Below are 64715 nucleotides of genomic sequence, written 5' to 3'. Positions count from 1 at the left end.
CCGAAGAACACCATCATGTTGCGGGGGTGCTTTGACTGCAGGAGGGTCTGGTGCACCACCAGAACACCTGGGAAGGACAGGTAGGCAAATCACGCAGACGAAGTGGGTACATATGTGCGACAATCCCACAAATTCACAGTGACAGGGTTTTCACAAGTAAACAAGAAGAGGACTATTTCCCTGACTGAACTGTAATCCCGGGCCTACAAAGAGAGCGCCTCAATCAACCACTAGACCACCAGAGAAGGGTAACAGAAAACTTTGTTCCCAGTGAGCTGGTACATATGTGCTGATAACCTTCTATAATTCATTGTGACAGGTTGCACAAGTAAACATGTAGCAAAAGAGTAGTTCCCTGGACCGGGAATCGAACCCGGCCGCGCGTGTGAGCGCCCTAATCTCACCACTAGACCACCAGGGAAGGAGTACTACAATTGCAAATCGGTTCCCAGTGTGAGCTGGTACATATGTGCGATAACCTTCTATATTCATTGTGACAGGTTGCACAAGTAAACATGTAGCAAAAGAGTAGTTCCCTGACCGGGAATCGAAGCAGACATGGCGTGAGAGCGCCAATCCTAAACACTAGACCACCAGGGAAGGGTACTACAGTGCAATTCGTTTCCCAGTTTGAAATGGTACATATAGTTCGGTTTCCATCCACTTAGGCTGGAGTCATTAAAACCTGTTTGTCAACCCTCACACATTTCTTGCTAACAAACGATAGTTTGGCAATCGGTTAGACATCTACTTTGTGCATGACACAAGTAATTTTTCCAACAATTGTTTACAGAGGGATTATTTCACTTTATAATTCACTGTATCACAAATTCAGTGGGCCAGAAGTTTACATACACTAAGTTGGCTGTGCCTTTAAACAGTTTGTAAAATTCCGAAAATGATGTCATGGTTTTAGCTTCTGATAGGCTAATTGACATCCTTTGAGTCAATTGGAGAGTGTTCCAGATGTATTTCAGGCCCCTACCTTCAACTCAGTGCCTCTTTGCTTGACTCCATGGGGAAAAGCAAAGGAAATCAGCCAAGACCTCAGAAAATGTAGACCTCCACAAGTGTGGTTCTCCTTGGGAGCATTTCCAAATGCCTGAAGGTACCTCGCTCATCTGTAGAAACAATAGCACGCTAGCATAAACACCATGGTATGACGAGGCGTCATACAGCTCAGAAGGAGACGCGTTCTCTCTCCTAGAGATGAACGTACTTTGGGTCGAAAAGTGCAATCCATCCCAGAACAACAGCAAAGGACTCTTGTGAAGATGCTGGAGGGAAACAGGAAGAAAATGGTCTATATCCACAGGCAAACGAGTCCTATATCGACATACTCCCGAGAGGCCACTCAGCAAGGAAGAAGCTATCACCTCAAAGCCGCCATAAAGCCATACTACAGTTTGGGGACAAAGATCCTAGTTTTGGGAGAAATGTCCTCTGGTCTGATGAAACAAAAATCAAACTGTTTGGCCATAATGACCATTGTTATGTTTGGAGGAAAAGGGGAGGCTTTCAAGCCGAAGAAATACCATCATGTTGTGGGGTGCTTAAGGCAGGAGGGTCTGGTGCACCACTAGACCTGGGAAGGACAGTGCAGGAGGCAAAATCAGGTTTCGGTATTTGAAGTGGTACACGCCCTAATAGACAACCTACTAAATTCACAGTGACAGGTTGCACAAGTAAACAAGAAGCATAGACTATTTCCCTGACCGGAATCGAACCCGGCCAGCGGGCGGTGAGAGCGCCTAATCCTAACCACTAGACCACCAGGAAGGGTACTAGGTGCAAATCGGTTCCCAGTGTGAGCTATATTTTTGCTATATGTGCGATAACCTTCTATATTCATTGTGACAGGTTGCACAAGTAAACATGTAGCAAAGGAGTAGTTCCCTGACCGGGAATCGAACCCGGACCGCAGCGGTGAGAGCGCCGAATCTAACCACTAGACCACCAGGGAAGGCTACAGTGAAATTCGTTTCCCAGGTTGAAATGGTACATATAGTTGAAGTCGTAAAGTTTCCATCCACTTAGGCTGAGGGTCATTAAAACCTGTTTGTCAACCCCTCCACACATTTTCTTGCTAACAAGCGATAGTTTGGCATCGGTTAGACATCACTTGTATGACACAAGTCATTTTTCCAACAATTGTTTACAGAGGGATTTATTTCCCTCATAAATTCATGTATCACAAAAATTCAGTGGCCAGAAGTTTACATACACTAAGTTGGCTGTGCCTTTTAAACAGTTTGTAAAATTCCCGAGAAAATGATGTCATGGCTTTAGAAGCTTCTGATAGGCTAATTGACATCCTTGAGTCAATTGAGGTGTACCTGTAGATGTATTTCAAGGCCTACCTTCAAACTCAGTGCCTCTTTGCTTGACTCCATGGGAAAAGCAAAGGAAATCAGCCAAGACCTCAGAAAATGTAGACCTCCACAAGTGTGGTTCTCATGGGAGCAATTTCCAAAGGCCTGAAGGTGCGCTCATCTGTAGAAACAATAGTAACGCACGCAAGTATAACACCATGGTATAGTGACGCGTCATACCATTCAGAAGGGAGCGTTCTCTCTCTAGAGATGAGCATTACTTGGGTCGAAAAGTAATCCATCCCAGAACAACAGCAAAGGACCTTGTGAAGATGCTGGAGGAAATATAGGTACAAAATGGTCTATATCCCACAGGCAAACGTCCTATCGGCATACCCCGAGAGGCCACCAGCAAGGAAGAAGCTACTGCTCAAAACCGCCATAAAAGCCATACTACAGTTTGGGGACAAAGATCCTAGTTTTTGGAGAAATGTCCTCTGGTCTGATGTGAAACAAAATCGAACTGTTTGGCCATAATGACCATTGTTATGTTTGAGGAAAAAGGGGGCTTTCGGTCGAAAAAGAACACCATCATGTTGTGGGGGTGCTTTTTGCTGCGGAGGGTCTGGTGCACCACTAGAACACCTGGGAAGGACAGTGCAGGGCAAATCGGTTTGCAATTTGAAGTGGTACATATGTGCGACAACCTACTAAATTCACAGTGACAGGTTGCACAAGTAAACAAGAAGATAGACTATTTCACTGACCGGAAGGGTACTACAGTACAAATCGGTTCCCAGTGTGAGCTGGTACATATGTGCGATAACCTATATTCATTGTGACAGGTTGCACGGTGAGAGCGCCGAACGGCTGTGAGAAGCGCGAATCTAACCACTAGACCACCAGAAGGGTACTACAGTGCAAATCGGTTCCCAGTGTGAGCTTTGGTACATATGTGCGATAACCTTCTATATTCATTGTGACAGGTTGCACAAGTAAACATGTAGCAAAGAGTAGTTCCTGACCGGGAATCGAAACCGCTGGGCGGTGAGAGCGCCGAATCCTAACCACTAGACCACCAGGGAAGGGTACCACAGTGCAATTCGTTTCCCAGTTTGAAATGGTACATATAGTTGAAGTGGTAAGTTTCCATCCACTTAGGCTGGAGTCATTAAAACCTGTTTGTCAACCCCACACATTTCTTGCAACAAACGATAGTTTTGGCAATCGGTTAGGACATCTACTTTGTGCATGACATAAGTCATTTTTCCAACAATTGTTTACAGAGGGATTATTTCACTTATAATTCACTGTATCACAAATTCAGTGGGCCAGAAGTTTACATACAAGTTGGCTGTGCCTTTAAACAGTTTGTAAAATTCCGAAAATGATGTCATGGCTTTAGAAGCTTCTGATAGGCTAATTGACATCCTTTGAGTCAATTGCCTGAGGTGTACCTGTAGATGTATTTCAAGGCCTACCTTCAAACTCAGTGCCTCTTTGCTTGACTCCATGGGAAAAGCAAAGAAATCAGCCAAGACCTCAGAAAAAAATGTAGACCTCCCCCACAAGTGTGGTTCCTCCTTGGGAGCAATTTCCAAACGTCTGAAGGTACCTCGCTCATCTGTAGAAACAATAGTACGCAAGTATAAACACCATGGTATGACGCAGGCGTCATACCGCTCCAGGGAACGTTCTCTCTCCTAGAGATGAACGGCTTTTGGGTCGAAAAGTGCAAATCCATCCCAGAGCAAACAGCAAAGGACCTTGTGAAGATGCTGGAGAAACAGGTACAAAATGGTCTATATCCACAGGCAAACGAGTCCTATATCGACATACCCCGGAGGGCCACTCAGCAAGGAAGAAGCTACTGCTCCAAAACCGCCATAAAAAGCCATACTACAGTTTGGGGACAAAGATCCTAGTTTTTTGGAAATGTCCTCTGGTCTGATGAAACAAAATCGAACTGTTTGGCCATAATGACCATTGTTATGTTTGAGGGAAAAGGGGGAGGCTTTCAAGCCGAAGAACACCATCATGTTGTGGGGTGCTTTGCTGCAGGAGGGTCTGGTGCACCACTAGAACACCTGGGAAGGACAGTGCAGGCAAATCGGTTTGCAATTTGAAGTGGTACATGTGCAGAACCTACTAAATTCACAGTGACAGGTTGCACAAGTAAACAAGAAGCATAGACTATTTCCCTGACCTGAATCGAACCCGGGCAGCGGCGGTGAGAGCGCTGAATCCTAACCACTAGACCACCAGGAAGGTACTACAGAGCAAATCGGTTCCCAGTGTGAGCTGGTACATATGTGCGTAACGTATATTCATTGTGACAGGTTGCACAAGTAAACATGTAGCAAAGAAGTTCCTGACCGGGAATCGAACCCGGGCAGCGGTGAGAGCGCCGAATACAAACCACTAGACACCAGGGAAGGGTACTAGAGTGCAAATCGGTTCCAGTGTGAGCTGGTACATATGTGCGATAACCTTCTATATTCATTGTGACAGGTTGCACAAGTAAACATGTAGCAAAATAGTAGTTCCCGACCGGGAATCGAACCCGGGCCATGTGTGAAGCGTACGAATCCTAAACACTAGACCAATAGGAAGGCATTACAGTACAATTCGTTCCAGTTTGAAATGGTACATATAGTTGAAGTCGTAAGTTTCCATCCCACTTAGGCTGGAGTCATTAAAACCTGTTTAACAACCTCCACATTTTTTTGTTAACAAATGATAGTTTTGGGTAATCGTTAGGCGATTTACCAAAGTAAAGTGACATAAGTAATTTTTCCAACAATTGTTTACAGAGGGATTATTTCACTTATAATTCACTGTATCAAAATTCAGGCTGTAGTTTATATATACTAAGTTTGCTGTGCCTTTAAACAGCTGTAAAATTCCCGGAAATGATAACATGGCTTGTAGCTTCGATAGCTAACTGACACCTTGAGTCAATCAGAGGTACCCAGAGATGGTCTGGTCACTCTTCAACTCCAGTGCCTCACAGACTCATAATGCTAAAGAAATCACTAAGACTCAGAAAAATGACCTCCATGGTGTGGTCTCCTGAGTAATTTCAGCACGCCTGAAGGTGCACCCTTTCATCTAGAAAACAATGGCAGAATTGATCATGGTATGACGCAGGCGCCATACCGCCCAGGATAATGAGACGCCTCCAGAGATGAACTACTAGTCAGCAAGTGCAACCAATCCCAGAAACAACAGGAAGGACCTTAAGAAGATGCTGGATAAACAGGTACAAAATGGTTCAGACCACAGGCAACGAGTCCGAGATTGACATACCCCGAGACACCAGCAGCAGCAGCTACTGCTCCAAACCGTCAAAACCACAGGCCACAGTTTGGGGACAAAGATCCACTGGAGAAAATGTCCTCTATCTGATGGAAACAAAATCGAACTGTTTGCCAATGATCATTGTTATGTTTGAGGGAAAAGGAGGTTTTCGTCGAAGAACAACATCATGCTGGTGGGCGCTTACTGCAGGAGGCCTGGTAACCACTGAACACTGGGAAGGACAGTAGGCAAATTTGTCATACCTGAAGGGCACATATGTGCTTACAACTCACTAAATTCATAGAAAAGAGGGTTGTACAAGTAAACAACAAGAAGATAGACTATTTCCCTGACCGAATCTAACTGCCGCAGTGTGAGAGTGCTGAATCCTAACCACTAGACCAACAGAGAAGGGTACACAGTGCAAAATCTGTTCTGGTGAGCTAAAAGATAAGGTGCGATAACCTCTTATTCATTGTGACAGGTCAAAACAAGCAAACATGGCAAAAGATAAGTCTCTCACTGGACCTAACCTGGTCACAAGTGGTGAGAGCTTAATCCAAACACTCAGACCACCAGGGAAGGGCACAAGAAAAGGGACCTGCTTCCCAGTTTGAAATGGCAAATGTACATAATAGTTGAAGTCGAGTTTCACATCCACTTAGGCTGGAGTCATTAAAACCTGTTTGTCAACCCTCCACACATTTCTTGCCAACAAACGATAGTTTGGCAACGGGTTAGGATCACTTATGCATGACACGTTTCATTTTTCCAACAACGGTTGTTGAGAGATTATTTCACTGGTAATCACCAGACAAAATTCAGTGTCGCTTCACACACTGTGTTATCGTGCCTTTAAACAGTCGTAAAACCCAAATGATGTCATATTAGAAGTTTGATACAATTGACATCCTTTGAGTCAATTGGAGGTGTACCTGTAGATGTATTTCAAGGCCTACCTTCAAACTCAGTGCCTCTTTGCTTGACTCCATGGGAAAAGCAAGGAAATCAGCCAAGACCTCAGAAAAAATGTAGACCTCCACAAGTGTGGTTCCTCCTTGGGAGCAATTTCCAAACGCCTGAAGGTACCTCGCTCATCTGTAGAAACAATAGTACGCAAGTATAAACACCATGACGCAGGCGTCATACCGCTCAGAAGGAGGCGTTCTCTCTCCTAGGAGATGAAAACGTACTTTAGATTGAAAAGTGCAAATCCATCCCAGAACAACAGCAAAGGACCTTGTGAAGATGCTGGAGGAAACAGGTACAAAATGGTCTATATCCACAGGCAAACGAGTCCTATATCCACAGGCAAACGAGTCCTATATCGACATACCCCCGAGGGGGCCACTCAGCAAGGAAGAAGCTACTGCTCAAAACCGCCATAAAAAACCATACTACAGTTTAGGGACAACAAGATCCTAGTTTGAATGTCCTCCTGGTCTGATGAAACAAAAATCGAACTGTTTGGCCATAGACCATTGTTATGTTTGGAGGAAAAGAGCTCAAGCGAAAGAACACCATCATGTTGTGGGGGTGATTTGCTGCAGGAGGGTCTGGTGCACCACTAGAACACCTGGGAAGGACACTGCAGGGCAAATCGGTTTGCAATTTGAAGTGGTACATATGTGCGACAACCTACTAAATTCATAGTGACAGGTGCACAAGTAAACAAGAAACAAGTAAATCGAAACGGCGGTGAAGCGCATCCTAACCACTAGACCACCAGGAAGGGTACTACGGTGCAAATCGGTTCCCTGACATATGTGCAGTAACCTTCTATATTCATTGTGAACCCAGTAAACGCAAAAGAATAGTTGAGGCCGGTGACGGCGCTGAATCCTAACCACTAGACCACCAGGAAGGGTACTACAGTACAAATCGGTTCCCAGTGTGAGCTGGTACATATGTGCGATAACCTTCTATATTCATTGTGACAGGTTGCACAAGTAAACATGTAGCAAAAGAGTAGTTCCTGACCGGGAATCGAACCCGAACGGCCCGGTGAGAGCGGCGAATCCTAACCACTAGACCACCAGGGAAGGGTACTACAGTGCAATTCATTTCCCAGTTTGAAATGGTACATATAGTTGAAGTCGTAAGTTTCCATCCACTTAGGCTGGAGTCATTAAAACCTGTTTGTCAACCCCTCCACACATTTCTTGCTAACAAACGATAGTTTTGGCAGTCGGTTAGGACATCTACTTTGTGCATGACACAAGTCATTTTTCCAACAATTGTTTACAGAGGATTATTTCACTTATAATTCACTGTATCACAAATTCAGTGGGCCAGAAGTTTACATACACTAAGTTGGCTGTGCCTTTAAACAGTTTGTAAAATTCCCGAAAATGATGTCATGGCTTTAGAAGCTTCTGATAGGCTAATTGACATCCTTTGAGTCAATTGGAGGTGTACCTGTAGATGTATTTCAAGGCCTGCCTTCAAACTCAGTGCCTCTTTGCTTGACTCCATGGGAAAAGCAAAGGAAATCAGCCAAGACCTCAGAAAAAAATGTAGACCTCCACAAGTGTGGTTCCTCTTGGGAGCAATTTCCAAACGCCTGAAGGTACCTCGCTCATCTGTAGAAACAATAGTACGCAAGTATAAACACCATGGTATGGCAGGCGTCATACCGCTCAGGAAGGAGACGCGTTCTCTCCTAGAGATGAACGTACTTGGGTCGAAAAGTGCAAATCCATCCCAGAACAACAGCAAAGGACCTTGTGAAGATGCTGGAGGAAACAGGTACAAATGGTCTATATCCACAGGCAAACGAGTCCTATATCGACATACCCCGAGAGGCCACTCAGCAAGGAAGAAGCTACTGCTCCAAAACCGCCATAAAAAAGCCATACTACAGTTTGGGGACAAAGATCCTAGTTTTTGGAGAAATGTCCTCTGGTCTGATGAAACAAAATCGAACTGTTTGGCCATAATGACCATTGTTATGTTTGGAGGGAAAAGGGGAGGCTTTCAAGCCGAAGAACACCATCATGTTGTGGGGGTGCTTTGCTGCAGGAGGGTCTGGTGCACCACTAGAACACCTGGGAAGGACAGTGCAGGGCAAATCGGTTTGCAATTTGAAGTGGTACATATGTGCGACAACCTACTAAATTCATAGTGACAGGTTGCACAAGTAAACAAGAAGCATAGACTATTTCCCTGACCGACAACCTGAGAGCGCCCCGAACTAACCACTAGACCACCAGGGAAGGGTCATAGTACAAATCGGTTCCCAGTGTGAGCTGGCACAATGTGCGAAATCCCTTCTATATTCAGACAGGTTGCACAAGTAAACAGACTAGTTCCCTGACAGAATCGAACCCAGACATGGCGGTGAGAGCCTTGAATCCTAACCACTAGACCACCAGGGAAGGGTACTACAGTGCAAATCGGTTCCCAGTGTGAGCTGGTACATATGTGCGATAACCTTCTATATTCATTGTGACAGTTGCACAAGTAAACATGTAGCAAAGAGTAGTTCCCTGACCGGAATCGAACCAGGACGGCGGTGAGAGCGCCGAATCCTAACCACTAGACCACCAGGGAAGGGTACTACAGTGCAATTCGTTTCCCAGTTTGAAATGGTACATATAGTTGAAGTCGTAAGTTTCCATCCACTTAGGCTGGAGTCATTAAAACCTGTTTGTCAACCCCTCCACACATTTCTTGCTAACAAACGATAGTTTTGGTCGGTTAGGACATCTACTTTGTGCATGACACAAGTCATTTTCCAACAATTGTTTACAGAGGGATTATTTCACTTATAATTCACTGTATCACAAATTCAGTGGGCCAGAAGTTTACATACACTAAGTTGGCTGTGCCTTTAAACAGTTTGTAAAATTTGAAAATGATGTCATGGCTTTTAGAAGCTTCTGATAGGCTAATTGACATCCTTTGAGTCAATTGGAGGTGTACCTGTAGATGTATTTCAAGGCCTACCTTCAAACTCAGTGCCTCTTTGCTTGACTCCATGGGAAAAGCAAAGGAAATCAGCCAAGACCTCAGAAAAAAATGTAGACCTCCACAAGTGTGGTTCCTCCTTGGGCAATTTCCAAATGCCTGAAGGTACCTCGCTCATCTGTAGAAACAATAGTACGCAAGTATAAACACCATGGTATGACGCAGGCGTCATACCGCTCAGGAAGGAGACGTTCTTCTCCTAGAGATGAACGTACTTTGGTCGAAAAGTGCAAATCCATCCCAGAACAACAGCAAAGGACCTTGTGAAGATGCTGGAGGAAACAGGTACAAAATGGTCTATATCCACAGGCAAACGAGTCCTATATCGACATACCCCGAGAGGCCGCTCAGCAAGGAAGAAGCTACTGCTCCAAACCGCCATAAAAAAGCCATACTACAGTTTGGGGACAAAGATCCTAGTTTTTGGAGAAATGTCCTCTGGTCTGATGAAACAAAATCAAAACTGTTTGGCCATAATGACCATTGTTATGTTTGGAGGAAAAGGGAGGCTTTCAAGTCGAAGAACACCATCATGTTGTGGGGGTGCTTTGCTGCAGGAGGGTCTGGTGCACCACTAGAACACCTGGGAAGGACACTGCAGGGCAAATCGGTTTGCAATTTGAAGTGGTACATATGTGCGACAACCTACTAATTTCATAGTGACAGGTTTGCACAAGTAAACAAGAAGCATAGACTATTTCCCTGACCGGGAATCGAACCCGGCCGCGGCGGTAGAGCGCCGAATCCTAACCACTAGACCACCAGGAAGGGTACTACAGTGCAAATCGGTTCCCAGTGTGAGCTGGCATATGTGCGATAACTTCTATATTCATTGTGACAGGTTGCACAAGTAAACATGTAGCAAAAGAATAGTTCCCTGACCTTGGGAATCGAACCCGGGCCGCGGCGGGTGAGCGCGAATCCTAACCACTAGACCACCAGGGAAGGATACTACAGTGCAAATCGGTTCCCAGTGTGAGCTGGTACATATGTGCGATAACCTTCTATATTCATTGTGACAGGTTGCACAAGTAAACATGTAGCAAAAAGAGTAGTTCCTGACCGGGAATCAACCTGCCGTGGCGGTGAGACGCTTGAATCCTACCACTAGAACACCAGGGAAGGTACTACAGTGGAATTCGTTTCCCAGTTTGAAATGGTACATATAGTTGAAGTCGTAAGTTTCCATCCACTTAGGCTGGAGTCATTAAAACCTGTTTGTCAACCCTCACACATTTCTTGCTAACAAACGATAGTTTTGGCAGTCGGTTAGGACATCTACTTTGTGCATGACACAAGTCATTTTTCCAACAATTGTTTACAGAGGGATTATTTCACTTATAATTCACTGTATCAAATTCAGTGGGCCAGAAGTTTACATACACTAAGTTGGCTGTGCCTTTAAACAGTTGTAAAATTCCCGAAAATGATGTCATGGCTTTAGAAGCTTCTGATAGGCTAATTGACATCCCTTTGAGTCAATTGGAGTGTACCTGTAGATGTATTTCAAGGCCTACCTTCAAACTCAGTGCCTCTTTGCTTGACTCCATGGGAAAAGCAAAGGAAATCAGCCAAGACCTCAGAAAAAATGAGCCTCCACAAGTGTGGTTCCTCCTTGGGAGCAATTTCCAAACGCCCTGAAGGTACGCTCGCTCATCTGTAGAAACAATAGTACGCAAGTATAAACACCATGGTATGACGCAGGCGTCATACCGCTCAGGAAGTGAGACGTTCTCTCTCCTAGAGATGAACGTACTTTGAATCGAAAAGTGCAAATCCATCCCAGAACAACAGCAAAGGACCTTGTGAAGATGCTGGAGGGAACAGGTACAAAATGGTCTATATCCACAGGCAAACGAGTCCTATATCGACATACCCGAGAGGCCGCTCATCAAGGAAGAAGCTACTGCTCCAAAACCGCCATAAAAAGCCATACTACAGTTTGGGGACAAAAGATCCTAGTTTTTGGAGAAATGCTCCTCTGGTCTGATGAAACAAAATCAGAACTGTTTGGCCATAATGACCATTGTTATGTTTGGAGGGAAAAGGGGAGGCTTTCAAGCGAAGAACACCATCATGTTGTGGGGGTGCTTTGCTGCAGGAGGGTCTGGTGCACCACTAGAACACCTGGGAAGGACAGTGCAGGGCAAATCGGTTTGCATTTGAAGTGGTACATATGTCGACAACCTACTAAATTCACAGTGACAGGTTGCACAAGTAAACAACAAGCATAGACTATTTCCCTGACCGGGAATCGAACCCGGGCCGCGGCGGTGAGGCGCCGAATCCTAACCACTAGACCACCAGGGAAGGTATATAGTGCAAATCGGTTCCCAGTGTGAGCTGGTACATATGTGCGATAACCTATATTCATTGTGACAGGTTGCACAAGTAAACATGTAGCAAAAAGAAAAAGAAGCGGTGAGAGTTCCCTGACCGGGAATCGAACCCGGGATAACCTTCAATATTCATTGTGACAGGTTGCACAAGTGAGAGACTATTTCCTGACCCGAATCCTAACCACTAGACCACCAGGGAAGGGTACTACAGTGCAAATCGGTTCCCAGTGTGAGCTGGTACATATGTGCGATAACCTTCTATATTCATTGTGACAGGTTGCACAAGTAAACATGCAAAAGAGTAGTTCCCTGACCAAAAGAGCGCCGGAACCACCTAACCACTAGACCACCAGGAAGGGTACTACAGTGCAAATCCGGTTCCCAGTGTGAGTACAGCGATAACCTTCTATATTCATTGTGACAGGTTCAAAAGTAAACACTTCACACCAGGGGAGGGTATCCTAACCACTAGCAGGGAAGGATACTACGTTTTTCCCAGTTTGAAATGGTACATATAGTTGAAGTCGTAAGTTTCCATCCACTTAGGCTGGAGTCATTAAAACCTGTTTGTCAGCCCCTCCACACATTTTTTGCTAACAAACGATAGTTTTGGCAATCGGTTAGGACATCTACTTTGTGCATGACACAAGTCATTTTTCCAACAATTGTTTACAGAGGATTATTTCACTTATAATTCACTGTATCACAAATTCAGTGGGCCAGAAGTTTACATACACTAAGTTGGCTGTGCCTTTAAACAGTTTGTAAAATTCCCGAAAATGATGTCATGGCTTTTAGAAGCTTCTGATAGGCTAATTGACATCCTTTGAGTCAATTGGAGGTGTACCTGTAGATGTATTTCAAGGCCTACCTTCAAACTCAGTGCCTCTTTGCTTGACTCCATGGGAAAAGCAAAGGAAATCAGCCAAGACCTCAGAAAAAAATGTAGACCTCCACAAGTGTGGTTCCTCATGGGAGCAATTTCCAAACGCCTGAAGGTGCGCTCATCTGTAGAAACAATAGTACGTAAGTATAAACACCATGGTATGACGCAGGCGTCATACCGCTCAGGAAGGAGACGCGTTCTCTCTAGAGATGAACGTACTTTGGGTGAAAAGTGCAAATCCATCCCAGAACAACAGCAAAGGACCTTGTGAAGATGCTGAGGAAACAGGTACAAAATGGTCTATATCCACAGGCAAACGAGTCCTATATCGACATACCCCCGAGAGGCCACTCAGCAAGGAAGAAGCTACTGCTCCAAAACCGCCATAAAAAAAGCCATACTACAGTTTGGGGACAAAGATCCTAGTTTTTTGGAGAAATGTCCTCTGGTCTGATGAAACAAAAATCGAACTGTTTGGCCATAATGACCATTGTTATGTTTGGAGGGAAAAGGGGGAGGCTTTCAAGCCGAAGAACACCATCATGTTGTGGGGTGCTTTGCTGCAGGAGGGTCTGGTGCACCACTAGAACACCTGGGAAGGACAGTGCAGGGCAAATCGGTTTGCAATTTGAAGTGGTACATATGTGCGACAACCTACTAAATTCACAGTGACAGGTTGCACAAGTAAACAAGAAGCATAGACTATTTCCCTGACAGTGACAGGAGCACAAGTGGCAAAACAAGAAGGGCCTAGTATAACCACTAGACCACTGAGGTAAAGAGTAGGCCCGAAGGGAAAGGGAGAGAGCGCAGAATCCTAACCACAGTGCAAAGGGTACTACAGTTCCAGTGTGAGCTGGTACATATGTGCGATAACCCTATATTCATTGTGACAGAGTTGCACAAGTAAACAAGAAGCATAGTAGCAAACCAGGGAAGTAGTTCCCTGACCGGGAATCGGCTGTACAAGTAAACCAAAAAGCGGTGGTGAATCGAAGTGCGGTGAGAGCCTAATCTAACCACTGGACACCTCAGGAAGGGTACTACAGTGCAAATCGGTTCCCAGTGTGAGCTGGTACATATGTGCGATAACCTTCTATATTCATTGTGACAGGTTGCACAAGTAAACATGTAGTGAAAAGAGTAGTTCCCTGACGGGAATCGAACCCGGACGAGCGGTGAGAGCACCCAATCTAACCACTAGACCACCAGGGAAGGGTACTACAGTGCAATTCGTTTTTCCAGTTTGAAATGGTACATATAGTTGAAGTCGTAAGTTTCCATCCACTTAGGCTGGAGTCATTAAAACCTGTTTGTCAACCCTCCACATTTCTTGCTAACAAACGATAGTTTTGGCAGTCGGTTAGGACATCTACTTTGTGCATGACACAAGTCATTTTTCCAACAATTGTTTACAGAGGGATTATTTCACTTATAATTCACTGTATCACAAATTCAGTGGGCCAGAAGTTTACATACACTAAGTTGGCTGTGCCTTTAAACAGTTTGTAAAATTCCGAAAATGATGTCATGGCTTTAGAAGCTTCTGATAGGCTAATTGACATCCTTGAGTCAATTGGAGGTGTACCTGTAGATGTATTTCAAGGCCTACCTTCAAACTCAGTGCCTCTTTGCTTGACTCCATGGGAAAAGCAAAGGAAATCAGCCAAGACCTCAGAAAAAAATGTAGACCTCCACAAGTGTGGTTCCTCCTTGGGAGCAATTTCCAAACGCCTGAAGGTACCTCGCTCATCTGTAGAAACAATAGTACGCAAGTATAAACACCATGGTATGACGCAGGCGTCATACCGCTCAGGAAGGAGACGCGTTCTCTCTCCTAGAGATGAGCATTACTTTAGGTCGAAAAGTGCAAATCCATCCCAGAACAACAGCAAAGGACCTTGTGAAGATGCTGGAGGAAACAGGTACAAAATGGTCTATATCCACAGGCAAACGAGTCCTATATCGACATACCCCGAGAGGCCACTCAGCAAGGAAGAAGCTACTGCTCCAAAACCGCCATAAAAAAGCCATACTACAGTTTGGGGACAAAGATCCTAGTTTTTGGAGAAATGTCCTCTGGTCTGATGAAACAAAAATCGAACTGTTTGGCCATAATGACCATTGTTATGTTTGGAGGAAAAGGGGGAGGCTTTCAAGCCGAAGAACACCATCATGTTGTGGGGGTGCTTTGCTGCAGGAGGGTCTGGTGCACCACTAGAACACCTGGGAAGGACAGTGCAGGGCAAATCGGTTTGCAATTTGAAGTGGTACATATGTGCGACAACCTACTAAATTCACAGTGACAGGTTGCACAAGTAAACAAGAAGCATAGACTATTTCCCTGACCGGGAATCGAACCCGGGCCGCGGCGGTGAGAGCGCCGAATCCTAACCACTAGACCACCAGGGAAGGGTACTACAGTGCAAATCGGTTCCCAGTGTGAGCTGGTACATATGTGCGATAACCTTCTATATTCATTGTGACAGGTTGCACAAGTAAACATGTAGCAAAAAGAGTAGTTCCCTGACCGGGAATCGAACCCGGGCCGCGCGGTGAGAGCGCCGAATCCTAACCACTAGACCACCAGGGAAGGGTACTACAGTGCAAATCGGTTCCCAGTGTGAGCTGGTACATATGTGCGATAACCTTCTATATTCATTGTGACAGGTTGCACAAGTAAACATGTAGCAAAAGAGTAGTTCCCTGACCGGGAATCGAACCCGGGCCGCGCGGTGAGAGCGCCGAATCCTAACCACTAGACCACCAGGGAAGGGTACTACAGTGCAATTCGTTTCCCAGTTTGAAATGGTACATATAGTTGAAGTCGTAAGTTTCCATCCACTTAGGCTGGAGTCATTAAAACCTGTTTGTCAACCCCTCCACATTTCTTGCTAACAAACGATAGTTTTGGCAGTCGGTTAGGACATCTACTTTGTGCATGACACAAGTCATTTTTCCAACAATTGTTTACAGAGGGATTATTTCACTTATAATTCACTGTATCACAAATTCAGTGGGCCAGAAGTTTACATACACTAAGTTGGCTGTGCCTTTAAACAGTTTGTAAAATTCCGAAAATGATGTCATGGCTTTAGAAGCTTCTGATAGGCTAATTGACATCCTTTGAGTCAATTGAGGTGTACCTGTAGATGTATTTCAAGGCCTACTTCAAACTCAGTGCCTCTTTGCTTGACTCCATGGGAAAAGCAAAGGAAATCAGCCAAGACCTCAGAAAAAAAATGTAGACCTCCACAAGTGTGGTTCCTCCTTGGGAGCAATTTCCAAACGCCTGAAGGTACCTCGCTCATCTGTAGAAACAATAGTAAGTATAAACACCATGGTATGACGCAGGCGTCATACCGCTCAGGAAGGAGACGCGTTCTCTCTCCTAGAGATGAACGTACTTTGGGTCGAAAAAGTGCAAATCCATCCCAGAACAACAGCAAAGGACCTTGTGAAGATGCTGGAGGAAACAGGTACAAAATGGTCTATATCCACAGGCAAACGAGTCCTATATCGACATACCCCGAGAGGCCGCTCAGCAAGGAAGAAGCTACTGCTCCAAAACCGCCATAAAAAAGCCATACTACAGTTTGGGGACAAAGATCCTAGTTTTTGGAGAAATGTCCTCTGGTCTGATGAAACAAAAATCGAACTGTTTGGCCATAATGACCATTGTTATGTTTGGAGGGAAAAGGGGGAGGCTTTCAAGCCGAAGAACACCATCATGTTGTGGGGGTGCTTTGCTGCAGGAGGGTCTGGTGCACCACTAGAACACCTGGGAAGGACACTGCAGGGCAAATCGGTTTGCAATTTGAAGTGGTACATATGTGCGACAACCTACTAAATTCATAGTGACAGGTTGCACAAGTAAACAAGAAGCATAGACTATTTCCCTGACCGGAATCGAACCTGGCCGCGGCGGTGAGAGCCGAATCTAACCACTAGACCAACAGGAAGGGTACTACAGTGCAAATCGGTTCCCAGTGTGAGCTGGTACATATGTGCGATAACCTATATTCATTGTGCAGACAGGTTGCACAAGTAAACATGCAAAAAGAATAGTTCCATGACGGAATGACGGCGAGAGAGCCAAATCCTAACCACTAGACCACCAGGGAAGGGTACTACAGTGCAAATCGGGTTCCCAGTGAGCTGGTACATATGTGCGATAACCTTCTATATTCATTGTGACAGGTTGCACAAGTAAAACATGTAGGAAGTAGATTCCCTGACCGGGGAATCGAACCCGGCCACGGCAGTGAGAGCGCCGAATCCTAACCACTAGACCACCAGGGGAAGGGTACTACAGTGCAATTCGTTTCCCAGTTTGAAATGGTACATATAGTTGAAGTCGTAGTTTCCATCCACTTAGGCTGGAGTCATTAAAACCTGTTTGTCAACCCCTCCACACATTTCTTGCTAACAAACGATAGTTTTGGCAAGTCGGTTAGACATCTACTTTGTGCATGACACAAGTCATTTTTCCAACAATTGTTTACAGAGGATTATTTCACTTATAATTCACTGTATCACAAATTCAGTGGGCCAGAAGTTTACATACACTAAGTTGGCTGTGCCTTTAAACAGTTTGTAAAATTCCCGAAAATGATGTCATGGCTTTAGAAGCTTCTGATAGGCTAATTGACATCCTTTGAGTCAATTGGAGGTGTACCTGTAGATGTATTTCAAGGCCTACCTTCAAACTCAGTGCCTCTTTGCTTGACTCCATGGGAAAAGCAAAGAAATCAGCCAAGACCTCAGAAAAAAATGTAGACCTCCACAAGTGTGGTTCCTCCTGGGAGCAATTTCCAAACGCCTGAAGGTACCTCGCTCATCTGTAGAAACAATAGTACGCAAGTATAAACACCATGGTATGACGCAGGCGTCATACCGCTCAGGAAGGAGACGCGTTCTCTCTCCTAGAGATGAACGTACTTTGGGTCGAAAAGTGCAAATCCATCCCAGAACAACAGCAAAGGACCTTGTGAAGATGCTGGAGGAAACAGGTACAAAATGGTCTATATCCACAGGCAAACGAGTCCTATATCGACATACCCCGAGAGGCCGCTCAGCAAGGAAGAAGCTACTGCTCCAAAACCGCCATAAAAAAGCCATACTACAGTTTGGGGACAAAGATCCTAGTTTTTGGAGAAATGTCCTCTGGTCTGATGAAACAAAAATCGAACTGTTTGGCCATAATGACCATTGTTATGTTTGGAGGGAAAAGGGGGAGGCTTTCAAGCCGAAGAACACCATCATGTTGTGGGGGTGCTTTGCTGCAGGAGGGTCTGGTGCACCACTAGAACACCTGGGAAGGACACTGCAGGGCAAATCGGTTTGCAATTTGAAGTGGTACATATGTGCGACAACCTACTAAATTCATAGTGACAGGTTGCACAAGTAAACAAGAAGCATAGACTATTTCCCTGACCGGGAATCGAACCCGGGCCGCGGCGGTGAGAGCGCCGAATCCTAACCACTAGACCAACAGGGAAGGGTACTACAGTGCAAATCGGTTCCCAGTGTGAGCTGGTACATATGTGCGATAACCTATATTCATTGTGACAGGTTGCACAAGTAAACATGTAGCAAAAGAGTAGTTCCCTGACCGGGAATCAACCTGGGCCGCGCGAGAGCGCCGAATCCTAACCACTAGACCACCAGGGAAGGGTACTACAGTGCAAATCGGTTCCCAGTGTGAGCTGGTACATATGTGCGATAACCTTCTATATTCATTGTGTTGCATTAAAACAGGTTGACTATTTCCCGGCCAACAAGTAAACATGTAGCACCAGGGAAGGGTACTACAGTTCCCTGACTGGTACATATGTGCGATAACCTTCCATTGTGACAGGTTGCACTTTAAACAGTTTGCAAAAGAGTAGTTCCCTGAAAAGCGGTGAGAGCGCGAATCCTAACCACTAGACCACCAGGGAAGGGTACTGTAGACAAGGAGCTGCATATGTGCGATAACCTTGTTTCCAGTTTGCCAAGAAAGTAAACATGTAGCAAAATAGGAGTTCCCTATAGTTGAACAAATCTAACCACTAGAACACCAGGGAAGGGTACTGGTGCAATTCGTTTCCCAGTTTGAAATGGTACATATAGTTGAAGTCGTAAGTTTCCATCCACTTAGGCTGGAGTCATTAAAACCTGTTTGTCAACCCCTCCACACATTTCTTGCTAACAAACGATAGTTTTGGCAATCGGTTAGGACATCTACTTTGTGCATGACACAAGTCATTTTTCCAACAATTGTTTACAGAGGGATTATTTCACTTATAATTCACTGTATCACAAATTCAGTGGGCCAGAAGTTTACATACACTAAGTTGGCTGTGCCTTTAAACAGTTTGTAAAATTCCCGAAAATGATGTCATGGCTTTAGAAGCTTCTGATAGGCTAATTGACATCCTTTGAGTCAATTGGAGGTGTACCTGTAGATGTATTTCAAGGCCTACCTTCAAACTCAGTGCCTCTTTGCTTGACTCCATGGGAAAAGCAAAGGAAATCAGCCAAGACCTCAGAAAAAAAATGTAGACCTCCACAAGTGTGGTTCCTCCTTGGGAGCAATTTCCAAACGCCTGAAGGTACCTCGCTCATCTGTAGAAACAATAGTACGCAAGTATAAACACCATGGTATGACGCAGGCGTCATACCGCTCAGGAAAGGAGACGCGTTCTCTCTCCTAGAGATGAACGTACTTTGGGTCGAAAAGTGCAAATCCATCCCAGAACAACAGCAAAGGACCTTGTGAAGATGCTGGAGGAAACAGGTACAAAATGGTCTATATCCACAGGCAAACGAGTCCTATATCGACATACCCCGAGAGGCCACTCAGCAAGGAAGAAGCTACTGCTCCAAAACCGCCATAAAAAAGCCATACTACAGTTTGGGGACAAAGATCCTAGTTTTTGGAGAAATGTCCTCTGGTCTGATGAAACAAAAATCGAACTGTTTGGCCATAATGACCATTGTTATGTTTGGAGGGAAAAGGGGAGGCTTTCAAGCCGAAGAACACCATCATGTTGTGGGGGTGCTTTGCTGCAGGAGGGTCTGGTGCACCACTAGAACACCTGGGAAGGACAGTGCAGGGCAAATCGGTTTGCAATTTGAAGTGGTACATATGTGCGACAACCTACTAAATTCACAGTGACAGGTTGCACAAGTAAACAAGAAGCATAGACTATTTCCCTGACCGGGAATCGAACCGGGCCGCGGTGAGAGCGCCGAATCCTAACCACTAGACCACCAGGGAAGGGTACTACAGTGCAAATCGGTTCCCAGTGTGAGCTGGTACATATGTGCGATAACCTTCTATATTCATTGTGACAGGTTGCACAAGTAAACATGTAGCAAAGAGTAGTTCCCTAGTTCCTGACGGTGAGAGCGACCATCGAACCCAGTGCAAATCGGTTCCCAGTGTGAGCTGGGTGATAACTTCTATATTCAGCAGGTTGCACAAGTAAACCTAACCACTAGACGACCAGGGAAGGGTACTACAGTGAACACCAGGGAAGGGTATTCGTTTCCCAGTTTGAAATGGTACATATAGTTGAAGTCGTAAGTTTCCATCCACTTAGGCTGGAGTCATTAAAACCTGTTTGTCAACCCCTCCACATTTCTTGCTAACAAACGATAGTTTTGGCAATCGGTTAGGACATCTACTTTGTGCATGACACAAGTCATTTTTCCAACAATTGTTTACAGAGGGATTATTTCACTTATAATTCACTGTATCACAAATTCAGTGGGCCAGAAGTTTACATACACTAAGTTGGCTGTGCCTTTAAACAGTTTGTAAAATTCCGAAAATGATGTCATGGCTTTAGAAGCTTCTGATAGGCTAATTGACATCCTTTGAGTCAATTGGAGGTGTACCTGTAGATGTATTTCAAGGCCTACCTTCAAACTCAGTGCCTCTTTTGCTTGACTCCATGGGAAAAGCAAAGGAAATCAGCCAAGACCTCAGAAAAAAATGTAGACCTCCACAAGTGTGGTTCCTCCTTGGGAGCAATTTCCAAACGCCTGAAGGTACCTCGCTCATCTGTAGAAACAATAGTACGCAAGTATAAACACCATGGTATGACGCAGGCGTCATACCGCTCAGGAAGGAGACGCGTTCTCTCTCCTAGAGATGAACGTACTTTGGTCGAAAAGTGCAAATCCATCCCAGAACAACAGCAAAGGACCTTGTGAAGATGCTGGAGGAAACAGGTACAAAATGGTCTATATCCACAGGCAAACGAGTCCTATATCGACATACCCCGAGAGGCCACTCAGCAAGGAAGAAGCTACTGCTCCAAAACCGCCATAAAAAAAGCCATACTACAGTTTGGGGACAAAGATCCTAGTTTTTGGAGAAATGTCCTCTGGTCTGATGAAACAAAAATCAAACTGTTTGGCCATAATGACCATTGTTATGTTTGGAGGGAAAAGGGGGAGGCTTTCAAGCCGAAGAACACCATCATGTTGTGGGGGTGCTTTGCTGCAGGAGGGTCTGGTGCACCACTAGAACACCTGGGAAGGACAGTGCAGGGCAAATCGGTTTGCAATTTGAAGTGGTACATATGTGCGACAACCTACTAAATTCACAGTGACAGGTTGCACAAGTAAACAAGAAGCATAGACTATTTCCCTGACCGACCCTGACCGGGAATCTAACCACTAGACCGAACCGGATAACCTTCTATATTCATTGTGACAGGTTGCGGCGGTGAGAGACGCCGAATCGAACCCAACCACTAGACCACCAGGGAAGGGTACTACAGTGCAAATCGGTTCCCAGTGTGAGCTGGTACATATGTGCGATAACCTTCTATATTCATTGTGACAGGTTGCACAAGTAAACATGTAGCAAAAGAGTAGTTCCCTGACCGGGAATCGAACCCGGGCCGCGGGGTGAGAGCGCCCCGAATCCTAACCACTAGACCACCAGGGAAGGGTACTACAGTGCAATTCGTTTCCCAGTTTGAAATGGTACATATAGTTGAAGTCGTAAGTTTCCATCCACTTAGGCTGAGTCATTAAAACCTGTTTGTCAACCCCTCCACACATTTCTTGCTAACAAACGATAGTTTTGGCAATCGGTTAGGACATCTACTTTGTGCATGACACAAGTCATTTTTCCAACAATTGTTTACAGAGGGATTATTTCACTTATAATTCACTGTATCACAAATTCAGTGGGCCAGAAGTTTACATACACTAAGTTGGCTGTGCCTTTAAACAGTTTGTAAAATTCCCGAAAATGATGTCATGGCTTTAGAAGCTTCTGATAGGCTAATTGACATCCTTTGAGTCAATTGGAGGTGTACCTGTAGATGTATTTCAAGGCCTACCTTCAAACTCAGTGCCTCTTTGCTTGACTCCATGGGAAAAGCAAAGGAAATCAGCCAAGACCTCAGAAAAAAAATGTAGACCTCCACAAGTGTGGTTCCTCCTTGGGAGCAATTTCCAAACGCCTGAAGGTACCTCGCTCATCTGTAGAAACAATAGTACGCAAGTATAAACACCATGGTATGACGCAGGCGTCATACCGCTCAGAAGGAGACGCGCGTTCTCTCTCCTAGAGATGAACGTACTTTGGGTCGAAAAGTGCAAATCCATCCCAGAACAACAGCAAAGGACCTTGTGAAGATGCTGGAGGAAACAGGTACAAAATGGTCTATATCCACAGGCAAACGAGTCCTATATCGACATACCCCGAGAGGCCACTCAGCAAGGAAGAAGCTACTGCTCCAAAACCGCCATAAAAAGCCATACTACAGTTTGGGGACAAAGATCCTAGTTTTTGGAGAAATGTCCTCTGGTCTGATGAAACAAAAATCGAACTGTTTGGCCATAATGACCATTGTTATGTTTGGAGGGAAAAGGGGAGGCTTTCAAGCCGAAGAACACCATCATGTTGTGGGGGTGCTTTGCTGCAGGAGGGTCTGGTGCACCACTAGAACACCTGGGAAGGACAGTGCAGGGCAAATCGGTTTGCAATTTGAAGTGGTACATATGTGCGACAACCTACTAAATTCACAGTGACAGGTTGCACAAGTAAACAAGAAGCATAGACTATTTCCCTGACCGGGAATCGAACCCGGGCCGCGGCGGTGAGAGCGCCGAATCCTAACCACTAGACCACCAGGGAAGGGTACTACAGTGCAAAAATCGGTTCCCAGTAAACATGTGAGCTGACCGGGAATCGAACCACGGGTCATGGGCGGTGAGAGCGCGAATCCTAACCACTAGACCACCACTACAGTGCAAATCGGTTCCCAGTGTGAGCCATATGTGCGATAACCTTCTATATTCATTGTGACAGGTTGCACAAGTAAACATGTAGCAAAGAGTAGTTCCCTGACCGGGAATCGAACCCGGGCCGCGGGGTGAGAGCACGAATCCTAACCACTAGACCACCAGGGAAGGGTACTACAGTGCAATTCGTTTCCCAGTTTGAAATGGTACATATAGTTGAAGTCGTAAGTTTCCATCCACTTAGGCTGGAGTCATTAAAACCTGTTTGTCAACCCCTCCACACATTTCTTGCTAACAAACGATAGTTTTGGCAATCGGTTAGGACATCTACTTTGTGCAATTGTTTACAGAGGGATTATTTCACTTATAATTCACTGTATCACAAATTCAGTGGGCCAGAAGTTTACATACACTAAGTTGGCTGTGCCTTTAAACAGTTTGTAAAATTCCCGAAAATGATGTCATGGCTTTAGAAGCTTCTGATAGGCTAATTGACATCCTTTGAGTCAATTGGAGGTGTACCTGTAGATGTATTTCAAGGCCTACCTTCAAACTCAGTGCCTCTTTGCTTGACTCCATGGGAAAAGCAAAGGAAATCAGCCAAGACCTCAGAAAAAAAATGTAGACCTCCACAAGTGTGGTTCCTCCTTGGGAGCAATTTCCAAACGCCTGAAGGTACCTCGCTCATCTGTAGAAACAATAGTACGCAAGTATAAACACCATGGTATGACGCAGGCGTCATACCGCTCAGGAAGGAGACGCGTTCTCTCTCCTAGAGATGAACGTACTTTGGGTCGAAAAGTGCAAATCCATCCCAGAACAACAGCAAAGGACCTTGTGAAGATGCTGGAGGAAACAGGTACAAAATGGTCTATATCCACAGGCAAACGAGTCCTATATCGACATACCCCGAGAGGCCACTCAGCAAGGAAGAAGCTACTGCTCCAAAACCGCCATAAAAAAGCCATACTACAGTTTGGGGACAAAGATCCTAGTTTTTGGAGAAATGTCCTCTGGTCTGATGAAACAAAAATCGAACTGTTTGGCCATAATGACCATTGTTATGTTTGGAGGGAAAAGGGGGAGGCTTTCAAGCCGAAGAACACCATCATGTTGTGGGGGTGCTTTGCTGCAGGAGGGTCTGGTGCACCACTAGAACACCTGGGAAGGACAGTGCAGGGCAAATCGGTTTGCAATTTGAAGTGGTACATATGTGCGACAACCTACTAAATTCACAGTGACAGGTTGCACAAGTAAACAAGAAGCATAGACTATTTCCCTGACCGGGAATCGAACCCGGGCACGGTGTGAGAGCGCCGAATCCTAACCACTAGACCACCAGGGAAGGGTACTACAGTGCAAATCGGTTCCCAGTGTGAGCTGGTACATATGTGCGATAACCTTCTATATTCATTGTGACAGGTTGCACAAGTAAACAAGAAGCATAGACTATTTCCCTGACCGGGAATCGAACCCGGGCCGCGGCGGTGAGAGCGCCGAATCCTAACCACTAGACCACCAGGGAAGGGTACTACAGTGCAAATCGGTTCCCAGTGTGAGCTGGTACATATGTGCGATAACCTTCTATATTCATTGTGACAGGTTGCACAAGTAAACATGTAGCAAAAGAGTAGTTCCCTGACCGGGAATCGAACCCGGGACGGCGGTGAGAGCATCGAATCCTAACCACTAGACCACCAGGGAAGGGTACTACAGTGCAAATCGGTTCCCAGTGTGAGCTGGTACATATGTGCGATAACCTTCTATATTCATTGTGACAGGTTGCACAAGTAAACATGTAGCAAAATAGGAGTTCCCTGACCGGGAATCGAACCCAGGATGTCGGCTTTGAGAGCGCCGAATCCTAACCACTAGACCACCAGGGAAGGGTACTACAGTGCAAATCGGTTTCCAGTGTGAGCTGGCAAATATGTGCGATAACCTTCTATATTCATTGTGAAGGTTGCACAAGTAAACAAGTCAGCAAAAGAGTAGTTCCCTGACCGAATCAACTGTATAGGCGGTGGAGCAATCCTAACCACTAGACCACCAGGGAAGGGTACTACAGTGCATCTGTTTCCCAGTTTGAAATGGTACATATAGTTGAAGTCGTAAGTTTCCATCCACTTAGGCTGGAGTCATTAAAACCTGTTTGTCAACCCCTCCACACATTTCTTGCTAAAAAACGATAGTTTTGCAATGGTTAGGACATCTACTTTGTGCATGACACAAGTCATTTTTCCAACAATTGTTTACAGAGGGATTATTTCACTTATAATTCACTGTATCACAAATTCAGTGGGCCAGAAGTTTACATACACTAAGTTGGCTGTGCCTTTAAACAGTTTTTGTAAAATTCCGAAAATGATGTCATGGCTTTAGAAGCTTCTGATAGGCTAATTGACATCCTTTGAGTCAATTGAGGTGTACCTGTAGATGTATTTCAAGGCCACCTTCAAACTCAGTGCCTCTTTGCTTGACTCCATGGAAAAGCAAAGAAACACCTGGGAAGACCTCAGAAAAAAATGTAGACCTCCACAAGTGTGGTTCCTCCTTGGGAGCAATTTCCAAAAAAACAGTTCAGCGTAGCATCCATGTGACCACTTCCTATTGAAGTGAGTCACTGGTACTATACCCGGTTGCCAAGTCCTGCTGTGGTTGCTGCTTGTAAGAAGGAATCAGGAGGATATAATTATGGTCAGATTTGCCAAATAGAGGGCGAGGGAGAGCTTTGTATGCATCTCTGTGTGTGGAGGAAAGGTGGACTAGAGTTTTTTTTTCTTGTTTGCTTATGGCCTTATAGAGTTCTGAGTGCCGTCTTAGTGCCACCATCGGTTTGTGGTGGTAAATAGACGCTACGAATCCTAATACAGATGAGAACTCTACTTCGTAGCATAGTATGGTCTACAGCTTATCATTAGGTACTCTACCTCAGTTGAGCAAGTTTCCTCAAGACTTAGGCTTTAATATTAAAACCTGTTTGTCAACCCCTCCACACATTTCTTGCTAACAAACGATAGTTTTGGCAGTCGGTTAGGACATCTACTTTGTGCATGACACAAGTCATTTTTCCAACAATTGTTTACAGAGGGATTATTTCACTTATAATTCACTGTATCACAAATTCAGTGGGCCAGAAGTTTACATACACTAAGTTGGCTGTGCCTTTAAACAGTTGTAAAATTCCCGAAAATGATGTCATGGCTTTAGAAGCTTCTGATAGGCTAATTGACATCCTTTGAGTCAATTGGAGGTGTACCTGTAGATGTATTTCAAGGCCTACCTTCAAACTCAGTGCCTCTTTGCTTGACTCCATGGGAAAAGCAAAGGAAATCAGCCAAGACCTCAGAAAAAAATGTAGACCTCCACAAGTGTGGTTCCTCCTTGGGAGCAATTTCCAAACGCCTGAAGGTACCTCGCTCATCTGTAGAAACAATAGTACGCAAGTATAAACACCATGGTATGCGCAGGCGTCATACCGCTCAGGAAGGAGACGTTCTCTCTCCTAGAGATGAACGCACTTTGGGTCGAAAAGTGCAAATCCATCCCAGAACAACAGCAAAGGACCTTGTGAAGATGCTGGAGGAAACAGGTACAAAATGGTCTATATCCACAGGCAAACGAGTCCTATATCGACATACCCCGAGAGGCCACTCAGCAAGGAAGAAGCTACTGCTCCAAAACCGCCATAAAAAAGACATAATACAGTTTGGGGACAAAGATCCTAGTTTTTGGAGAAATGTCCTCTGGTCTGATGAAACAAAAATCGAACTGTTTGGCCATAATGACCATTGTTATGTTTGGAGGGAAAAGGTTTTCAAGCTTTCAAGCCGAAGAACACCATCATGTTGTGGGGGTGCTTTGCTGCAGGAGGGTCTGGTGCACCACTAGAACACCTGGGAAGGACAGTGCAGGGCAAATCGGTTTGCAATTTGAAGTGGTACATATGTGCGACAACCTACTAAATTCACAGTGACAGGTTGCACAAGTAAACAAGAAGCATAGACTATTTCCCTGACCGGGAATCGAACCCGGGCCGCGGCGGTGAGAGCGCCGAATCCTAACCACTAGACCACCAGGGAAGGGTACTACAGTGCAAATCGGTTCCCAGTGTGAGCTGGTACATATGTGCGATAACCTTCTATATTCATTGTGACAGGTTGCACAAGTAAACATGTAGCAAAAGAAGTTCCCTGACCGAATCGAACCCGGGCCGCGGCGGTGAGAGCGCCGAATCCTAACCACTAGACCACCAGGGAAGGGTACTACAGTGCAAATCGGTTCCCAGTGTGAGCTGGTACATATGTGCGATAACCTTCTATATTCATTGTGACAGGTTGCAAAAGTAAACATGTAGCAAAATAGGAGTTCCCTGACCGGGAATCGAACCCAGGCCGCGGCGGTGAGAGCGCCGAATCCTAACCACTAGACCACCAGGGAAGGGTACTACAGTGCAATTCGTTTCCCAGTTTGAAATGGTACATATAGTTGAAGTCGTAAGTTTCCATCCACTTAGGCTGGAGTCATTAAAACCTGTTTGTCAACCCCTCCACACATTTCTTGCTAACAAACGATAGTTTTGGCAATCGGTTAGGACATCTACTTTGTGCATGACACAAGTCATTTTTCCAACAATTGTTTACAGAGGGATTATTTCACTTATAATTCACTGTATCACAAATTCAGTGGGCCAGAAGTTTACATACACTAAGTTGGCTGTGCCTTTAAACAGTTTGTAAAATTCCCGAAAATGATGTCATGGCTTTAGAAGCTTCTGATAGGCTAATTGACATCCTTTGAGTCAATTGGAGGTGTACCTGTAGATGTATTTCAAGGCCTACCTTCAAACTCAGTGCCTCTTTGCTAAACTCCATGGGAAAAGCAAAGGAAATCAGCCAAGACCTCAGAAAAAAAATGTAGACCTCCACAAGTGTGGTTCCTCCTTGGGAGCAATTTCCAAACGCCTGAAGGTACCTCGCTCATCTGTAGAAACAATAGTACGCAAGTATAAACACCATGGTATGACGCAGGCGTCATACCGCTCAGGAAGGAGACGTTCTCTCTCCTAGAGATGAACGTACTTTGGGTCGAAAAGTGCAAATCCATCCCAGAACAACAGCAAAGGACCTTGTGAAGATGCTGGAGGAAACAGGTACAAAATGGTCTATATCCACAGGCAAACGAGTCCTATATCGACATACCCCGAGAGGCCACTCAGCAAGGAAGAAGCTACTGCTCCAAAACCGCCATAAAAAAGCCATACTACAGTTTGGGGACAAAGATCCTAGTTTTTGGAGAAATGTCCTCTGGTCTGATGAAACAAAAATCGAACTGTTTGGCCATAATGACCATTGTTATGTTTGGAGGGAAAAGGGGAGGCTTTCAAGCCGAAGAACACCATCATGTTGTGGGGGTGCTTTGCTGCAGGAGGGTCTGGTGCACCACTAGAACACCTGGGAAGGACAGTGCAGGGCAAATCGGTTTGCAATTTGAAGTGGTACATATGTGCGACAACCTACTAAATTCACAGTGACAGGTTGCACAAGTAAACAAGAAGCATAGACTATTTCCCTGACCGGAATCGAACCCGGGCGCGCGGTGAGAGCGCCGAATCCTAACCACTAGACCACCAGGGAAGGGTACTACAGTGCAAATCGGTTCCCAGTGTGAGCTGGTACATATGTGCGATAACCTTCTATATTCATTGTGACAGGTTGCACAAGTAAACATGTAGCAAAAGAGAAGTTCCCTGACCGGGAATCGAACCCGGGCCGCGGCGGTGAGAGCGCCGAATCCTAACCACTAGACCACCAGGGAAGGGTACTACAGTGCAAATCGGTTCCCAGTGTGAGCTGGTACATATGTGCGATAACCTTCTATATTCATTGTGACAGGTTGCACAAGTAAACATGTAGCAAAAAGAGTAGTTCCCTGACCGGGAATCGAACCCGGGCCGCGGCGGTGAGAGCGCCGAATCCTAACCACTAGACCACCAGGGAAGGGTACTACAGTGCAATTCGTTTCCCAGTTTGAAATGGTACATATAGTTGAAGTCGTAAGTTTCCATCCACTTAGGCTGGAGTCATTAAAACCTGTTTGTCAACCCCTCCACACATTTCTTGCTAACAAACGATAGTTTTGGCAGTCGGTTAGGACATCTACTTTGTGCATGACACAAGTCATTTTTCCAACAATTGTTTACAGAGGGATTATTTCACTTATAATTCACTGTATCACAAATTCAGTGGGCCAGAAGTTTACATACACTAAGTTGGCTGTGCCTTTAAACAGTTTGTAAAATTCCCGAAAATGATGTCATGGCTTTAGAAGCTTCTGATAGGCTAATTGACATCCTTTGAGTCAATTGGAGGTGTACCTGTAGATGTATTTCAAGGCCTACCTTCAAACTCAGTGCCTCTTTGCTAAACTCCATGGGAAAAGCAAAGGAAATCAGCCAAGACCTCAGAAAAAAAATGTAGACCTCCACAAGTGTGGTTCCTCCTTGGGAGCAATTTCCAAACGCCTGAAGGTACCTCGCTCATCTGTAGAAACAATAGTACGCAAGTATAAACACCATGGTATGACGCAGGCGTCATACCGCTCAGGAAGGAGACGCGTTCTCTCTCCTAGAGATGAACGTACTTTGGGTCGAAAAGTGCAAATCCATCCCAGAACAACAGCAAAGGACCTTGTGAAGATGCTGGAGGAAACAGGTACAAAATGGTCTATATCCACAGGCAAACGAGTCCTATATCGACATACCCCGAGAGGCCACTCAGCAAGGAAGAAGCTACTGCTCCAAAACCGCCATAAAAAAGCCATACTACAGTTTGGGGACAAAGATCCTAGTTTTTGGAGAAATGTCCTCTGGTCTGATGAAACAAAAATCGAACTGTTTGGCCATAATGACCATTGTTATGTTTGGAGGGAAAAGGGGGAGGCTTTCAAGCCGAAGAACACCATCATGTTGTGGGGGTGCTTTGCTGCAGGAGGGTCTGGTGCACCACTAGAACACCTGGGAAGGACAGTGCAGGGCAAATCGGTTTGCAATTTGAAGTGGTACATATGTGCGACAACCTACTAAATTCACAGTGACAGGTTGCACAAGTAAACAAGAAGCATAGACTATTTCCCTGACCGGGAATCGAACCCGGGCGGTGAGAGCGCCGAATCCTAACCACTAGACCACCAGGGAAGGGTACTACAGTGCAAATCGGTTCCCAGTGTGAGCTGGTACATATGTGCGATAACCTTCTATATTCATTGTGACAGGTTGCACAAGTGCAAAGACTATTTCCCTGACCGGGAATCGAACCCGGGCCGCGGCGGTGAGAGCGCTGAATCCTAACCACTAGACCACCAGGGAAGGGTACTACAGTGCAAATCGGTTCCCAGTGTGAGCTGGTACATATGTGCGATAACCTTCTATATTCATTGTGACAGGTTGCACAAGTAAACATGTAGCAAAATAGTAGTTCCCTGACCGGGAATCGAACCCGGCCGCGGCGGTGAGAGCGCCGTAATCCTAACCACTAGACCACCAGGGAAGGGTACTACAGTGCAAATCGGTTCCCAGTGTGAGCTGGTACATATGTGCGATAACCTTCTATATTCATTGTGACAGGTTGCACAAGTAAACATGTAGCAAAATAGGAGTTCCCTGAACAAATCGAACCCAGGCTTTAGCGGCGGTGAGATGCACAAGTCATTTTAACCACTAGACCACCAGGGAAGGGTATTACAGTGCAAATCGGTTCCCTGTGTGACATATGGGCGATAACCTTCTATATTCATTGTGACAGGTTGCACCTTTAAAAAAATGTAAACCTCCAAAAGAGTCATGGTTCCCTTAGAATTTCGAACCCGGCCATGAGCGGTGAGAGCGCCGAATCCTAACCACTAGACCACCAGGGAAGGGTACTACAGTGCAATTCGTTCCCAGTTTGAAATGGTACATATAGTTGAAGTCGTAAGTTTCCATCCACTTAGGCTGGAGTCATTAAAACCTGTTTGTCAACCCCTCCACACATTTCTTGCTACGCAAACGATAGTTTTGGCAATCGGTTAGGACATCTACTTTGTGCATGACACAAGTCATTTTTCCAACAATTGTTTACAGAGGGATTATTTCACTTATAATTCACTGTATCACAAATTCAGTGGGCCAGAAGTTTACATACACTAAGTTGGCTGTGCCTTTAAACAGTTTGTAAAAGGCCGCGAAGAAAATGATGTCATGGCTTTAGAAGCTTCTGATAGGCTAATTGACATCCTTTGAACAATTGGAGGTGTACCTGTAGATGTATTTCAAGGCCTACCTTCAAACTGAAGTGCCTCTTTGCTTGACTCCATGGGAAAACAGTGAAGGTTGCACAAGACCTCAAAAAAAATGTAGACCTCCTGACGGGAATCGTGGTTCCTCCTTGGGAGCAATTTCCACTAAAAACAGTTCTGTACTACAGTAGCATCCAGTGTGACCACTTCCCTATTGAGATGAGTCACTGGTATTCCTGCTGACAGGTTGCTGCTTGTAAGAAGGAATCAGGAGGATATAATTATGGTCAGATTTGCCAAATAGAGGGCGAGGGAGAGCTTTGTATGCACCACTGTGTGTGGAGGAAAGGTGGACTAGAGTTTTTTTCTTGTTTGCATTTTATGGCCTTATAGAGCTCGTTGAGTGCCGTCTTAGTGCCACCATCGGTTTGTGGTGGTAAATAGTTCCCTGACTACGAATAATACAGATGAGAACTCTCTAACCACTAGACCACCAGGATGGTCTACAGCTTAATTAGGTACTTCCCAGTCAGAAATGGTAGCAATACCTCAAGACTTCTTTAATATTAGAGTCATTAAAACCTGTTTGTCAACCCTCTCACACATTTCTTGCTAACAAACGATAGTTTTGGCAGTCGGTTAGGACATCTACTTTGTGCATGACACAAGTCATTTTTCCAACAATTGTTTACAGAGGGATTATTTCACTTATAATTCACTGTATCACAAATTCAGTGGGCCAGAAGTTTACATACACTAAGTTGGCTGTGCCTTTAAACAGTTTGTAAAATTCCCGAAAATGATGTCATGGCTTTAGAAGCTTCTGATAGGCTAATTGACATCCTTTGAGTCAATTGGAGGTGTACCTGTAGATGTATTTCAAGGCCTACCTTCAAACTCAGTGCCTCTTTGCTTGACTCCATGGGAAAAGCAAAGGAAATCAGCCAAGACCTCAGAAAAAAATGTAGACCTCCACAAGTGTGGTTCCTCCTTGGGAGCAATTTCCAAACGCCTGAAGGTACCTCGCTCATCTGTAGAAACAATAGTACGCAAGTATAAACACCATGGTATGACGCAGGCGTCATACCGCTCAGGAAGGAGACGCGTTCTCTCCTAGAGATGAACGTACTTTGGGTCGAAAAGTGCAAATCCATCCCAGAACAACAGCAAAGGACCTTGTGAAGATGCTGGAGGAAACAGGTACAAAATGGTCTATATCCACAGGCAAACGAGTCCTATATCGACATACCCCGAGAGGCCGCTCAGCAAGGAAGAAGCTACTGCTCCAAAACCGCCATAAAAAAGCCATACTACAGTTTGGGGACAAAGATCCTAGTTTTTGGAGAAATGTCCTCTGGTCTGATGAAACAAAAATCGAACTGTTTGGCCATAATGACCATTGTTATGTTTGGAGGGAAAAGGGGGAGGCTTTCAAGTCGAAGAACACCATCATGTTGTGGGGGTGCTTTGCTGCAGGAGGGTCTGGTGCACCACTAGAACACCTGGGAAGGACAGTGCAGGGCAAATCGGTTTGCAATTTGAAGTGGTACATATGTGCGACAACCTACTAAATTCATAGTGACAGGTTGCACAAGTAAACAAGAAGCATAGACTATTTCCCTGACCGGGAATCGAACCCGGGCCGCGGTGGTGAGAGCGCCGAATCCTAACCACTAGACCACCAGGGAAGGGTACTACAGTACAAATCGGTTCCCAGTGTGAGCTGGTACATATGTGCGATAACCTTCTATATTCATTGTGACAGGTTGCACAAGTAAACATGTAGCAAAAGAATAGTTCCCTGACCGGGAATCGAACCCGGGCCGCGGCGGTGAGAGCGCCGAATCCTAACCACTAGACCACCAGGGAAGGATACTACAGTGCAAATCGGTTCCCAGTGTGAGCTGGTACATATGTGCGATAACCTTCTATATTCATTGTGACAGGTTGCACAAGTAAACATGTAGCAAAAGAATAGTTCCCTGACCGGGAATCGAACCCGGGCCCCGGCAGTGAGAGCGGCGAATCCTAACCACTAGACCACCAGGGAAGGGTACTACAGTGCAATTCGTTTCCCAGTTTGAAATGGTACATATAGTTGAAGTCGTAAGTTTCCATCCACTTAGGCTGGAGTCATTAAAACCTGTTTGTCAACCCCTCCACACATTTCTTGCTAACAAACGATAGTTTTGGCAGTCGGTTAGGACATCTACTTTGTGCATGACACAAGTCATTTTTCCAACGATTGTTTACAGAGGGATTATTTCACTTATAATTCACTGTATCACAAATTCAGTGGGCCAGAAGTTTACACACACTAAGTTGGCTGTGCCTTTAAACAGTTTGTAAAATTCCCGAAAATGATGTCATGGCTTTAGAAGCTTCTGATAGGCTAATTGACATCCTTTGAGTCAATTGGAGGTGTACCTGTAGATGTATTTCAAGGCCTACCTTCAAACTCAGTGCCTCTTTGCTTGACTCCATGGGAAAAGCAAAGGAAATCAGCCAAGACCTCAAAAAAAATGTAGACCTCCACAAGTGTGGTTCCTCCTTGGGAGCAATTTCCAAACGCCTGAAGTTACCTCGCTCATCTGTAGAAACAATAGTACGCAAGTATAAACACCATGGTATGACGCAGGCGTCATACCGCTCAGGAAGGAGACGCGTTCTCTCTCCTAGAGATGAACGTACTTTGGGTCGAAAAGTGCAAATCCATCCCAGAACAACAGCAAAGGACCTTGTGAAGATGCTGGAGGGAACAGGTACAAAATGGTCTATATCCACAGGCAAACGAGTCCTATATCGACATACCCCGAGAGGCCGCTCAGCAAGGAAGAAGCTACTGCTCCAAAACCGCCATAAAAAGCCATACTACAGTTTGGGGACAAAGATCCTAGTTTTTGGAGAAATGTCCTCTGGTCTGATGAAACAAAAATCGAACTGTTTGGCCATAATGACCATTGTTATGTTTGGAGGGAAAAGGGGAGGCTTTCAAGCCGAAGAACACCATCATGTTGTGGGGGTGCTTTGCTGCAGGAGGGTCTGGTGCACCACTAGAACACCTGGGAAGGACACTGCAGGGCAAATCGGTTTGCAATTTGAAGTGGTACATATGTGCGACAACCTACTAAATTCATAGTGACAGGTTGCACAAGTAAACAAGAAGCATAGACTATTTCCCTGACCGGGGAATCGAACCCGGGACGCGGTGGTGAGAGCGCCGAATCCTAACCACTAGACCACCAGGGAAGGGTACTACAGTACAAATCGGTTCCCAGTGTGAGCTGGTACATATGTGCGATAACCTTCTATATTCATTGTGACAGGTTGCACAAGTAAACATGTAGCAAAAGAATAGTTCCCTGACCGGGAATCGAACCCGGCCGCGGCGGTGAGAGCGCCGAATCCTAACCACTAGACCACCAGGGAAGGTACTACAGTGCAAATCGGTTCCCAGTGTGAGCTGGTACATATGTGCGATAACCTTCTATATTCATTGTGACAGGTTGCACAAGTAAACATGTAGCAAAATAGTAGTTCCCTGACCGGGAATCGAACCCGGGCCACGGCAGTGAGAGCGCCGAATCCTAACCACTAGACCAATAGGGAAGGGTACTACAGTGCAATTCGTTTCCCAGTTTGAAATGGTACATATAGTTGAAGTCGTAAGTTTCCATCCACTTAGGCTGGAGTCATTAAAACCTGTTTGTCAACCCCTCCACACATTTCTTGCTAACAAACGATAGTTTTGGCAGTCGGTTAGGACATCTACTTTGTGCATGACACAAGTCATTTTTCCAACAATTGTTTACAGAGGGATTATTTCACTTATAATTCACTGTATCACAAATTCAGTGGGCCAGAAGTTTACATACACTAAGTTGGCTGTGCCTTTAAACAGTTTGTAAAATTCCCGAAAATGATGTCATGGCTTTAGAAGCTTCTGATAGGCTAATTGACATCCTTTGAGTCAATTGGAGGTGTACCTGTAGATGTATTTCAAGGCCTACCTTCAAACTCAGTGCCTCTTTGCTAAACTCCATGGGAAAAGCAAAGGAAATCAGCCAAGACCTCAGAAAAAAAATGTAGACCTCCACAAGTGTGGTTCCTCCTTGGGAGCAATTTCCAAACGCCTGAAGGTACCTCGCTCATCTGTAGAAACAATAGTACGCAAGTATAAACACCATGGTATGACGCAGGCGTCATACCGCTCAGAAGGAGACGCGTTCTCTCTCCTAGAGATGAACGTACTTTGGGTCGAAAAGTGCAAATCCATCCCAGAACAACAGCAAAGGACCTTGTGAAGATGCTGGAGGGAACAGGTACAAAATGGTCTATATCCACAGGCAAACGAGTCCTATATCGACATACCCCGAGAGGCCGCTCATCAAGGAAGAAGCTACTGCTCCAAAACCAGCCATAAAAAGCCATACTACAGTTTGGGGACAAAGATCCTAGTTTTTGGAGAAATGTCCTCTGGTCTGATGAAACAAAAATCAAACTGTTTGGCCATAATGACCATTGTTATGTTTGGAGGGAAAAGGGGGAGGCTTTCAAGCCGAAGAACACCATCATGTTGTGGGGGTGCTTTGCTGCAGGAGGGTCTGGTGCACCACTAGAACACCTGGGAAGGACAGTGCAGGGCAAATCGGTTTGCAATTTGAAGTGGTACATATGTGCGACAACCTACTAAATTCACAGTGACAGGTTGCACAAGTAAACAACAAGCATAGACTATTTCCCTGAACGGGAATCGAACCCGGGCCGCGGCAGTGAGAGCGCCGAATCCTAACCACTAGACCACCAGGGAAGGGTACTACAGTGCAAATCGGTTCCCTGTGTGAGCTGGTACATATGTGCGATAACCTATATTCATTGTGACAGGTTGCACAAGTAAACATGTAGCAAAAGAGTAGTTCCCTGACCGGGAATCGAACCCGGGCCGCGGCGGTGAGAGCGCCGAATCCTAACCACTAGACCACCAGGGAAGGGTACTACAGTGCAAATCGGTTCCCAGTGTGAGCTGGTACATATGTGCGATAACCTTCTATATTCATTGTGACAGGTTGCACTAAATATTCATTGTGACAGGTTGCACAACCACTAAACATGTAGCAAAAGTGCAAAGTTCCCTGAGCTGGTACATATGGGATAACCTTCTATATTCATTGTGACAGGTTGCACAAGTAAACATGTAGCAAAAGAGTAGTTCCCTGACCGGAATCGAACCCGGGCCGCGGCGGTGAGAGCGCCGAATCCTAACCACTAGACCACCAGGGAAGGGTACTACAGTGCAAATCGGTTCCCAGTGTGAGCTGGTACATATGTGCGATAACCTTCTATATTCATTGTGACAGGTTGCAAAGTAAACATGTAGCAAAAAGAGTAGTTCCCTGACCGGGAATCGAACCCAGGCCGCGGCGGTGAGAGCGCCGAATCCTAACCACTAGACCACCAGGGAAGGGTACTACAGTGCAATTCGTTTCCCAGTTTGAAATGGTACATATAGTTGAAGTCGTAAGTTTCCATCCACTTAGGCTGGAGTCATTAAAACCTGTTTGTCAACCCCTCCACACATTTCTTGCTAACAAACGATAGTTTTGGCAATCGGTTAGGACATCTACTTTGTGCATGACACAAGTCATTTTTCCAACAATTGTTTACAGAGGGATTATTTCACTTATAATTCACTGTATCACAAATTCAGTGGGCCAGAAGTTTACATACACTAAGTTGGCTGTGCCTTTAAACAGTTTGTAAAATTCCCGAAAATGATGTCATGGCTTTAGAAGCTTCTGATAGGCTAATTGACATCCTTTGAGTCAATTGGAGGTGTACCTGTAGATGTATTTCAAGGCCTACCTTCAAACTCAGTGCCTCTTTGCTTGACTCCATGGGAAAAGCAAAGGAAATCAGCCAAGACCTCAGAAAAAAATGTAGACCTCCACAAGTGTGGTTCCTCCTTGGGAGCAATTTCCAAACGCCTGAAGGTACCTCGCTCATCTGTAGAAACAATAGTACGCAAGTATAAACACCATGGTATGACGCAGGCGTCATACCGCTCAGGAAGGAGACGCGTTCTCTCTCCTAGAGATGAACGTACTTTGGGTCGAAAAGTGCAAATCCATCCCAGAACAACAGCAAAGGACCTTGTGAAGATGCTGGAGGAAACAGGTACAAAATGGTCTATATCCACAGGCAAACGAGTCCTATATCGACATACCCCGAGAGGCCGCTCAGCAAGGAAGAAGCTACTGCTCCAAAACCGCCATAAAAAAGCCATACTACAGTTTGGGGACAAAGATCCTAGTTTTGGAGAAATGTCCTCTGGTCTGATGAAACAAAATCAAACTGTTTGGCCATAATGACCATTGTTATGTTTGGAGGGAAAAGGGGAGGCTTTCAAGCCGAAGAACACCATCATGTTGTGGGGGTGCTTTGCTGCAGGAGGGTCTGGTGCACCACTAGAACACCTGGGAAGGACAGTGCAGGGCAAATCGGTTTGCAATTTGAAGTGGTACATATGTGCGACAACCTACTAAATTCATAGTGACAGGTTGCACAAGTAAACAAGAAGCATGGACTATTTCCTGACCGGGAATCGAACCCGGGCCGCGGCAGTGGAATCCTAACCACTAGACCACCAGGGAAGGGTACTACGCAAATCGGTTCCCAGTGTGAGCTGGTACATATGTGCGATAACTTCTATATTCATTGTGACAGGTTGCACAAGTAAACTAGACCACCAGGGACCACCAGGGAAGGGTACTACAGTGCAAATCGGTTCCCAGTGTGAGCTGGTACATATGTGCGATAACCTTCTATATTCATTGTGACAGGTTGCACAAGTAAACATGTAGCAAAAGAATAGTTCCCTGACCGGGAATCGAACCCGGGCCGCGGCGGTGAGAGCGCCGAATCCTAACCACTAGACCACCAGGGAAGGATACTACAGTGCAAATCGGTTCCCAGTGTGAGCTGGTACATATGTGCGATAACCTTCTATATTCATTGTGACAGGTTGCACAAGTAAACATGTAGCAAAAGAATAGTTCCCTGACCGGGAATCGAACCCGGGCCGCGGCAGTGAGAGCGGCGAATCCTAACCACTAGACCACCAGGGAAGGGTACTACAGTGCAATTCGTTTCCCAGTTTGAAATGGTACATATAGTTGAAGTCGTAAGTTTCCATCCACTTAGGCTGGAGTCATTAAAACCTGTTTGTCAACCCCTCCACACATTTCTTGCTAACAAACGATAGTTTTGGCAGTCGGTTAGGACATCTACTTTGTGCATGACACAAGTCATTTTTCCAACGATTGTTTACAGAGGGATTATTTCACTTATAATTCACTGTATCACAAATTCAGTGGGCCAGAAGTTTACATACACTAAGTTGGCTGTGCCTTTAAACAGTTTGTAAAATTCCCGAAAATGATGTCATGGCTTTAGAAGCTTCTGATAGGCTAATTGACATCCTTTGAGTCAATTGGAGGTGTACCTGTAGATGTATTTCAAGGCCTACCTTCAAACTCAGTGCCTCTTTGCTTGACTCCATGGGAAAAGCAAAGGAAATCAGCCAAGACCTCAGAAAAAAAATGTAGACCTCCACAAGTGTGGTTCCTCCTTGGGAGCAATTTCCAAACGCCTGAAGTTACCTCGCTCATCTGTAGAAACAATAGTACGCAAGTATAAACACCATGGTATGACGCAGGCGTCATACCGCTCAGGAAGGAGACGCGTTCTCTCTCCTAGAGATGAACGTACTTTGGGTCGAAAAGTGCAAATCCATCCCAGAACAACAGCAAAGGACCTTGTGAAGATGCTGGAGGGAACAGGTACAAAATGGTCTATATCCACAGGCAAACGAGTCCTATATCGACATACCCCGAGAGGCCGCTCATCAAGGAAGAAGCTACTGCTCCAAAACCGCCATAAAAAAGCCATACTACAGTTTGGGGACAAAGATCCTAGTTTTTGGAGAAATGTCCTCTGGTCTGATGAAACAAAAATCGAACTGTTTGGCCATAATGACCATTGTTATGTTTGGAGGGAAAAGGGGGAGGCTTTCAAGTCGAAGAACACCATCATGTTGTGGGGGTGCTTTGCTGCAGGAGGGTCTGGTGCACCACTAGAACACCTGGGAAGGACACTGCAGGGCAAATCGGTTTGCAATTTGAAGTGGTACATATGTGCGACAACCTACTAAATTCACAGTGACAGGTTGCACAAGTAAACAAGAAGCATAGACTATTTCCCTGACCGGGAATCGAACCCAGGCCGCGGCGGTGAGAGCGCCGAATCCTAACCACTAGACCACCAGGGAAGGGTACTACAGTGCAAATCGGTTCCCAGTGTGAGCTGGTACATATGTGCGATAACCTATATTCATTGTGACAGGTTGCACAAGTAAACATGTAGCAAAAGAGTAGTTCCCTGACCGGGAATCGAACCCGGGCCGCGGCGGTGAGAGCGCCGAATCCTAACCACTAGACCACCAGGGAAGGGTACTACAGTGCAAATCGGTTCCCAGTGTGAGCTGGTACATATGTGCGATAACCTTCTATATTCATTGTGACAGGTTGCACAAGTAAACATGTAGCAAAAGAGTAGTTCCCTGACCGGGAATCGAACCCGGGCCGCGGCGGTGAGAGCGCCGAATCCTAACCACTAGACCACCAGGGAAGGGTACTACAGTGCAATTCGTTTCCCAGTTTGAAATGGTACATATAGTTGAAGTCGTAAGTTTCCATCCACTTAGGCTGGAGTCATTAAAACCTGTTTGTCAACCCCTCCACACATTTCTTGCTAACAAACGATAGTTTTGGCAATCGGTTAGGACATCTACTTTGTGCATGACACAAGTCATTTTTCCAACAATTGTTTACAGAGGGATTATTTCACTTATAATTCACTGTATCACAAATTCAGTGGGCCAGAAGTTTACATACACTAAGTTGGCTGTGCCTTTAAACAGTTTGTAAAATTCCCGAAAATGATGTCATGGCTTTAGAAGCTTCTGATAGGCTAATTGACATCCTTTGAGTCAATTGGAGGTGTACCTGTAGATGTATTTCAAGGCCTACCTTCAAACTCAGTGCCTCTTTGCTTGACTCCATGGGAAAAGCAAAGGAAATCAGCCAAGACCTCAGAAAAAAATGTAGACCTCCACAAGTGTGGTTCCTCCTTGGGAGCAATTTCCAAACGCCTGAAGGTGCGCTCATCTGTAGAAACAATAGTACGCAAGTATAAACACCATGGTATGACGCAGGCGTCATACCGCTCAGGAAGGAGACGCGTTCTCTCTCCTAGAGATGAACGTACTTTGGGTCGAAAAGTGCAAATCCATCCCAGAACAACAGCAAAGGACCTTGTGAAGATGCTGGAGGAAACAGGTACAAAATGGTCTATATCCACAGGCAAACGAGTCCTATATCGACATACCCCGAGAGGCCACTCAGCAAGGAAGAAGCTACTGCTCCAAAACCGCCATAAAAAAGCCATACTACAGTTTGGGGACAAAGATCCTAGTTTTTGGAGAAATGTCCTCTGGTCTGATGAAACAAAAATCAAACTGTTTGGCCATAATGACCATTGTTATGTTTGGAGGGAAAAGGGGGAGGCTTTCAAGCCGAAGAACACCATCATGTTGTGGGGGTGCTTTGCTGCAGGAGGGTCTGGTGCACCACTAGAACACCTGGGAAGGACAGTGCAGGGCAAATCGGTTTGCAATTTGAAGTGGTACATATGTGAGACAACCTACTAAATTCACAGTGACAGGTTGCACAAGTAAACAAGAAGCATAGACTATTTCCCTGACCGGGAATCGAACCCAGGCCGCGGCGGTGAGAGCGCCGAATCCTAACCACTAGACCACCAGGGAAGGGTACTACAGTGCAAATCGGTTCCCAGTGTGAGCTGGTACATATGTGCGATAACCTATATTCATTGTGACAGGTTGCACAAGTAAACATGTAGCAAAAGAGCAGTTCCCTGACCGGGAATCGAACCCGGGCCGCGGCGGTGAGAGCGCCGAATCCTAACCACTAGACCACCAGGGAAGGGTACTACAGTGCAAATCGGTTCCCAGTGTGAGCTGGTACATATGTGCGATAACCTTCTATATTCATTGTGACAGGTTGCACAAGTAAACAAGAAGCATAGACTATTTCCCTGACCGGGAATCGAACAGCGGTGAGAGCGCCCAATCCTAACCACTAGACCACCAGGGAAGGGTACTACAGTGCAAATCGGTTCCCAGTGTGAGCTGGTACATATGTGCGATAACCTTCTATATTCATTGTGACAGGTTGCACAAGTAAACATGTAGCAAAAGAGTAGTTCCCTGACCGGGAATCGAACCCGGGCCGCGGCGGTGAGAGCGCCGAATCCTAACCACTAGACCACCAGGGAAGGGTACTACAGTGCAAATCGGTTCCCAGTTTGAATGGTACATATGTATAAGTTGAATATTCATTTCCATCCAAGTAAACATGTAGGCTGGAGTCATTAAAACCTGTTTGTCAACCCTCCACAAATTTCTTGTTTCCCAGTTTGAAAACAATAGTTGAATAGTTTTCCACTTAGGCTGGAGTCATTAAAACCTGTTTGTCAACCCTCCACACATTTCTTGCTAACAAACATCTAGGACATCTTTGTGCATGACACAAGTCATTTTTCCAACAATTGTTTACAGAGGGATTATTTCACTTATAATTCACTGTATCACAAATTCAGTGGGCCAGAAGTTTACATACACTAAGTTGGCTGTGCCTTTAAACAGTTTGTAAAATTCCCGAAAATGATGTCATGGCTTTAGAAGCTTCTGATAGGCTAATTGACATCCTTTGAGTCAATTGGAGGTGTACCTGTAGATGTATTTCAAGGCCTACCTTCAAACTCAGTGCCTCTTTGCTTGACTCCATGGGAAAAGCAAAGGAAATCAGCCAAGACCTCCAGAAAAAAAATGTAGACCTCCACAAGTGTGGTTCCTCCTTGGGAGCAATTTCCAAACGCCTGAAGGTACCTCGCTCATCTGTAGAAACAATAGTACGCAAGTATAAACACCATGGTATGACGCAGGCGTCATACCGCTCAGGAAGGAGACGCGTTCTCTCTCCTAGAGATGAACGTACTTTGGGTCGAAAAGTGCAAATCCATCCCAGAACAACAGCAAAGGACCTTGTGAAGATGCTGGAGGAAACAGGTACAAAATGGTCTATATCCACAGGCAAACGAGTCCTATATCGACATACCCCGAGAGGCCACTCAGCAAGGAAGAAGCTACTGCTCCAAAACCGCCATAAAAAAGCCATACTACAGTTTGGGGACAAAGATCCTAGTTTTTGGAGAAATGTCCTCTGGTCTGATGAAACAAAAATCGAACTGTTTGGCCATAATGACCATTGTTATGTTTGGAGGGAAAAGGGGGAGGCTTTCAAGGCGAAGAACACCATCATGTTGTGGGGGTGCTTTGCTGCAGGAGGATCTGGTGCACCACTAGAACACCTGGGAAGGACAGTGCAGGGCAAATCGGTTTGCAATTTGAAGTGGTACATATGTGCGACAACCTACTAAATTCACAGTGACAGGTTGCACAAGTAAACAAGAAGCATAGACTATTTCCCTGACCGGGAATCGAACCGGGCGCGGCGGTGAGAGCCCGAATCCTAACCACTAGACCACCAGGGAAGGGTACTACAGTGCAAATCGGTTCCCAGTGTGAGCTGGTACATATGTGCGATAACCTATATTCATTGTGACAGGTTGCACAAGTAAACATGTAGCAAAAGAGTAGTTCCCTGACCGGGAATCAAACCCGGGCTGCGGCGGTGAGAGCGCCAAATCCTAACCACTAGACCACCAGGGAAGGGTACTACAGTGCAAATCGGTTCCCAGTGTGAGCTGGTACATATGTGCGATAACCTTCTATATTCATTGTGACAGGTTGCACAAGTAAACATGTAGCAAAAGAGTAGTTCCCTAAACGGGAATCGAACCCGGGCCGCGGCGGTGAGAGCGCCGAATCCTAACCACTAGACCACCAGGGAAGGGTACTACAGTGCAATTCGTTTACCAGTTTGAAATGGTACATATAGTTGAAGTCTTCTATTTCCATTAGGCTGGAGTCATTAAAACCTGTTTGTCAACCCCAAAAAACATTTCTTGCTAACAAACGATAGTTTTGGCAGTCGGTTAGGACATCTACTTTGTGCATGACACAAGTCATTTTTCCAACAATTGTTTACAGAGGGATTATTTCAGTTATAATTCACTGTATCACAAATTCAGTGGGCCAGAAGTTTACATACACTAAGTTGGCTGTCTTTAAAAGTTTGTAAAATTCCTCCAACATTGTCATGGCTTTAGAAGCTTCTGATAGGCTAATTGACATCCTTTGAGTCAATTGGACATGTACCTGTAGATGTATTTCAAGGCCTTTTTCAAACTCAGTGCCTCTTTGTTGACTCCATGGGAAAAGCAAAGGAAATCAGCCAAGACCTCAGAAAAAAAAAAAATGTAGACCTCCACAAGTGTGGTTCCTCCTTGGGAGCAACAAACGCCTGAAGGTACCTCGCTCATCTGTAGAAACAATAGTACGCAAGTATAAACACCATGGTATGACGCAGGCGTCATACCGCTCAGGAAGGAGACGCGTTCTCTCTCCTAGAGATGAACGTACTTTGGGTCGAAAAGTGCAAATCCATCCCAGAACAACAGCAAAGGACCTTGTGAAGATGCTGGAGGAAACAGGTACAAAATGGTCTATATCCACAGGCAAACGAGTCCTATATCGACATCCCCCGAGAGGCCGCTCAGCAAGGAAGAAGCTACTGCTCCAAAACCGCCATAAAAAAGCCATACTACAGTTTGGGGACAAAGATCCTAGTTTTTGGAGAAATGTCCTCTGGTCTGATGAAACAAAAATCGAACTGTTTGGCCATAATGACCATTGTTATGTTTGGAGGGAAAAGGGGGAGGCTTTCAAGCCGAAGAACACCATCATGTTGTGGGGGTGCTTTGCTGCAGGAGGGTCTGGTGCACCACTAGAACACCTGGGAAGGACAGTGCAGGGCAAATCGGTTTGCAATTTGAAGTGGTACATATGTGCGACAAACTACTAAATTCATAGTGACAGGTTGCACAAGTAAACAAGGAGCATAGACTATTTCCCTGACCGGGAATCGAATCCTAACCACTAGACCACCTGGGAAGGATAATACAGTGCAAATCGGTTCTCAGTGTGAGCTGGTACATATGTGTGATAACCTTCTATATTCATTGTGACAGGTTGTACAAGTAAACATGTAGCAAAAGAGTATTTTCGAACCCCCAGTGTGAGAGCACCGAATCCTAAACACTAGACCACCAGGGAAGGGTACTACAGTGCAAATCGGTTCCCAGTGTGATAACCGATAACCTTCTATATTCATTGTGACAGGTTGCACAAGTAAACATGTAGCAAAAGAGTAGTTCCCTGACCGGGAATCGAACCCGAGCAGCGAGAGCGCCGAATCCTAACCACTAGACCACCAGGGAAGGGTACTACAGTACAAATCGGTTCCCAGTGTGAGCTGGTACATATGTGCGATAACCTTCTATATTCATTGTGACAGGTTGCACAAGTAAACATGTAGCAAAAGAGTAGTTCCCTGACCGGGAATCGAACCCGGGCCGCAGCGGTGAGAGCGGCGAATCCTAACCACTAGACCACCAGGGAAGGGTACTACAGTGCAATTCGTTTCCCAGTTTGAAATGGTACATATAGTTGAAGTCGTAAGTTTCCATCCACTTGTAGTCATTAAAACCTGTTTGTCAACCCCTCCACACATTTCTTGCTAACAAACGATAGTTTTGGCAGTCGGTTAGGACATCTACTTTGTGCATGACACAAGTCATTTTTCCAACAATTGTTTACAGAGGGATTATTTCACTTATAATTCACTGTATCACAAATTCAGTGGACCAGAAGTTTACATACACTAAGGACCTTGTGAAGATGCTGGAGGAAACAGGTACAAAATGGTCTATATCCACAGGCAAACGAGTCCTATATCGACATACCCCGAGAGGCCGCTCAGCAAGGAAGAAGCTACTGCTCCAAAACCGCCATATTTTTATTTTTTTATTTATTTCACCTTTATTTAACCAGGTAGGCTAGTTGAGAACAAGTTCTCATTTGCAACTGCGACCTGGCCAAGATAAAGCATAGCAGTGTGAACAGACAACACAGTTACACATGGAGTAAACAATTAACAAGTCAATAACACAGTAGAAAAAAAGGGGAGTCTATATACATTGTGTGCAAAAGGCATGAGGAGGTAGGCAAATAATACAATTTTGCAGATTAACACTGGGGTGATAAATGATCAGATGGTCATGTACAGGTAGAGATATTGGTGTGCAAAAGAGCAGAAAAGTAAATAAATAAATAAAATAAAAAAACAGTATAAAAACAGTATGTGAATGAGGTAGGTGAAAATGGGTGGGCTATTTACCAATAGACTATGTACAGCTGCAGCGATCGGTTAGCTGCTCGGATAGCTGATGTTTGAAGTTGGTGAGGGAGATAAAAGTCTCCAACTTCAGCGATTTTTGCAGTTCGTTCCAGTCACAGGCAGCAGAGTACTGGAACGAAAGGCGGCCAAATGAGGTGTTGGCTTTAGGGATGATCAGTGAGATACACCTGCTGGAGCGTGTGCTACGGATGGGTGTTGCCATCGTGACCAGTGAACTGAGATAAGGCGGAGCTTTACCTAGCATGGACTTGTAGATGACCTGGAGCCAGTGGGTCTGGCGACGAATATGTAGCGAGGGCCAGCCGACTAGAGCATACAAGTCGCAGTGGTGGGTGGTATAAGGTGCTTTGGTGACAAAACGGATGGCACTATGATAGACTGCATCCAGTTTGCTGAGTAGAGTGTTGGAAGCCATTTTGTAGATGACATCGCCGAAATCGAGGATCGGTAGGATAGTCAGTTTTACTAGGGTAAGCTTGGCGGCGTGAGTGAAGGAGGCTTTGTTGCGGAATAGAAAGCCGACTCTTGATTTGATTTTCGATTGGAGATGTTTGATGTGAGTCTGGAAGGAGAGTTTGCAGTCTAGCCAGACACCTAGGTACTTATAGATGTCCACATATTCAAGGTCGGAACCATCCAGGGTGGTGATGCTAGTCGGGCATGCGGGTGCAGGCAGCGATCGGTTGAAAAGCATGCATTTGGTTTTACTCGCGTTTAAGAGCAGTTGGAGGCCACGGAAGGAGTGCTGTATGGCATTGAAGCTCGTTTGGAGGTTAGATAGCACAGTGTCCAATGACGGGCCGAAAGTATATAGAATGGTGTCGTCTGCGTAGAGGTGGATCAGGGAATCGCCCGCAGCAAGAGCAACATCATTGATATATACAGAGAAAAGAGTCGGCCCGAGAATTGAACCCTGTGGCACCCCCATAGAGACTGCCAGAGGACCGGACAGCATGCCCTCCGATTTGACACACTGAACTCTGTCTGCAAAGTAATTGGTGAACCAGGCAAGGCAGTCATCCGAGAAACCGAGGCTATTGAGTCTGCCGATAAGAATATGGTGATTGACAGAGTCGAAAGCCTTGGCGAGGTCGATGAAGACGGCTGCACAGTACTGTCTTTTATCGATGGCGGTTATGATATCGTTTAGTACCTTGAGCGTGGCTGAGGTGCACCCGTGACCGGCTCGGAAACCAGATTGCACAGCGGAGAAGGTACGGTGGGATTCGAGATGGTCAGTGACCTGTTTGTTGACTTGGCTTTCGAAGACCTTAGATAGGCAGGGCAGGATGGATATAGGTCTATAGCAGTTTGGGTCCAGGGTGTCTCCCCCTTTGAAGAGGGGGATGACTGCGGCAGCTTTCCAATCCTTGGGGATCTCAGACGATATGAAAGAGAGGTTGAACAGGCTGGTAATAGGGGTTGCGACAATGGCGGCAGATAGTTTCAGAAATAGAGGGTCCAGATTGTCAAGCCCAGCTGATTTGTACGGGTCTAGGTTTTGCAGTTCTTTCAGAACATCTGCTATCTGGATTTGGGTAAAGGAGAACCTGGAGAGGCTTGGGCGAGGAGCTGTGGGGGGGGGGGCGGAGCTGTTGGCCGAGGTTGGAGTAGCCAGGCGGAAGGCATGGCCAGCCGTTGAGAAGTGCTTATTGAAGCTTTCGATAATCGTGGATTTATCGGTGGAGACCGTGTTACCTAGCCTCAGTGCAGTGGGCAGCTGGGAGGAGGTGCTCTTGTTCTCCATGGACTTCACAGTGTCCCAGAACTTTTTGGAGTTGGAGCTACAGGATGCAAACTTCTGCCTGAAGAAGCTGGCCTTAGCTTTCCTGACTGACTGTGTGTATTGGTTCCTGACTTCCCTGAACAGTTGCATATCACGGGGGCTATTCGATGCTATTGCAGTCCGCCACAGGATGTTTTTGTGCTGGTCGAGGGCAGTCAGGTCTGGAGTGAACCAAGGGCTGTATCTGTTCTTGGTTCTGCATTTTTGAACGGAGCATGCTTATCTAAAATGGTGAGGAAGTTACTTTTAAAGAATGACCAGGCATCCTCAACTGACGGGATGAGGTCAATGTCCTTCCAGGATACCCGGGCCAGGTCGATTAGAAAGGCCTGCTCACAGAAGTGTTTTAGGGAGCGTTTGACAGTGATGAGGGGTGGTCGTTTGACTGCGGCTCCGTGGCGGATACAGGCAATGAGGCAGTGATCGCTTAGATCCTGGTTGAAGACAGCGGAGGTGTATTTGGAGGGCCAGTTGGTCAGGATGACGTCTATGAGGGTGCCCTTGTTTACAGAGTTAGGGTTGTACCTGGTGGGTTCCTTGATGATTTGAGTGAGATTGAGGGCATCTAGCTTACATTGTAGGACTGCCGGGGTGTTAGGCAAATCCCAGTTTAGGTCACCTAACAGAACAAACTCTGAAGCTAGATGGGGGGCGATCAATTCACAAATGGTGTCCAGGGCACAGCTGGGAGCTGAGGGTGGCCGGTAGCAGGCGGCAACAGTGAGAGACTTATTTCTGGAGAGGGTAATTTTCAAAATTAGTAGTTCGAACTGTTTGGGTATGGACCTGGAAAGTATGACATTACTTTGCAGGCTATCTCTGCAGTAGACTGCAACTCCGCCCCCTTTGGTAGTTCTATCTTGACGGAAGATGTTATAGTTGGGTATGGAAATCTCTGAATTTTTGGTGGCCTTCCTGAGCCAGGATTCAGACACGGCAAGGACATCAGGGTTAGCAGAGTGTGCTAAAGCAGTGAGTAAAACAAACTTAGGGAGGAGGCTTCTGATGTTGACATGCATAAAACCAAGGCTTTTTCGATCACAGAAGTCAACAAATGAGGGTACCTGGGGACATGCAGGGCCTGGGTTTACCTCCACATCACCCGCGGAACAGAGAAGGAGTAGTATGAGGGTGCGGCTAAAGGCTATCAAAACTGGTCGCCTAGAGCGTTGGGGGCAGAGGATAAGAGGAGCAGGTTTCTGGGCATGGTAGAATATATTCAGGGCATAATGCACAGACAGGGGTATGGTGGGGTGCGGGTACAGCGGAGGTAAGCCCAGGCACTGGGTGATGATGAGACAGGTTGTATCTTTGGACATGCTGGTTGTAATGGGTGAGGTCACCGCATGTGTGGGAGGTGGGACAAAGGAGGTAACAGGGGTATGCAGAGTGGGTCTAGGGGCTCCATTGTGAACTAAAACAATTATAACTAACCTGAACAACAGTATACAAGGCATATTGACATCTGAGAGAGACATTCAGCGAGGCATACAGTAATCACAGGTGTTGAATTTGGAAAGCTAGCTAAAAACAGTAGGCGAGGCTAATCCGCTAGCACAACAAACAGCAGGTAAAATGGCGTTGACTAGGCAACGGGGCCGACAGGTAAGACAAACAAGCAGAAAGGAGTACCGTGATTAATGGACAGTCCAGCGTGCGTCAGCTATGTAGCCAAGAGATCAGTGTCCAGGGGGCAGCGGTGGATGGGCAGGGGGGCTGGGCTGGCGAGGGTTATCCAGGTTTTAAAAAAAACTAACAATGACCAACTAGCTTGTAGCTAGTTAGCTGGTTAGCGTCTGGAGGTTCTTGAGTGTGTCATAAAAATAAAAATAAGAGTAAAAGTAATAGCGATTCCGCATCACATTGGGTGAGGCAGGTTTCCGGAAGGTATAAACAAATTAAAAATCAAAAAGAGATAGAAAGTAAATGGGGTCAGAGAGTGATTGGGACGCGGTGGTTCAGACGGTTAGCAGGCCTGTGCTAACAAGCTAACAGTTCGTAGGCCCGAGCTAGACAAGGTAGCAGTTAGCGGACCGGAGCTTGACAAGCTAGCCGTTAGCAGGCCGAATTAGCAAGCAGGGAGATAGCGAGGGCTAGAGAGTTAACCTTTGGGGGACGTCGCGATGGGAAGAGTCTGTTTATTCCTCTTCATGCGGTGAGCTGGAGATACAGCGATTCAGAAAGCTCGCGGGCCTTGGCCAGCAGATGGATCTTTGGCGATGTCGCAGCGGAAAAGCCTGTTGAAACCCCCTCGGACGATTATGTCGGCGGACCAGTCGTGATGGATCGGCGGGGCTCCGTGTCGGCAGTAGAGGGTCAGTAGAGGGTCCAGGCCAATTGGCAAATTAGGTATTTTTGGACCTCTTCGGCTAGTCGGGAGATGGGCTTAGCTCGAGGCTAGCTCCAGGCTAACTGGTGCTTGCTCTGGGACAGAGACGTTAGCCAGGAGTAGCCACTCGGATTGCAGCTAGCTATTTACGATGATCCGGTATAAAGGTTCAGAGCTTGCGGTAGGAATCCGGAGATGTGGTAGAGAAAAAACAGTCTGATATGCTTTGGGTAGATGTCGCGCTGGTGTCCTAGTTAGCGTTGAAGACCGCTAGCAGTGGCTAGCTAGTTAGCGGCTAGCTTCTGATGAGGGTTCCGATTCTAAAGTATAGAAAAAGCAGATCCGTACCACATTGGGTGATGCGGGTTGCAGGAGAGTATATTCAGCCTGTAGATGGAAAGTGAGATTAAAATATGTACGAAATATATACAGAAAAAAAACGAGGAAAAACTATATTTACACTATACAGGACGGGACAAGACAAAACACACGTCCGACTGCTACGCCATCTTGGAGTCATAAAAAAGCCATACTACAGTTTGGGGACAAAGATCCTAGTTTTTGGAGAAATGTCCTCTGGTCTGATGAAACAAAAATCGAACTGTTTGGCCATAATGACCATTGTTATGTTTGGAGGGAAAAGGGGGAGGCTTTCAAGCCGAAGAACACCATCATGTTGTGGGGGTGCTTTTCTGCAGGAGGGTCTGGTGCACCACTAGAACACCTGGGAAGGACACTGCAGGGCAAATCGGTTTGCAATTTGAAGTGGTACATATGTGCGACAACCTACTAAATTCATAGTGACAGGTTGCACAAGTAAACAAGGAGCATAGACTATTTCGCTGACCGGCAATCGAACAAGGGGCGCGGCGGTGAGAGCCCCGAATCCTAACCACTAGACCACCAGGGAAGGATAATACAGTGCAAATCGGTTCTCAGTGTGAGCTGGTACATATGTGTGATAACCTTCTATATTCATTGTGACAGGTTGCACAAGTAAACATGTAGCAAAAGAGTAGTTCCCTGACCGGGAATCGAACCCGGGACACGGCGGTGAGAGCACCGAATCCTATCCACTAGACCACCAGGGAAGGGTACTACAGTGCAAATCGGTTCCCAGTGTGAGCTGGTACATATGTGCGATAACCTTCTATATTCATTGTGACAGGTTGCACAAGTAAACATGTAGCAAAAGAGTAGTTCCCAGACCGGGAATCGAACCCGGGTCGCGGCGGTGAGAGCGCCGAATCCTAACCACTAGACCACCAGGGAAGGGTACTACAGTGCAATTTGTTTCCCAGTTTGAAATGGTACATATAGTTGAAGTCGTAAGTTTCCATCCACTTAGGCTGGAGTCATTAAAACCTGTTTGTCAACCCCTCCACACATTTCTTGCTAACAAACGATAGTTTTGGCAGTCGGTTAGGACATCTACTTTGTGCATGACACAAGTCATTTTTCCAACAATTGTTTACAGAGGGATTATTTCACTTATAATTCACCGTATCACAAATTCAGTGGGCCAGAAGTTTACATACACTAAGTTGGCTGTGCCTTTAAACAGTTTGTAAAATTCCCGAAAATGATGTCATGGCTTTAGAAGCTTCTGATAGGCTAATTGACATCCTTTGAGTCAATTGGAGGTGTACCTGTAGATGTATTTCAAGGCCTACCTTCAAACTCAGTGCCTCTTTGCTTGACTCCATAGGAAAAGCAAAGGAAATCAGCCAAGACCTCAGAAAAAAATGTAGACCTCCACAAGTGTGGTTCCTCCTTGGGAGCAATTTTCAAACGCCTGAAGGTACCTCTCTCATCTGTAGAAACAATAGTACGCAAGTATAAACACCATGGCATGACGCAGGCGTCATACCGCTCAGGAAGGAGACGCGTTCTCTCTCCTAGAGATGAACGTGTATTTTAAACGTGTATAGAACCCAGATACCGCCCGCAACGGCGCTGAAAGATGAAGTGTTGATGTCTAACGGACAGCACTGGGGGCATCTGTTTGATTACTTGGCCTGTAGCGTGAAACTCTATACGTTAGCCGAAGGAGAAGAATATACCGACCAGAAATTAGGCGTGACTTATGATGTTGAAGACTGGACGGTTTTTCGACAGGTTTTGTGTCCCGAACTGAGCCGTATCACCAAGGGTTACAGCTTGTTCACAGGCTACGAGACCCGTTGGGAAGGTACCCCGGACACCTCAGGAAGAGTATTTCACAGAGTTAAATTACAACGTATAAATGGACGGCCTTGCGGGTGCGTGGAATTTTACGTCAGCACCGCGGAAATCCGAAACCAAAACATCAGGGCTGGCGGTTCGGACGGGGATTTCCGGCTTCGAATGCTTATACCCCTTAAAAGCTGGCCTTTAATGGAATTGCAAATGTTGGAGCTGTTGGACGCTCTGTTTGTACAGAGCCAAAAGCGCCAGAGCATTGTACGGATAAAGAAGTGCATAATATATACGAATCCTGAGGATTACGAATCAAAGCAACCCCAAGAAGATACAACGTCAGGAGAGGCAGCCCCAAAGAAAGCGAGGTAAGCTGTGTTGTTAACCCCGCCCAGATACCCCGAGGGTTGGTTCAAGAATAAAAGGCTGGTTCTTAAAACCTACAGTTCTTAACCTACGCATTGACCATGGATATTCCTAACGCATACCCGAACTCCGAAACGGCCTGGGCTCCCGACACTAAGGATTGTATGCCTCGCAGCCCTCCATTCTACTCCCCCTGGCAAGACCCTCGACACCCCTACCTGTACACAACCTGAGGACGTGTTTGATGGGGTGGTCAGTACTATTTTGTTGACACAATCAAGGCCTCAGTAGCCGCGCTTTTAGACGTGGTGATTGGAGAATATATACGAGAAAAATGCATCGGTTGTGAGATTAATCACCCCAGCCAGCGAAGGCACCCCTGCCTATACGATCCCCCAAGATACTACTTCTTCAACAATTTTGAGGCGCTGGTGAAAAGACTTTGGTCCCGCCGGTTTATACCATCGCTGGTCAGAGCCCTGGAGGCTATGGGCCTTGTGCCGTCTATCCCCAGAGTTTACGGGGTAACCGAAGCATTCCTACACGAGCTAAAGGAGGCAATTCACATACACCAGAAACTCAAAGAAATCCGACACACCCTGGTGGAGGATAACAAATACAGGGAGGCTGTGGTGTCGGATGTGTTGGCTTTCTGGCTCAATAAACCCCAAGAGCCCGAGTGACATTTTTGTTATTTAGATGTAGAGCAATGGGTAACTAACTATATGTATACGATGTTAGATAGAATAAATACATTTTTTCTTTTGAGAGAACTTACAAGTGTTATGCATCAAATTATTGAAAATAAAGTGAACAATGTCTCGTTCTACAAAACCCCCAATTCCGTGGCTAATGTAGAGCGTGTTTTGAAAATGGACCAAATCATGACTCATGTACGCCATGCTGGCGAGGTTCTACAAAGGACACAAATGGTAACCCGGCTTGGTGGTGATTCTGAAGAACTAGAAACAACCTTGTCTAAGATTTTACTTTATTTGTTTGAAACACCCTTTAATTGTACCATGTATCATATTTGTTGTTTATATACTTTTATAGCGGATGTGTCTGTTGTAAAAATTCAGCGAAACAAACCTGTTAATCTAACCCAAATATACAAGGTTTTACATGATTCGATCATAGAGAAAGGGGGGGCATGTATCCTGCAACGAATTAGGGATTGTCTGTATACGTAATACCTAATGTTTTCATGAAAATAAAAATCCCAAAAATGAAAATGAAATGTTGTTGTTATTTGAAAGTGGCTCATTAACATTATTGTACCTCAGAGAGGCAAGAAGGATGGCAGAGCAGATTTTGAAAAACATTTATTATAATCCCTCTTAACCCGGGGTCTTATGGTGGTAAGGAGCGTTTACAGCGCGCTTTAGCCGAAGAAACAGGTCACAGGTTAAGCGATGCTAAAGTCACTGAGTGGCTATCCGAACAAGATGCGCACACTCTACATAAACCCATGAGAAAACATTTTCCTAGAAATAGAGTTTTTTCTACACACCCATTGTCCCAATTTCAGGCGGATCTATGTGACATGCAGGCCCTTGCAGATAAAAATGAAGGAAACCGCTACATGCTAACGGTCATAGATATTTTCTCTAAAATAGCTTTTGTCCGGGTCTTAAAGAATAAGAGCGGCGCTGAGGTGACCAGGGCATTTGCCTCTATCTTGAAGGAAGGAGGCGCCCCAAGAAAGTGCAGACCGATGGCGGAAAATAATTTTTAATAAGACCTTTCAGAAACTAATGAAAAAGCACAATATAGTACATTTTGCTACAGGATCGGATTTGAAAGCTTCTGTGGTTGAACGCTTTAACAGGACTCTGAAGGAGAGGATGTGGCGCTATTTTACAGCGCACAACACGCATAGATATATCGATATAGTTCAAGATTTAGTAATTGCGTATAACAATAGTTATCATATAAGTATAAGGATGAAACCCTCCGAAGTCTCTTCGGAAAACTCTTTTCAAGTCTTTAAAAATCTGTATGGTTTGCTCCCTCTTCGCCGTAAGAAAAAAATACATTTTAAATGTATTGTGGGGGACTTGGTTCGTATATCCAAGTTGAGGGGTGTTTTCGATAAAAATACGTGCAAGGATACAGTGATGAGCTTTTCACGGTTACAGAATGTCTGCCGCGCATACCCCGGTCTACATATTAAAAGATTATGACGGGGAACTTATAACGGGATCTTTTATGAGCAGGAATTACAGAAGGTAACGGTTGGTAAAGACAAGGTGTTTCACGTAGATGAGATTCTAGATCAAAAGAGAGAGAAAGGTCAAAAATGGGTGCTGGTCCGCTGGAAAAACTGGCCGCTAAAATTCAACAGCTGGGTATTAGAGAAGGATGTAGTGGAGGCATCAGGGGTTAATTTAAACCCCCATGCATGATAAAATACATCCTCATTCGGGTGTACACCGGAGGGCATAATGGAACACAGCGGCTTCTACCTGACTCTCCCCAGTAATGCGTCAGCACACATATATCGTAATAATCAGAGTTCTAATTATACAACCAATTTTCCAAAGCCTATAGAGTTATCAGAGGCCTGGGAAGTAGGGCTCAGCGAGATTACATACCCCCATAGCTGGTAAGGATAAGATAAGGACCGGGAATTTTATTTCAAAAAGTTAACGGAACCTGCTAAATTTATTAAGGTTAAAAAAGGGTTCTATAGAACCGTCGAAAGGCTCGTCTCCGAGTTGAATGAACGGCTATCGCAGAACAGTATGGAAATATTCCTGATGTACAACCCTATAAATAAAAGGGTACAAATCTCAGGAGATGCTTCCGGGGGGATAAAGACCAGTGGTAATTTAGCCTACATGTTAGGGATGGGGCCCAATACATGGACGTATGTGAGAGATAAATTATTCCCATTCCCCGCGGATATACATGCAGGATTTTACAACATATTTGTGTATACCGACATCATATCATATCAAAGGGTCGGAGACAGATGTGTGCCACTCCTGAGAACGGTTCGTATAGATGGAAAGGATGGGGACATCGTCACTGTCACCTACGACAAGCCACACTACGTACCTGTAAGCAAGAAATATATTGAAAACATTCTTGTTGAGCTTAAAACGGATCAGAACGAAAACATTGAATTTACTTATGGTAAAACAATTGTAAAACTCCACATTAGACCCACCAAAACCTCTCTACATATATAATATTAGTATTATATATTTTATATACATAATACATCTAAATTAAAATTATGGAACACCGACATCTCGACCCTAACCGGTATGTCACATACTATGTGGATCAAGTGGGTAATGGGTTACCAGGATATTATGGATCGCCCACCATGTATGGTTCGGGGATCGGAGGGATATTTCGTAATCTCTTTAGGATGGTTTTACCGTTTATGAAGAGAGGCTTCAGCATAGCCAAACCGCATTTAAAATCAGCAGCAAAAAATATAGTAAGTGAGGTTGTCGCCAATGCGATAACCAGAAGGGCGTCACCAGATGTCGAGAGTCAAGAAGGCTCGGGGTTGATGATGTTGTCTCGAAGACCGAATAAGAGACCGCCAGGTATAAGGCGAAGACTTGAGCCTAAAAAACGGCGGTTAACGGTTAAAAGAAACTCAGTTAGTCAAAGACGGGGTAAAGTGAGGAGGTCTGGACCAAAAACGGTAAAAAGAATTACTCGGAAGTATTTTCTAAAAGAACAAGCACCATGGCTCTTTTACACCGCATGTCCTCTGAAGCTATAAAAACAGAGCTCGATCTTTTCACGGCCCCCTTAACCCAACATTCAGTAGAGAGGTCCAGTTATGTGGAGATAGCCCCACTCTCTGCCATTACAGACAACGGCCCCATAGAGTTTTTCATACCAGGCCACGGTGACAACTATCTGGACCTCAACAACACCTTGGTGCATTTGCGTCTAAAAGTAACCAAAAGAGATGGTACTGATATTGCAAACGATGCCAAAGTGAGTCTCATTAATTACCCAGTGGCCACCATCTTCTCCCAAGTGGATGTGACTTTGGGGGAACGGCTAATCAGTCAAAGCAGTGCCACATACCCCTACCGTGCCATCATGGAATGCTTACTCAACTACTCTGAAGACACTCTCAAGACCCAATTCAGCGCAGGGCTTTTTAGCAAGGATACTGCAGGAGGCTCTATGGAATCGACAGACCCATCCACAGGTGCAAATAAAGGCCTGGCCGCCCGGGCTCGCTACTGTGCAGAATCTCGAGAGTTTCATCTGCTAGGCCCTATACACTCTGACATTTTCTTTCAAGAACGTTTACTCTTAAATGCGGTTGATTTAAGACTAAAATTAACCAGGGCCAAGGATGAGTTTTGCCTAATGTCTGCAACGGATGTGGACTTTAGCTTAAAAGTGTTGGGGGCCACGCTTTTTATTAAAAAAGTATCGGTATCTCCGGCAGTTCGTCTGGGTCACTCACAGGCTTTGCTGAAAGGAAATGCCCTTTACCCTCTCCAAAGAATTACCATGAAAACCTTTAGCATACCTGTGGGCAGCAGAATCTGCAGTCAAGAAAACCTATTTCTAGGCCATTTACCGCGATACGTAGTTATAGGTTTGGTTGATCACGCCTCCAATACGGGCAGCTTAAATAAAAAAACTTTAATTTTCAACACTTCAATGCAGAGTATGTCGCTCTGTGTCAGGACGGACGTCAGGTCCCTGCTAAGGCTTTCCAACCGCAATTTAATAACAACATATCTGTGCGAGAATTTTACAATCTATTCCTGGCTACCGGGAGGCATCTAAAAGATCTCTCTTTACCTATTGACAGAAATGATTTTGCCGAGGGTTACACAATGTATGCTTTCAATTTATCCCCAGATGATGACACCTCAGGAAATCTTTCTGTGGTGTCCCAAGGTAACCTCAGGCTGGAAATGCGTTTCCGTACACCTTTAGCCTGTACGGTTAGCATGATTGTTTATGCCTGCTCTGATTCAATCTTGGAGGTGAATAGCCGAAGACAGGTTTTAGTAGATTATTATTAAGGATCGTTGAGCAAAAGACATGAATACCCAAGAGTTGGAAGGGCTGATGAGCCGACTGATTGGAAAACAATTTTGCGGAGTGTTGGCTTGTGATGAATTACCTATGGAGAAATGGAAGGTGCGGCCTGCAATGTTTATTGTCAATACCCATCCTAAAAACATGCCGGGTGAACATTGGCTAGCTGTGACCTTAGAAGAGGAAGGAGGAAGAAAAATCTCAACTTTTTTGATTCCTATGGTTTCCCATCCGGTTTTTCACATTTCCCCAAATCTATTAAAGAATTTCTGACCAAAAATGGCTCAAAGATATACTACAATATCAAACAGGTGCAAGATACCCTTTCAACGACATGCGGTCAACACTGTGTATTCTACCTATGCCAAAGAGCCCGGGGAGTTTCTTTTGAAGATGTTATGTCTCTTTATAAGGATGATTTAAGAAGTAATGATAAAGTTGTAGCTTGTTTTGTTAGAAAACATCAAAAGTGTTCAAATGTGTATCCTCTAAGAACGTGTAATCAAGGCGTATGCTCACGCCAAATGTTTCAAGAATGCCACAAATGTTAAATTGCTTATTTTTCAAATAAAATTTATTGAATTTAATCATAGTCATTCAAAAGTCATTCAAAAGGCTAACCACCCAGAGAGATCGGGATTAGGGAAAGGTCCAGAGGCGTTCAGGGGGGTAAATGGGTTATCGTCATTCATTTCATAAGGATGCGAGGGTTTTGGGGCATCTTTAGGGGTGCTGTATCTCGGTGATGGTTTGTGTTTTAAAGAGTGAATCTGTTGCCGAATCTTATAGTTGGGTACACCCGAGAGGGGTATGTTGAGGATGGCCAGGGCCTTAAGAAACTGAAGCCACCCTGGAGGTCTTCGGTCATCAGCCACCTTGTGGGCAGATGTGGTACTTTTAAGCAAGTCAAGTATATGTGAACCCTTGACAACAGCCCCCTGAAGGATAAACTCTCCTTTGTCATTCCAAGTAGCTGCCCCATTTGAGTCTTTTAGCTTGTTCATAATGTAGCTAACATTTTTCCTGTTACGTGCCGGAACATGGGTTAACAAGTCATGCATAACTTTATCTTCAACAGGCATTTGATCTTCAGATGGTAAGCTCGCAGGTACCGGCCTTACAGGGGCGTGGCTCTCGCGAGGCTCGTCATCTTTTAAAGGGTCCTGTAGGGAAATAGTTAAATGGCCTGTCTCTCTCTCCCCTTGTTTCACCAAGGACAAATACCTTTGCAAGAGGTTTGTGTATTTTTGGACCTTATCATAGGGGTTCAATCCTTTTAGATTCAAAATATCCTTCATGGCCATATCCAAATCATTTTCCGCTGTTTGTCTGATATTTTCGGGGGCCCCTGCATTTGTTTTTTTAAGTCTATCCAACTCTTGTTGTGGCACCAGATACATTTTATTGGCCATCACCCTATGTGTTCAACCACCACGTCGGGCTGCAATAAGGCTGGTGATGAAGGGCACGGCTATACTTAGTAAAGGTAGAATAAAACCGCCAGACTGTTGTATGCTATGTCGTTTCTTTTGAAGACTGACCCTTTTATTGGCAAAGAGCTTGATCGAGGTCTTTTGTCTCTTTAATTTTTTCAATTGTGTCAGGGTGAGTGGAATGCGTCCTTTGAGAAGATTCAAAGCAATCTCACATAGGGATAATATGAGATCTGAAGAACAGTGACCCAAGATGGCCTTCCGTTCATTAGATGTAGCCCCAACTAGGCTTCTCAAGAGGGGCAAGTTTCTTTTTAAACGCAGACATAGCGGCTACTTTTTTTTTAGGAATGTACACAGCCGGCCACTCCCACGGGAACAGACCGGTTCGTAGCCTCAGGTGTTCTGGAGTATTTGCTTTTAAATCCACGATTAAATAAGAAAATGGCGCTTGGGTTGCGTCCTCGTAGCTCTCCATAAAGTAGGATTTCCTTCCCGTGTACATCTGCTGAGCTAGAGTGTTAATTTGTAGTTTGTCTCTAGGATTTTTGAACAAAACCATGTAATTGGCGTTCAAACTGATGGTGCGGCTATTTTTACCTTGGTGAAACACATTCTGCACCAAGTAAAGCACGGACAGGTTTCTATGATGCGTATATTGGGTAAACGCTCGGGCAATTTCGGGATGTTCGCTACCTGCAAATAGCATATCGTCCAAAACCAGCAGATTGTTTTTATGAGGAGGTAAAAGTTCATCATCAGACAGGGTATCAGGTATTCCTTCAACAAACTTGATTTTTATTGTCTTCAACAATTCATCATACAGAGGTTGATAACATGAATAACACCACACAACATTATCAGGCTTTTGAGATAACACATGTTCAGAATTCTCTAAAATACTTTTTACAAAACAAGTTTTACCACTATTCGAAGGCCCTGCGATTAAGGCTGAAAATGGTAGTTGCAACCGGGGGTCAAAACCTTCTACAGCAGTCATTATATCTTAAGCTTTAAGACCCCTGTAGCTTGTAGCATAAGTCAACACCCAAAGGGGTAATGTGGTCCAGTCAGGCAAAAGCAGTCTCTTGTCATAGACAACCCTGAATCTTTTAGTAAGTGGGGCCTTCCTCAGATGGAAGCCCTTTATTATACACAACAATCTTTTTGTAGGAGCTCCTAAATCTCAAAGTCACTATTCCTGTCATTTAGGAACCACCCCTCAAACAAACGTGTGATTGATTCCTAGTTTTTACACGAGGTGTATTTTTTTTTCATAGTTTTTGAGTCACGCCTGACACACTGCGGCCTGTAGCATAAGTCAGTAGCCATAGGGCAATGTAGTCCCGTCAGGCAAAAGCACTCTCTTGTCATAGACAACCCTGAATCTTTTAATGAGTGGGGCATTCCTCAGATGGAAGCCCTTTTATCCCTAACAATCTTTTTGTAGGAGCTCAAAATCTCCAAGTCACTATTCCTGTCATTTAGGAACCCCTCGACCAAGCGTGTGATTGATTCCAAGTTTACACGCTGGGCATTTTCATAGTTTTGAGTCACTCCTTTGGCTTTCAATACCACGTGATTCTTTAGCGTTCTAAAAGCATAGCTTTTGGGCCCACAGGATGACCATTCTGTGATATGGTCACCCTCTGCGAGTTCGCTCGTTAAGCCACCCAGATAGTTGCTGAGTGGGGGGCTCAAATCCCCTGGTTTGCTTACATAGACCACAGAGTCTGTGTCGTGGTAAAGTACCCGCCTCTGAAGCTGCTCCATGAGCTTGTACAGTTCAAGTCGGCCATAGGCCGTGGTAAATGCTGCAAGAAACACATTTACATTGCCCGGGGGTAGAACCCACTTCTTGTTACGTCGCCATTGCACCAAGGCAATGTCTTGACTCAAGAATGAAAAATGTGAAATTTCGTATTGGTCCGAAAAAATGAATTCCAAAAATTCTTCAGGGTCTTTAATAATCGACGTTGTCAACATATTACACCTCTGCGCTAATTTGCCCCAAAGCGAATTTAGGTACAATTTCGACACATTTCGTTTGGTTTTGTTGACTTCTATTCTGTCAGGGTCAAGAAGGATGCCTTCTCTGTCATGATAGTCTTGAATGTACCTGTCTTTACTTTCTTGATCTGTGACCGATGCAGGATAGCCTGAAGCCATTTGCTTACATCTCAAGAAGGTCTTGATGTACTCTTTAAAAAGAGTGTCTGATTTCTTTGGAAAGTTCCATACTTCAAAGATTTTGGCCACACGATACCCCATCTCTAAAGCCTTAGAGAATTCAGCTGTGACCCATACACCTGTCAGTGCTCTTTCTTGATCGGTGTGATCACATGGGGTTTGTTGAATGTTTTCACTGCAGGTGCGACAAAGGGGAAAGAAACGTTTTCCTTGAGGGCCCCTGTAAGGCAACACAGGTATAAACAAACCCCTTGGAGGGTAGACTGTTGCTTTGATCAGACCAAAATAGTTTTGAGGTAAGTCAAAATCACGATGAATAATTTCAGGATGACCTATAGGATAGCATGAGGAACTCATTACATGCGGATAAAGGGATGTAAAATCCACATAGCCTATTGTCTCGTCGGGTTGCGCTACATACCTCAATGTCAAAGCATTGGTACGGCCGCCATACAAGGCCTGTCTTGGCTCCAGAGGTTCTGGGATGTCAAAGCTGGAAAGGAATGCTTGAACATGAGGATCAGACTTTTTGAGGGCTGTCCATTCGTGCTCCCACAAAACAACCACTTTTAGACCGTAAGTAGCCTGTAACGAATCAACTTTGTCTTGAAACTCTTGGTACATTTCCCCAAAAGTCTTTTGGGTTAGGACACATATGTTCTGGGGCACAAAGCAAGATTTGCAACCATGGAAGAAACAACCGTTGTACTCATACACGGTCTCAACCCCGTCAATCTTGGTGTAGCCATCTACATGGTAAGAGCCAAACGCCTTCTCCCCTCGATTCAAAGCATGTTGAATAAAAATGTCTTTATCCTGGGCCATATACTCTAGCCATTGAATGGACCCACTAGAGTAGGCCTTGAACTGGCGTCGGTAGTGTCGGCATATAGTGTGTACGGTATGTTTTCATGCATGCCGATGCAATCGTTGTACAACTCCAAGGGTCAATACCTGCATCTTTGATTACCTCTTCTCTGAATCTGAGGCATCCTTCACGAAGTATAACCACATCATTGTCAGAGTATGATTCCATCTCTTTATGGAAATCAAAGGTGCCATGTCTTACTGTCTCATACCAAGTCATGAATCTCTCTCGCTCTTTGGGAGACATTTGATCACACCCATACATTTCTGGGCTGGGATATGATCCTATATAGTGTAGATTCTCCTCAGATGTGAAGAAGTGGGGGAACCAGCCTTTCACAGAGTTTTCAAAACCCAAGGCCTCTGGCATTTGAGCCAATCTCATGGGTAAGAAGCTTAAACTGTCAATGTATCTCTGGTTGAAGGCGGGATCTACAAAACACAGGATTTTACTCCCTTGCGCTAGGACCCTCGGCGCTATGCCTTGCTGTATCAAGGGGTTCAGAAGAAGGTACGAGTCGTAGGCTCTAGCATTGTGCGCTATGAACGTAAAGTTTCGGTACTGTGGTTTTCTAAAATGTTTTAGAAAGAGTAGTGCACAATTGGATCCTTCTGCAGACCACTTTTCCCCCGTGAATGTCATGGTAGATACAAAAATAGGCAAATGATACCCCGATTGTTGATTTGTCTCAAAATCATAGAACACATATTTCTCTGAAGGTTCATCTTCAGCCAAGGGCTGAATATAACACTCGTGTGGCACTTCTCGAACCACTTCAGCATTTCTGCTTTTCAGACCCCCTTTACAGATTGGACACTGTAGGATTCCACAAACATGTGGTTTAGGGCTATCTATTTTAAGGCTGTAATTCAATGACATTTTGGGCATTTCTTGTTAATGGCACAAATGCTTACAGATTTACAGGCCTTAGGGTGCCATGTTTCAATTTTGTGTTTATCGTAAGAGTAGGTCGAACGACATGTGCGATGGCAATCCTCACATGGTGTCAAGTTTAGGGTCTGCATAGGGCACTCGGCATCCTGACATACAGAACAGTTATAACGGCACGAGTGCCCCCCCCCTTTCGGCTGTAGCCGGTATGGCAGGATCTACACACATAGGTTGCCCCTAGGAACGCCGTGACGTTTGTAACGGCATAGTAATGTTCGTTTTGCACATAAAAGTACAGAATCTGGGGGTGCGTTTGGGGGGTGTTTTGGAACTTCAAAAGAGCTGCATTAGCTCTACTGTGGTACAAAACCACAATCTTGATATTCAGAAGGTTTTCAAATTTGACAATGTCTGAGAATGCCACGCCTTCATGGATCCCGAGACCCACCGCCGTTTGGATCTCTCTAGCCTTTTGCAATGCCGTCAGATCAGTACATCCGGGGTTAAGTAAATGCGCTAGGCCTATTGCAAAACATAGCTTATTATCGGGATTGTGAACGTTTATGAGGTAGGCCCTTTTATTGCTTATGATTTCTGACTGCATTAGGCTATCAAGCTTCCTTCTCTGCCCACCGCCCCCCTGTGGTTGACGTATTATTTGCACTACAAGCTCTAGGGTTCGATCGGCTATGATGGCTAAATTTGACTGAACAAGGCGTTCTACCAGCGCTGTAAATTGTTCAAGATCTGCTTCGCCATTGGGTAAAATAAGAGATACTGAATTATGCAGGCTATCTCCACATATTTCCAACTGTAAGACATCACGAGGTTCGCCATAATCTCTTGCTGTTTCTAACAGGTCATTCAGAGTGTCCATTATCATCATGTAAAATACAGCATAGTCAAGATTCTGATTCACACATAGGAAATTGAAAAACTGTCGAATCTCTGTATTGTTGAATTTATTCCTGTACACAACCCTGACACGTCTATCATGAACATCTGCAGCCAGATTTATTAGATAATTGTCCAATTCCCCAAAAACATCTTGTGGCGTTTCAGACTCTACGGACCTAGGCGTTACGGGTTGTTCTATCGCTGTCGGGGTTGTCGGGGCCGAAATTGTCTGACTCGCGTTCATACGATTAATTAAGGTTATGAGGGCTTCGGGAATCTGGGATAACATGTTTTCCTCAACCCCCCCTGACTGGTTCATACGATTAATCATTTCTAAGAGTTCGGCTGGAATCTGTGTTAATATGCTTTCATCTAACGTTCCTGAATCGTTCATACTTCTTATAACTTCTAGGAGTTCGTCTGGAATCTGGGATAAGAGGCTTTCAACTGTCTCCCCGTGTTGCGTTAGTTCTGCCATTTTTGGATAATTAAGAGTGATCGTTTTTTTTCTTTCTGTAATGGTTGGTGTTACATGTATGATTTTAGCGTCTGTATTTGCGTTTTTTAATGGGGTTGCTGTTTAACATGCGTGGAATTGTTCTATGCCAGAATAACATATCGTCTCTGTACTGTCTCTCAATTAAATCCCCCAGTCGTTTGTATAGCAAAACATTCCTCGATTTCAAAGCCCTGGAAAATAATGTGAAAAACCTTTCTTGTTCGGCTGCAGGTATTGAGGCCGTAGAATTGACTGGGTCTATAAGGTTGGCCGCATCACAGAATAGCTGGTCATCAACATCTGACATGTCATTAACCTCTTGCTTCTACTTGGGACGCTTGCGCTACGCTAAATGCTAATAGTATTAGTTAAAACTCAAAAGTTC

The 64715-nt window shown here is 45.1% G+C and overlaps 25 non-coding genes across 25 annotated transcripts; all 25 read right to left on the bottom strand.

Annotated features, from left to right (window-relative positions):
• Positions 1-15146: 15146 nt before the first annotated feature.
• On the bottom strand, positions 15147-15218 carry trnae-cuc (transfer RNA glutamic acid (anticodon CUC)). Its single transcript has one exon. It is a non-coding gene; the product is annotated as a tRNA-Glu (tRNA).
• A 3016-nt stretch (positions 15219-18234) lies between these two features.
• On the bottom strand, positions 18235-18306 carry trnae-cuc (transfer RNA glutamic acid (anticodon CUC)). Its single transcript has one exon. It is a non-coding gene; the product is annotated as a tRNA-Glu (tRNA).
• A 4575-nt stretch (positions 18307-22881) lies between these two features.
• Positions 22882-22953, bottom strand: trnae-cuc (transfer RNA glutamic acid (anticodon CUC)). The gene has a single exon. It is a non-coding gene; the product is annotated as a tRNA-Glu (tRNA).
• Positions 22954-24513: 1560 nt separating this feature from the next.
• Positions 24514-24585, bottom strand: trnae-cuc (transfer RNA glutamic acid (anticodon CUC)). Its single transcript has one exon. It is a non-coding gene; the product is annotated as a tRNA-Glu (tRNA).
• A 2485-nt stretch (positions 24586-27070) lies between these two features.
• Positions 27071-27142, bottom strand: trnae-cuc (transfer RNA glutamic acid (anticodon CUC)). Its single transcript has one exon. It is a non-coding gene; the product is annotated as a tRNA-Glu (tRNA).
• Positions 27143-27428: 286 nt separating this feature from the next.
• On the bottom strand, positions 27429-27500 carry trnae-cuc (transfer RNA glutamic acid (anticodon CUC)). Its single transcript has one exon. It is a non-coding gene; the product is annotated as a tRNA-Glu (tRNA).
• A 1305-nt stretch (positions 27501-28805) lies between these two features.
• trnae-cuc (transfer RNA glutamic acid (anticodon CUC)) lies at positions 28806-28877 on the bottom strand. The gene has a single exon. It is a non-coding gene; the product is annotated as a tRNA-Glu (tRNA).
• Positions 28878-28987: 110 nt separating this feature from the next.
• trnae-cuc (transfer RNA glutamic acid (anticodon CUC)) lies at positions 28988-29059 on the bottom strand. Its single transcript has one exon. It is a non-coding gene; the product is annotated as a tRNA-Glu (tRNA).
• A 1295-nt stretch (positions 29060-30354) lies between these two features.
• Positions 30355-30426, bottom strand: trnae-cuc (transfer RNA glutamic acid (anticodon CUC)). Its single transcript has one exon. It is a non-coding gene; the product is annotated as a tRNA-Glu (tRNA).
• A 2524-nt stretch (positions 30427-32950) lies between these two features.
• On the bottom strand, positions 32951-33022 carry trnae-cuc (transfer RNA glutamic acid (anticodon CUC)). The gene has a single exon. It is a non-coding gene; the product is annotated as a tRNA-Glu (tRNA).
• Positions 33023-33131: 109 nt separating this feature from the next.
• On the bottom strand, positions 33132-33203 carry trnae-cuc (transfer RNA glutamic acid (anticodon CUC)). Its single transcript has one exon. It is a non-coding gene; the product is annotated as a tRNA-Glu (tRNA).
• A 1489-nt stretch (positions 33204-34692) lies between these two features.
• trnae-cuc (transfer RNA glutamic acid (anticodon CUC)) lies at positions 34693-34763 on the bottom strand. The gene has a single exon. It is a non-coding gene; the product is annotated as a tRNA-Glu (tRNA).
• Positions 34764-36250: 1487 nt separating this feature from the next.
• Positions 36251-36322, bottom strand: trnae-cuc (transfer RNA glutamic acid (anticodon CUC)). Its single transcript has one exon. It is a non-coding gene; the product is annotated as a tRNA-Glu (tRNA).
• Positions 36323-36723: 401 nt separating this feature from the next.
• On the bottom strand, positions 36724-36795 carry trnae-cuc (transfer RNA glutamic acid (anticodon CUC)). Its single transcript has one exon. It is a non-coding gene; the product is annotated as a tRNA-Glu (tRNA).
• A 1410-nt stretch (positions 36796-38205) lies between these two features.
• On the bottom strand, positions 38206-38277 carry trnae-cuc (transfer RNA glutamic acid (anticodon CUC)). Its single transcript has one exon. It is a non-coding gene; the product is annotated as a tRNA-Glu (tRNA).
• A 1311-nt stretch (positions 38278-39588) lies between these two features.
• Positions 39589-39660, bottom strand: trnae-cuc (transfer RNA glutamic acid (anticodon CUC)). The gene has a single exon. It is a non-coding gene; the product is annotated as a tRNA-Glu (tRNA).
• Positions 39661-39766: 106 nt separating this feature from the next.
• On the bottom strand, positions 39767-39838 carry trnae-cuc (transfer RNA glutamic acid (anticodon CUC)). Its single transcript has one exon. It is a non-coding gene; the product is annotated as a tRNA-Glu (tRNA).
• A 109-nt stretch (positions 39839-39947) lies between these two features.
• On the bottom strand, positions 39948-40019 carry trnae-cuc (transfer RNA glutamic acid (anticodon CUC)). The gene has a single exon. It is a non-coding gene; the product is annotated as a tRNA-Glu (tRNA).
• A 1126-nt stretch (positions 40020-41145) lies between these two features.
• trnae-cuc (transfer RNA glutamic acid (anticodon CUC)) lies at positions 41146-41217 on the bottom strand. The gene has a single exon. It is a non-coding gene; the product is annotated as a tRNA-Glu (tRNA).
• Positions 41218-41323: 106 nt separating this feature from the next.
• Positions 41324-41395, bottom strand: trnae-cuc (transfer RNA glutamic acid (anticodon CUC)). Its single transcript has one exon. It is a non-coding gene; the product is annotated as a tRNA-Glu (tRNA).
• A 280-nt stretch (positions 41396-41675) lies between these two features.
• trnae-cuc (transfer RNA glutamic acid (anticodon CUC)) lies at positions 41676-41747 on the bottom strand. The gene has a single exon. It is a non-coding gene; the product is annotated as a tRNA-Glu (tRNA).
• Positions 41748-43131: 1384 nt separating this feature from the next.
• trnae-cuc (transfer RNA glutamic acid (anticodon CUC)) lies at positions 43132-43203 on the bottom strand. The gene has a single exon. It is a non-coding gene; the product is annotated as a tRNA-Glu (tRNA).
• A 109-nt stretch (positions 43204-43312) lies between these two features.
• Positions 43313-43384, bottom strand: trnae-cuc (transfer RNA glutamic acid (anticodon CUC)). The gene has a single exon. It is a non-coding gene; the product is annotated as a tRNA-Glu (tRNA).
• Positions 43385-50987: 7603 nt separating this feature from the next.
• trnae-cuc (transfer RNA glutamic acid (anticodon CUC)) lies at positions 50988-51059 on the bottom strand. Its single transcript has one exon. It is a non-coding gene; the product is annotated as a tRNA-Glu (tRNA).
• Positions 51060-51168: 109 nt separating this feature from the next.
• Positions 51169-51240, bottom strand: trnae-cuc (transfer RNA glutamic acid (anticodon CUC)). The gene has a single exon. It is a non-coding gene; the product is annotated as a tRNA-Glu (tRNA).
• Between the last annotated feature and the right edge of the window lie 13475 nt (positions 51241-64715).

Source organism: Oncorhynchus nerka, unplaced genomic scaffold, assembly GCF_034236695.1.
Source record: "Oncorhynchus nerka isolate Pitt River unplaced genomic scaffold, Oner_Uvic_2.0 unplaced_scaffold_1690, whole genome shotgun sequence".
Classification (NCBI taxonomy): Eukaryota; Metazoa; Chordata; class Actinopteri; order Salmoniformes; family Salmonidae; genus Oncorhynchus; species Oncorhynchus nerka.
Note: the sequence above shows the minus strand (reverse complement) of the source record. Positions and strands in the feature narration are given on the sequence as shown.